This window comes from Tursiops truncatus, chromosome 19 (assembly GCF_011762595.2).
Source record: "Tursiops truncatus isolate mTurTru1 chromosome 19, mTurTru1.mat.Y, whole genome shotgun sequence".
Classification (NCBI taxonomy): domain Eukaryota; kingdom Metazoa; phylum Chordata; class Mammalia; order Artiodactyla; family Delphinidae; genus Tursiops; species Tursiops truncatus.
Genome location: NC_047052.1, coordinates 6,065,776 through 6,137,864, shown reverse-complemented (window position 1 = coordinate 6,137,864; position 72,089 = coordinate 6,065,776). Strand labels below are relative to the sequence as shown.

Below are 72,089 nucleotides of genomic sequence, written 5' to 3'. Positions count from 1 at the left end.
TGTAAATGAAAATAAAAAAGATGTTTTATTAAGAAAACCCCCTCGAGATAGCCTCATCCACCAGAGGGCAGACAGCAGAAGCAAGAAGAACTACAGTCCTGCAGCCTGTGGAACAAAAACCGTATTCACAGGAAGATAGACAAGATGAAAAGGTAGGGGGCTATGTACCAGATGAAGGAACAAGATAAAACCCCAGAAAAACAACTAAATGAAGTGGAGATAGGCAACCTTCCAGAAAAAGAATTCAGAATAATGATAACGAAGATGATTCAGGACCTCGGTAAAAGAATGGAGGCAAAGATCGAGAAGATACAAGAAATGTTTAACAAAGACCTATAAGAATTAAAGAACAAACAAACAGAGATGAACAATACCATAACTGAAAAGAAAAACTACACTAGAAGGAATCAATAGCAGAATAACTGAGGCAGAGGAACGGATAAGTGACCTGGAAGACAGAATGGTGGAATTCACTGCTGCGGAACAAAATAAAGAAAAAAGAATGAAAAGAAATGAAGACAGCCTAAGACACCTCTGGGACAACATTAAACGCAACAACATTTGCATTATAGGGGTCCCAGAAGGAGAAGAGAGAGAGAAAAGAACCAAGAAAATATTTGAAGAGATTATAGTCAAAAACTTCCCTAACATGGGAATGGAAATAGCCACCCAGGTCCAGGAAGCGCAGAGAGTCCCATACAGGATAAATCCAAGGAGAAACACGCTGAGACACATAGTAATCAAATTGGCAAAAATTAAAAACAAAGAAAAATTATTGAAAGCAGCAAGGGAAAAACGACAAATAGCATACAAGGGAACTCCCATAAGGTTAACAGCTGATTTCTCAGCAGAAACTCTACAAGCCAGAAGGGAGTGGCATGGTACACTTAAAGTGATGAAAGGGAAGAACCTACAACCAAGATTACTCTACCTGGCAAGGATCTCATTCAGATTTGATAGAGAAATCAAAAGCTTTACAGACAAGCAAAAGCTAAGAGAATTCAGCACCACCAAACCAGCTCTACAACAAATGCTAAAGGAACTTCTCTAAGTGGGAAACACAAGACAAGAAAAGGACCTACAAAAACAAACCCAAAACAATTAAGAAAATGGTCCTAGGAACATACATATCAATAATTACCTTAAATGTGAATGGATTAAATGCTCCAACCAAAAGGCACAGGCTTGCTGAATGGATGCAAAAACAAGACCCATATATATGCTGTCTACAAGAGACCTAGTTCAGACCTAGGGACACATACAGACTGAAAGTGAGGGGATGGAAAAAGATATTCCATGCAAATGGAAATCACAAGAAAGCTGGAGTAGCAATAGTCATATCAGACAAAATAGACTTTAAAATAAAGAATGTTACAAGAGACAAGGAAGGACACTACATAATGATCAAGGGATCAATCCAAGAAGAAGATATAACAATTATAAATATATATGCACCCAACATAGGAGCACCTCAATACATAAGGCAACTGCTAGCAGCTATAAAAGAGGAAATCGACAGTAACTCAGTAACAGTGGGGGACTTTAACACCTCACTTACACCAATGGACAGATCATCCAGACCAAAAATTAATAAGGAAACAGAAGCTTTAAATGACACAATAGACCAGATAGATTTAATTGATATTTATAGGACATTCCATCCCAAAACAGCAGATTACACATTCTTCTCAAGTGCTCATGGAATATTCTCCAGGATAGGTCACATCTTGGGTCACAAATCAAGCCTCAGTAAATTTAAGAAAATTGAAGTCATATCAAGCATCTTTTCTGACCACAACGCTATGATATTAGAAATGAATTACAGGGAATAAAACATAAAAAACACAAACACATGGAGGCTAAACAATACGTTACTAAATAACCAAGAGATCACTGAAGAAATCAAAGAGGAAATCAAAAAATACCGAGAGACAAATGACAATGAAAACACGACGATCCAAAACCTATGGGCCGCAGCAAAAGCAGTTCTAAGAGGGAAGTTTATAGCTATACAAGCCTACCTCAAGAAACAAGAAAAATCTCAAGTGAATAATCTAACCTTCCACCTAAAGGAACTAGAGAAGGAAGAACAAACAAAACCCAAAGTTAGCAGAAGGAAAGAAATCATAAACATCACAGCAGAAATAAATAGAAACAAAGAAAACAATAGCAAAGATCAATAAAACTAAAAGCTGGTTCTTTTAGAAGATAAAATTGATAAACCATTAGCCAAACTCTTCAAGAAAAAGAGGGAGAGGACTCAAATCATTAAAATTAGAAATGAAAAAGGAGAAGTTACAACAGACACTGCAGAAATACAAAGCATCCTAAGAGACTACTAAAAGCAACTCTGTGCCAATAAAATGGACAACCTGGAAGAAATGGACAAATTCTTAGAAAGGTATAACCTTCCAAGACTGAACCAGGAAGAAACAGAAAATATGAACAGACCAATCACAAGTAATGAAATTGAAACTGTGATTTAAAATCTTCTAAGAAACAAAAGTCCAGGACAGATGGCTTCACAGGTGAATTCTATCAAACATTTAGCGAAGAGCTAACCCTCATTCTTCTCAAACTCTTCCAAAGAATTGCAGAGGAAGGAACACTCCCAAATTCATTCTATGAGGCCACCATCACCCTGATACCAAAGCTGGACAAGGATACTACAAAAAAAAGAAAATTACAGACCAATGTCACTGATGAATACAGATGCAAAAATCCTCAACAAAATACTAGCAAACAGAATCCAACAACACATTAAAAGGATCGTACACCTTGATCAAGTGGGATTTATCCCAGGGATGCAAGGATTCTTCAATATGCACAAATCAATCAATGTGATACACCATATTAACAGATTGAAGAATAAAAACCATACAATCGTCTCAATAGATGCAGAAAAAGCTTTTGACAAAATTCAACACCCATTTATGATAAAAACTTTCTAGAAAGTGGGCATAGAGGGAACCTACCTCAACATAATAAAGGCCATATATGACAAAATCACAGCAAACATCATTCTAAGTGGTGAAAAACTGAAAGCATTTCCTCTAAGATCAGGAACATGACAAGGATGTCCACTCTCACCACAATTATTCAACATAGTTTTGGAAGTCCTAGCCACGGCAATCAGAGAAGAAAAGGAAATAAAAGGAATACAAATTGGAAAAGAAGAAGTAAAACTGTCACTGTGTGCAGATGACATGATACTATACATAGAGAATCCTAAAGATGCCACCAGAAAACTACTAGAGCTAATCAATGAATTTGGTAAAGTTGTAGGACACAAAATTAATGCACAGAAATCTCTAGCATTCCTATACATAATGATGAAAAATCTGAAAGAGAAATTAAGGAAACACTCCCATTTACCATTGCAACAAAAAGAATAAAATACCTAGGAATAAACCTACCCAGGGAGACCAAAGACCTATATGCAGAAAGCTATAAGACACTGATGAAAGAAATTAAAGATGATACCAACAGATGGAGATATATACCATGTTCTTGGATTAGAAGAATCAATATTGTGAAAATGACTATACTACCCAAAGCAATCAACAGATTCAGTGCAATCCCTATCAAATTACCAATGGCATTTTTTTTATGGAACTAGAACAAAAAATCATAAAATTTGTAAGGAGACACAAAAGAGCCCGAATAGCCAAAGCAGTCTTGAGGGAAAAAAACGGAGCTGGAGGAATCAGACTCACTGATTCAGACTATACTACAAAGCTATAGTAGTCAAGACAATATGGTACTGGCACAAAAACAGAAACATAGATCAATGGAACAAGATAGAAAGCATAGAGATAAACCCATGCACTTATGGTCAATTAATCTATGACAAAGGAGACAAGGATATACAATGGAGAAAAGACAGTCTTTTCAATAAGTGGTGCTGGGAAAACTGGACAGCTACATGTAAAAGAATAAAATTAGAACACTCCCTAACACCATACACAAAAATAAACTCAAAATGGATTAGAGACCTAAATGTAAGACCGGACACTATAAAACTCTTAGAGCAAAACATAGGAAGAGCACTCTTTGACATAAATCACAGCAAGATCTTTTTTGATCCACCTCCTAGAATAATGGAAATAAAAACAAAAATAAACAAATGGGACCTAATGAAACTTAAAAGCTTTTTCAAAGCAAAAGAAACCATAAACAAGACCAAAAGACAACCCTCAGAATGGTAGAAAATATTTGCAAACCTATCAATGGACAAAGGATTAATCTCCAAAATATATAAACAGCTCATGCAGCTCAATATTAAAAAAACAAACAACCCAATCCAAAAATGGGCAGAAGACCTAAACAGACATTTCTCCAAGAGGACCTACAGATGGCCAAGAAGCACATGAAAAGCTGCTCAACATCACTAATTATTAGAGAAATGCAAATCAAAACTACAATGAGGTATCACCTCACACCAGTTAGAATGGGCATCATCAGAAAATCTGCAAGCAACAATTGCTGGAGAGGGTGTGGAGAAAAGGGAACGCTCTTGCACTGTTGGTGGGAATGTAAATTGATACAGCCACTATGGAGAACAGTATGGTGGTGCCTTAAAAAACTAAAAATAGATTTACCATATGATCCAGCAGTCCAACTACTGGGCATATATCCAGAGAAAACCATAATTCAAAAAGACACATGCACCCCAATGTTCATTGCAGCACTATTTACAATAGCCAGGCCATGGAAGCAACCTAAATGCCCATTGACAGACAAATGGATAAGGAAGGTGTGGTACATATGTACAATGGAATATTACTCAGCCATAAAAAGGAACGGAATTGGGTCATTTGTTGAGACGTGGATAGATCTAGATACTGTCATACAGAGTGAGGTAAGTCAGAAAGAGAAAAAGAAATATCGTATATTAACACATATGTGTGGAACCTAGAAAAATGGTACAGATGAACCGGTTTGCAGGGCAGAAATTGAGACACAGATGTAGGGAACAAACGTATGGACAGCAAGGGGGGAAAGCCGTGGGGGGGGTGTGGGGGTGTGTGATGAATTGGGCGATTGGGATTGACATGTATACACTGATGTGTATAAAATTGAAGACTAATAAGAACCTGCTGTATAAAAAAATAAATTAAATAAAATTCAAATGTTAAAAAAAAAAAAAAAGAAAACCCCCTCACTATATCCTGTGCATGTCCTTGGTCTCTGAGGTAAGAAAACCCTAAAAACTTTTGACCTCTGTGAAACGAGCACCCTGTTTGAACCTGGAGATGGGACTTGAGGGCTTTTGGTCAAGGCAGAAAGAATCATTAGAGGATATGGCGTATTTCATGCCTCAGCTCGTAATCTCAGAAAATTGACTTTTTCAGCGCAAATTACAGAAAAGAAGATATGAGCATCACAGGCTGGGTTGGGAAATTTCATCTCCCTTTTTACAGATGTTCATTAACATAACAAAACATTAGTGAATGTTTAGCCTGTACCCTTGTTCTAAGCAGAGACTGAATAAAAATATGTCAGAAGTAAGCCAACAAGACTAGGAAGGCATTTTCATCCAGAAAAAAAAAATGATGTGAAATATGCAGTCACCAAAGAAGGGCTACCATGTTTTATTTTGTAATTATGAAAATTTGTCTCTTTTGACAAGTGAAATGAATTTAGGCACTCAGGCATGGGAAGAAATTTGAATTGTCTGGAAATTAAATCAAAGTAAAAATGAAAAATATAAATGGGTGTTTCATATTCACCAACATGGGAGTCATCTTTTAGATCTGACATTTTGAAGCACTCCCTGAGAAATTTGATAGCTCATACCTCTGAGTAAATTATGGTCCTGAGCAGTGTGGGAATAATTGAGAATGTTTGTTGTTTTTAAATAAATGCAATAAATCTGAAATGGCATCAGTGGTCTAGAGTATAGAGAGCACCATTTTATACCCTGAGATGTGTGATGTGCTGAGATCTACATCATAGGGAGACACATATATACAGATGCAATGCGTGGGACAGGCCCTGGGCATACACCCAAGCACATTCACAAAGACAGCTGCATGGAGTTGACCAAAGAGGGAGATGTCCAACAGACAGATCACGTCTGGCTCCACCATGACCTTGAGGTGTGGCTTGAGGCAGGTCATTTCCTTTTAAAACAGGGGAATGATGATAAGACTGTGCCTTCTGTGGGTGCTGGGAAGATTGGTAAGCACTCATTCAGTTGTTGCCGTTATGGCAGGTGCAAAAACACCTTTAACCACAGTGCCTGGCATTGAGTCAGTGAGTAGGACCTCAATGAATGGTAGTCAAAACTCCACCTGAGTACTTTTCATAATCTGTGTGTGTGTTTTACTGCATGTGCTTTGTGTATATATGTGTACTTTTGTGTGTGTGTGTGTATGTGTGTAATTTGTGTGTGTATGTGTATATGCATACACTGTGTATGTGTACCTTGTGTGTGTATGTATGCACTTTGTGTGTGTGCATATATGTTCATGGAGATAATTTGTGTGTCTGTGTGTGCTCTGTGTACTCTGTGTGTGCATTGTGCATGTGTGTGTGCACTTTGGGCATCTTTGAGGAATGAGGCGCCTTCCAGGACCAGCAGTGAACCATTCTTTGTGGCTCATGGGCCTGCAGCTCCTCTGAGGAGAACTCAAGAAATGGACCCAGTGCTTTGGCATTAAATGAGTGTCTGAACTGACTGCCTCAGTTCCTGTGTATCCTTAAGAACACAAGATACACACACATACACACACACATAGATATAATTATATATATATATGTATGTATATAGTTATATATATATAATTATATATATATAATTTTTTTAAAGTGTGGGTACTTTTTAGCCATAACCCAGTAAAAGTTTGGGTATCTTGCATCATTTAAAAATGGACGAGCTCAAAAAATAGTGTCTTGTGGGCGACTAATGAGGTTAGGAGTCTTGACATTTTTAATTAATTCCATAGCCAAGAGTGATTTATTCAAGGCAAAGAAACCCTTTGACCAAACTTGAGTAAGGGGATTCATGATAAGAAGTTGGTAGTATGAGACTAAAAGGAGAAAACTAGCTGTAAGCTCTTTACATCCCTGTCTGTATCCCGCTTCCCTCCTTCCCTCCCCTTCTCTCTGGGAAAATGTGGTCTGTTGGCTTTGCACATCTGTGCCAACCATCTGACTTATCTGGTTTTGCACTTTGAGCTGGTTCTTTCTGTTTTTTTTTTTTTCTTTTGGCGCATGGGTGTCCAAATTGCCATTCCACTTGGCCTTCTCTGACACCATTATTTCCTATTCTCATCCCTGTTTTCTTCCTTCCCATCAGTTTCCCTCTTCGTATTACCCACCCCATTTATCTGTGTGTTTATTCTTCTTCCCCACTGGACCCAGGCTTCTTAAGAGCAGGTGCTATATCTGGTTTATTCCCCGTCAGAGCCTCCCATGGTGTCCAGAACACAGGTGTTGCTAAATAAGTACCTGCAAAGTGATGAACAGCAGCCTCAGACCTATACCCTACCTAACTCTTGTGACCGTCTCTCATTTTTACCTAGCCAGCATCCTAGTGCCTTTTTTTCAGCTAGTCCCTCCATTTTCCTTTGGCTCCAGGCCCAGCTAATCAGCATATTTTACCCTCTAACCACAGAAAACAGAGCTGGGCTTGAGACCCAAACTGATCCAATGGGACTTAATTCTAACTTTCACTGGAACTATTAGAAACAGGGTGGCTAACCTGTCCAGCATCTGCTTTGCTGTGCAAGAATGAAGTCAACACAGAGGAAAGCATGCACAAAAGGTAGAGAGAAACCAAGTCCTGATGAAGTTGTTTCAGTCCCTGGATCCAGCCTTACCTGAAGCAGTATGCCTCTGTACTTTTCAGTTGCAAGAGGCAAAACATTCTTCCCTCTTCTGTCTCAGCTTTTTCTTTTCAGTAAGCCCAGCCGATGTGCGGCCCTTATTCTAACTCTTAATCTTTCCCATCTTGAATTCACTTTATGGAAAGGCAAGCACTCGCTGGGGCAGGCATCTGAGAACAAAGTTTTCCTTGGGATGAGCTGGGGTCCAGCCCAAGTCTCTTAGGGTCTTAAGGGCACCCTGTGTGCCAAGTGCCTACTACAGAAAACTGGTGGGGTGAGGTTTATTTTGTTCAAATAATATTACTAAGAAAGTTATAAAAAAATAAGTTTGAGTTGTGCTTATGTTACTTTCAGCCCAGGCATCTTAGCTGCAAATGCCTTCCAGGAACAAGTTAACTCAGAGCGAACTAAGTTGGTCATGATGTATGCCAGTTTTTTGTGAGGCATCCACCCTGGCCCTGGCAGTTGCGGTCAGGGGGTCAGCATCATGCGGCCTATTCCATGCTCAGCAGAAACATGCAGAAGTTTCTTTCAGGAGGTGTGGGATCAAGGAACATAAAGGGCAGCAGAAACAACAGGCTTTTTCTAGGACAACTGACGGCATTAATTTATGAGACTGTGTGGAAGGCTGAGCTGGAGGTGCAGGAAGGGAGTGGTAAAGTCTGTGGATGCATAAAAGGGTTTTGGTTGAGCTTTCCAGGGAGTCCTGGGAGTACCCCTGAGCCTTCCTGGATGTGGAGGCAGGAAAGTGGGAACTGATGGCTGAACTTTCCTCTAACCTCTTGCAGGATAAAATGGAGGTTGTGCATCTTCACACAGCAGAAGACTAGGGCATCTTTTCCTTGTTAAGTCCTGTTTCCTTCTTGGTGTTTCCACGTCTTTGGTGCATTTGACAGTTTCCCCTGTATAACTGCTTGCTTGGGCTCCATACACAGACAGCTCAGCAGAACTAACGCCCCACCGAGGTCCCAATCTTCCCCTTTCCAATTTTACTTATGAAGAAGGACAGTCTCCCTGCAGCATGTGGCTGAGACCTGGGCCTCCCTGGGGTGGGGCTGAGCCCAAGGGTCTGAGGACCCTCAGCAGAGAGGGTCCAGTGGGGAGAACTGTGGGTAGGGGGGTGTGGGGAGAGGTCCCTGGCAGGTCCATGTCTCGACAGGCATAGTCATTGGAGCTTTTGCCCGAGAGAAAGGACTCCTGTGCCAAGGGATCTGAGTACAGGGCTGGCTGGGAGGGACCTCAGCCAATCTGGGGCCCCACTGCCCTTCTAGAGGAGAGCAGAAGGAGGGGACCACCAAACTGTGACAACTGGCAGCCCAGGTAGAGGCCTCGCCCTGCCTCCTCCTACCCCCACTCACTGTGCAGCTGGGGGCGTGTCCCCTAATGTCCCTTTGACTCAGTTTCCTTCTCAGTAAAGTGGGGAAGAGGAGACTTGCCTGGCAGACCTGCTGTAATTATTAGAGAGACAAAGCATGTAAAGTGTCATATGGGGTTCCTGGCAGATGTGATGGGCTTGGTCAAGGCCGCTGCTCCTCTGATTTCTCTCCCTACATGTTTTGCATCAGATGTGTGTACTTGGACCCAACAGTGCCCAGGAAGACCATCTTTCTCAGCGCTGATTTCCAAGCACTAATGGCAGTTGCTCGGTATTTGCGTTCCTTCCTTTACGGGCTCAGTGAATTTCTATTGAACATGTGCTCTGAGCTATGATCTACGTCAGGGATGAGGCAGATGTTGTCCCTACTCCCGTGCTTTGTGTGTTTAGCCAATACCAGGAGCTGCCCCCTGCTCATCCCTGCCGTGGGCCATGTCCTCTTTTTCCTCCGAGGCACACTGTGAAATAGGTGTTATTATCCCTGCTTTACAGAAAGACAGCTGTGACTTAGGATGATGTGAGCTCTTGGGTAGATGAAGATATAAAGCAGAATGGACTCTGGGGTAAGAGAGGGCTTCAGGACTCCTGCTGGTCAACAGAACGTGGGCTAGGGGCTCTCCTGTAGGCCAGAGCAAGCCTGAACTTCCCGTATGGAGGAGAGGGGCTAGGTATGGCTCAGTGAGGTGACTGACATCTCTTTTCCAATTCTAGGGTATGTATGTGTGTGTTTGTGTGTAAGAGAGACAGAGAAAAAGAGAGAGAGAGAGACAGAGGGACACATGCAGAGACTGCAGGGTTTTTTTTGTTGTTGTTGTTTTTGCGGTACGCGGGCCTCTCACTGTTGTGGCCTCTCCCGTTGCGGAGCACAGGCTCCGGACGCGCAGGCTCAGCAGCCATGGCTCACGGGCCCAGCTGCTCCATGGCATGTGGGATCTTCCCGGACCGGGGCATGAACCTGTGTCCCCTGCATCAGCAGGCGGACTCCCAACCACTGCGCCACCAGGGAAGCCTGAGACTGCAGGGTTTGTACCCTGACTGCTACTTAGTAACTGAGACTTTAGATAATTGACTTCCGGCTTCCTAAGCCTCAGTTTCCCCATCTGAAAAATGAGGATAATGGTTTGACTGCCATCAGAACTAAATGCAGTGGGGCCTGTGACATGCTTAGCACAGGACCTGGCACAGGGCACGTGCTGCCCAAGTGCTAGCCCTGCCCAAGGCCACTGGGAGTGGGGCAGTGTGATTCCCATCTCACAGCTGGGGAAGCAGAGGCTCAGAGGGCTTTGATAGTTACTGCTCTTCTGGGGGGTCTCGCAGCTGCTGGGGGTACACCAGAATCCAGAGCCTTCTCATCTGACTCCAAAGCCCTCTCTGTGATAGATTATTGGTTTTTCTTCTCTTTTAATAACACTGGCTTCTCGTACACTGTGGCCCAAGAGTTTGCAAGTTAGGGAGTCAGCTGCAGCATGCTGGACTGTTCCTGGGCACTGTCGCGATTTTCTTGGGTTTTGGGGGAGGTCTTTTAGACTCACAGTAATGTCCCCTTCTCCTTCTGATCCCAAGGAGCAGCATTGTCACACACAAAGTGACACTTTAGTTTTATAAAAACATGTTTTAAAATTAAACTAACAAAATCTGCATGTGGTTAAAAAGAAGCAGTACAAGAGGGTACAAAATCAAAAGGGAGTGTCTCTTCAAGTTCAGATTCTTAGGCTCCTCTTCCAGGGACAACCATGGTGTGACAGTTTCATGTTTTTAAAATTTCCAAATTTTCTACCCGTTTGCAAGTATTTATATGTTTGTGTGTGTGCACATGTATGTCTACATATCCCTCATTAATACCAATGGGTGCTTACTACACACACACACACACACATACACACACACACACACGCTCACTATGCCCTTTTGTGCCTCTCAATAACTTAGAGAATATTCTATACCGCCTCTGTTAGATCTAGCTCATTCTTTATTTATCTCATTAAGTATTAGGTATAGGCTAAGTGGATTTCTTCTAAGGTAGGTGGTATAAGTCTTGCCTTTTAGACCAGGAGTTGGCAAACATTTCTTAAAGGGCCAGATAGTAATTATTTTAGGCTTTGTGGGTCAGGTGGTCTCTCTCAGAACTACTCAACTCTGCCCTAATAGTGCAAAAAGTAGCCAGAGACCATATGTAAATGAATGAGCCTGTCTATATTTGAATACAATTTTATTTACAAAAACAGTCAATGTGCTGTATTTGTCCTATGGGCTACAGTTTTCAAAACCTTGTTCTACACCTTGCATGAGTGGTTGTCTGGAGAAAGGATTAACACCTCAATTTGCAGGTTCCAAATGGCCTAATTATTGTATATCTGAAACCTTTCAGTTGTAGGCATTAAGATATGCAAAGTAGCTGAAGAAAGAGATAAATACTCATTTATACAGGTGTTTGGACATTCAGCATATTAGACCTTAGGATCATGTCACCTGGAGAGTGAATGAGGCTGGATGTTCTAAAGTTTCCCCATGTGTGTGTATAAATTACCCTCTTAAATGTTAATATAATATCTCCTTACCCTAATACACATTAACTAACCGAATATGCCCTGCTCTGGCCCCCTTCATGGCATGGACATGGCTAAAACCATAGGCCCCGAGGGAGGCACGTCTTAGCCCCACCAGGGAGTGAGCATTGTTGGCCAAAGACTAAAGCAAGCACTCTTGGTGCTCTGGGATGAGGGTGGCAGAGTGTGGAGGAGAATGGAGGATTCGGAGGAGGCAGAGGCAGCCTCTGGGCAGAGAATGGCAGCCTGGGCAGGAGGCAAGTGGGGCCTTGGGGTTCCCAGGAGAAATCTTAGAAGGAGATTTTGAGTTACATGTGTCACGGGCACATATGATTTTAATAAAAGCACTGATTCATTCGTCTGCTTTGGTCTATGGTACTCCTGTGCCTCCAACAGTGCCTGGAACATAATAGGGTTCAGTTAATGTTTGTTGGATGAATGAGTGAATGGAGGTAATGAGTACCACGAAATGACTTTTTACAGTCAGTGTGACAATTATCTATTTGCATATCAAGTCTTGTGAACAGTGCCTGGCACATAACAAGTACACAGAGTGTGGTGGCTATTAATGTTATCAGCTATTGTCACAGTGGATTTCAAATGCAAATAATGATGATAATAGCGACACGTTTGTTGATGAGTTATACTATGCAAGTTCCAGTTTTAATACTTTAAATGAATTTCTTCATTTAATTTGTACAATAAATTAAACTACGTACTACCATTATTCCATTTCAGAGATGAGAAAAACTGAGTTACAGAAACATTAACTAACTTATGTCAAGCTAGATAGCTAGATGTGAAGCAAAAGTATACCTCTGGTGTTTTGTTTGGAGCAGTGGTTCTCTTAACTCCAGTGAGCATCAGACTCCCCTGGAGGGCATATTAAAACACAGATTGCTGGGCCCCACCCCTGAAGCTTTTGGTTCAGTAGGTCTGAGGAAAGGCCTAAGAATTTGCATTTCTAACAAATTACCCTTTGATGCCCAGGGGCCCCACTTGATAACTGTTGGTTTAGAGAATTTTGACTATCAAAAAAAAAAAAAAAAAAAAGTGATCCCAGTGAAGGCTGATTTAGTTAATTTCTGGCTGTTCTTGGACCCCAAAAGAACCTTTTCAGTCCTGTAGTGGTGCTGCCCCATCCTTTTCTCTCACTCCCTACCCCAATTCTAGTGCTGTGGCCAATTCAGCCGGCGTGGTCATGAACTGAACCCCAGGGTAAAGACACAGAGTTGCTTGCAGAAGTGATGTGTTGAGTTCAAGGTCCAGGCTCCATCACAGAAATGATGCCCAAAGTTTTTCTGCCGGCGCATATAGTGTGCTTTGGTTCTGCCTGAAACACAAACACAACTCTTCTCTGATTTTAGTGTCTTACCCCTCACAAATGCTAAATTACCCCGTAAACAAAATACATCTGGTGTTTGACTCATGGAAAATATTTCTCTACGGTTGAAAGGAAGTGTGTGGACAGTCTGACTCCATTAATTTCCACTGGAGTGACTCCGAACCATCTGTTCAGGCTCTGCTGCAAGGGGAGGGGTGGGGGCTGGCCACTTGGCAGGTGGCCTGGGAAGTGCAACATGGGCTCCACGGGTCTGTGGGTAGGAGTCTTGGTCACTGGTGTCCCTGACAGGCCGGGGAAGGCTTCCTGACATTGCTTTGTGTACTCAGGAGTTTTCTAAGACCCCTCAGACACATGGAGCACTCTGGTCCTGGTGGAGACAGCCTGGACCAAGTGCCTTCTCCCTAGCTGGGGATTTGCTGGGTGGGCTGCTGTGGCCAGGATCCCTGTGATGTCTGTGTGGCCCAGTACACTGGTCACTTCCTGGTCCCTCCAAGCAGCTCTTCTAGGGCAGTTCTGGGCTCTCCCTTCAAGGCTTGCAGGAAGTGAGAAGGGCTCCCTCTGGGGGCCTCTGGGACCCAGCTATCTGCAGAGAGCAAGACCTTGGGGCAGGTGCAACAGGCTTTGCTACAGGGGCCGCTAGGGGAAGTCTGGGCTTCGAAGTGGCACAGACTTGGGTTCAATCCTGACTTCTTCTCGCCATGGTCACATGTCCTTTGCCAAGTTGTTGTTAACCTCTCTGACCTCTGTATCATTTATCTTTAAAATAAAGATTTTTTTTTTTACATCCAAGGTGACAGTTATCTGGTTGTATATCAAGTCACTTGAAGAGTGCCTGGCATGTAGAAGGTGCTAGAAGGATGATGGCTGTTAATATTATCAGTTATGAATTCTATGATGCCCCACAATGACTGCCCCTCTCCCCCACCTCCAGTGTGCACACCTAGTATAATCCCCTCCCCTTGGGTGAGGGCAGGACCAGTGAATATTTTGGGCTATGACTTTGAGTTAATCCAGAATGAGATTATCTAGCTGGGCCTGAGTTAACTGGTGAGTTTTTAAATGGGACTGAATGCTTCCTGAACCCAAAGAGGTTGGAAATGTGAGAGGATCAATGGAGGGGGCCATGTGGCAAGGGCCTGAGAGCAACTGCTGGTTGCCAAGAGTGGTCCACAGCCAATAGCCAGCAGGGCTATGGAGATCTCAGTCCTACATCCACTAGGAAATGAATTCTGCTTCCAACCCGAGGCAGCTCGGAAGAAATCTTTTCCCAGTCAAACCACCTGATGAGAACACAGTGTAGCTGACATCTTGATTTCGATTGTGTGAGACCCTGAGCAGAGGACACAGTTAAAACCTGCTCGACTTGTAACCCATGGAAACTATGAGATAAAAAATGTGCACTGTTTTAAGCCACTACATTTGCAGTAATAAAAATAGCAATAGAAAATTGGTGCAGAGGTAATAACATCTACCTCCGTGAAAGATTATGAGAAATAAATGTGATAATTTGCATAGAGCATACAAGACAGTTGCATAGTAGGTACCTGATACAGTTGCCCTGGGTTTCTCATCTCTCCAGCTAAGTAGTACAGCTCTTCCTCCCCCATCAGAAACGTCTTCTTGCCTCAAACCCCTAGCTGGGATCCTGCTGACCTGCTCATCCTCTTCTTGGGGGTTGGCTTGTGTCTTACCATGGCTGGGTCTTGATGCCCACCACTGCCCATGTGAGGCCTAAATATTGTCCACTGTCTGGATTGCTTTTTTCACTCTATGTTTTTGCTAAAAGCATTTTTCCATCCATTCTTACAAGGCTGGCTCATCCTTCGAGTCTCAGCTCAAGTGTCACCACCGCTGAGAAGGTGACACTTAGGTAACGACTTAGGTGAGCTCTTCTTCGCTCACCAGTCTCTGAGTCCCTGTTCATTTCCTTCACAGCACTTTCACAGTCTGTAACTAAAGTTCTGTTTCGTTGTTTAGTTTGTGCGCTTCCCCCTAGTAGCCTCTTGGGCCCATGAGACCAGATGCCATGTTGGTTTTATTTACTGCTGATCCCAGTGCCAGCTTGGTGCAAAGCTCGAGCAGGAGCTTATTCCACATGTGTGCACAGTGCCCAAGTGTGCACGCGTGGATCCATGAGGGACCACCACACCCAGCCCATGTTGACCCCCAGCCCTTCTCTGATTGCCTGAGATTTCTGTTCTGCTCTGGGCACACCGGCTGATTATGAGAAAACTTCTTGTGGGATTGCCCCATATCCAGGCAGCTGGCATTCCTTATCCTCATTGCAGAGAGGGTTCTTGACCCCCGTTCCTCTCCAAGCCACTCCCTTCTCTGTATAGCTGAGCCCTGTTCCCCAGACTTGCACCACTCCTCTCCCCAAATACCATGTTTTAGCCTAAATACAATCAGATGCTTATGTGCATTTCATGACTATATGAGTCTAGAGTGAATCCTGGGTTCTCTGTGTGATGAAGAGGAACAAATATAGGCTTTGCTGAGATACAGACAAGCTGTTCAAATCTAAGCTCTGCCATTGACCAGCTTTCTGACATGGGCAGTAAGTCGTTTTCCTGAGCCTTGGTTTCATCTGTAAAATGGGATAATTATATCCACATGAAAGGGTGGTTGTGAGGGTGATATGAAATATATACACAGCATGTAGCCCAGGGCTGGAACTTGGAAGATGTTCCAAGCATAATTACTCTTCTCCCCAACTTCCCCTTTCCAACTCTAAAAGTGTAAACATTCTATAGCAAGAAAAGACCAAATTCAGTGTAGTGTGAGTGACAGATGAAGAAAGAAAACTGTTGGTAGGACCAGGTTGTGAAGATCCCAGTCAATGTCCTGGGAGTTCTGGGTAGTGGGACCGGTCTGGTCCACACTTCTTTGCATTTCCTCAGGCAAGATTCTCCTTCCTGTGGAGCATGTTATCACCAATGGAACCATTTCTGTTTTCATCCAAAGCTCCTGATTAGAGTCTCATGAATATTCAAATACTTGTCTCCCCTTATTTGCCTGACTATTAACATTCTGTCTCTAGGCCTGTTTTGTGGTTTTTCTCTATTGCACATTTGTTCAGTGATTCATGCTTCATCATCTGATGTGAGCGGTTTTGAGACGATCCCAGCTATTCCCAGCTCTCCGAAAGCCTGGGTTTCCTCTCTGCCCCGGCTGCCACCTTTCCCTTGCTCTTTCTGGTCCCAAAGATGGGTGGGTGGTGGAACAGCCTGCAGAGTGCTACTTTGGGAACTCACTTCTGTGTTTTGAAAATTCATATTAATAACAGTAATTCAGTACATATGTCTATCACTTCAAATTTTACAAAAAGATTTCATATCATCCTGTTTACATTCTAACTTTCTGCACATGCAAAATGCTGACATTCTTTTCTGAGTGGGGCCATGTCTCTTTTCCTTCTGAATATTTAACAATAAGATTTGAACAAAACAGAATCTGTTTTAAAGCCCAGCTGTATAATGATTTCTCACAATGGCACAGCATAGAAGGGGATTTGTCCTTCTGTTTTCCTGTGCTGGTTGGAGTTTTGTTTGAAGTATGTTCAGCTTTGTAGGAGATGCAGTGTGTATTAGTTTCCTTTTGCTGCTGCAACAGATTATCACAGACTTAGGAAAACACAAATTTATTCTCTTACGATTCTGGACGTCAGAAGTCTGAAATGGGACAGAAGGATTGTGTTCCTTCTGGAGATTCTGGAGGAAACTTCTTTTCCTTGTCTTTTCAGCTTCTAAAGGCTACTTGCATTCCTCAGCTCATGGCCCCTTTCTCCATCTTCAAAGCTAGCAATGTAGCATCTTCACATCTTCATATCTCTCCCTTACTTCAGTTTCTTTTTTTTTTTAACATCTTTATTGGAGTATAATTGCTTTACAATGGTGTGTTAGTTTCTGCTGTATAACAAAGTGAATCAACTATACATAAACATATATCCGCATATCTCCTCCCTCTTGCATCTCCCTCCCACCCTCCCTATCCCAGCCCTCTAGGTGGTCACAAAGCACCGAGCTGATCTCCCTGTGCTATGCGGCTGCTTCCCACTAGCTATCTATTTTACATTTGGTAGTGTTTATATGTCCCTGCCACTCTCTCACTTCGTCCCAGCTTACCTTTCCCCCTACCCATGTCCTCATGACTTCAGTTTCTTTAATCTCATTTCCTTCTCTGACATTGACCCTCCTGCCTCCCTCTTAAAAGGACCTTGTGATGACATTGGGCCCACTTGGATAATCCAGGATAATCTCCTCATCTCAAGATCCTTAATTTAATAATCTGCAAAGTCCCCTTTGCCATGTAAGATAACATGATCACAGGAGGTTAGGACCTGAATATCTTTGGGTGGCCATTGTACCTGCCACACCATCTTTCTGGTTCAATAAGAAAACTCAGATTGCTTGGGACTGACGCTTGCTTGCTTGTCTAGGATGTGGATCCTCTAGCTCCTTTTCTTCCTCTCTTCAGGGTGGACTCCTAGTAGCTGCCATGAGTTTCTCAGCTGTAGGACCACAGTATCTCCAATGAGTCCATGGAAGGCTTGGTAGGTTTGACAAAAATATCCAACTTCCTAGCCAGATCTGTGTATGCCCACAGCATCTTCCTTAAATGCAGTACCCAATTTTATCCCCACAATCACCTCTGAAACAGGAATTATCACCTTCAATTAAAGCTGAAGTATAGAGAAGTTAAATAATGTGCTGCCTATTTCTTGTGTAATATGGTGCCAGATGGGCCTGGATTCAAATTCAGATCTGACTTTGTGACTTGGTACATGTTATTTCACCTCGCTGTCTGTAAGTACCCATTTCATAATTGTGAGCATTAAATGAGGTAAGGTTTGTAAAGTCCTTAGTATAGGGTCTAGATCAACACGTGTTAAATGTTTTGTCATAATTACTGTTACCATTAGGATTATCATCATTTCTGAGAAATGCACTGTCTGTGCTTGCTGGAAGCACTATTGAAATTTCTGTTATTATTGCTCCTGGGGCATGCACAGAGGTGATTCTCTAAGGTTTTTTGGACCCCGGAAAGTCTGCATAGATTGGGCATGTCTTATATAACATGTACAGGGCAAAGGGCCTTGGGCACACTATCACACTTGATCCCTAGGAGGTAAGTACAACTATTACCCCATTTTACATACAAAGAAAACAAGGCTGGGGGAAGTGAAGTGATTTATCTATCATATTACTGATGTTAACCAGTGGAATTATAACCCCTGAGTCTGCCAGAGCCTGGACACCTAATCCCAGGCCCTCTGTGCTTTGCTGAGTCAGTCCCTGGTAGACATCCTAGGCTGTGCAGTCTTCCTCCATCTCTGATGGTTAACACACCCTGCATCCTGGAGGTCTGAAAGAGCCTTGGGAAAAACCAGAGCCAGCTGTCAATTAGAGCTCATTAGGAGGCCACTGTCTCAGGCAGAAATGAGTACTTCTGACTTAGTCCCCATCTCACTGGGCTCCTGTCCCACGAAGCAGTGGGAGCAATGGATCCCCTGGGGCATTTCTTCACACCTGCCCAGAGCTATTTTCTTACACACGTCCTTCTTGATCACCATAAAAGTCAACATTTACATCAAGACTGATATGAATGCCGAAACATAGGGAGAAACCGGGGGAGTTTTATTTAGAACAGAAAATGTCCAATTTCCAAAGATCTGGCTTGAGTGCAAATAAGTGTTGACTTCAGTCCTTCTGGGAGCTGCTGCCGTGCATACCAACAGGGTCCCAGAGCTGCACGGAGACAACCAGGCTTCTATTGGAGTGTTTGTCAACAGGAGGCTCTATGTGGTGCTGGTGGAGTTCTTGAATAATGTATAAAATCCACACGTTAAGGTTGATTAAAATCCTAAGCACATTATCCAACTAGAGCAAAAGGCTCTTGAGTCGCTGGTCGTTGAAAGTCATTGATCTTCAAGGACTTTTATCCTCATGCTGTGCTCCAAGGCAGTGAATTCCAGGACCATTCTATCCACAAGGAGACCAGCATGAACAAAGGAACTCATAGAGACATCTCCATGTCAAGTCATACAGGGTGGGAATACTGTGTCATATATTTGATCCTCATAGAGCTAGCAAGGAAGAAAAAAAATTCAGAATTTGTCTCTTTTGCTACTTATTCCCAGACAGAAAGCTAAAAGGAAGGAAGGAGTGAGAATCCAGTTACTAGGGTATCAAGAACAATGTTTGGTGTTTCATCATCTGCCACGTGTTTGATTATCCAGATTTCTTATATCATCAGGACATTAGGGAAGCTTTGACCTCTAATATGACCTGTTGGAAACAGACCTATGAATCTGGATTTCCTTAAAGAGGCTTGATGGTACACAAAGCAGATCCCATCAGGAAACCACTCACCAGAAGGCCCTGATGAAAGCAGATACCAGGATATCCAGACTCTGGAGAGAAAACTTGGTCCTGCCCAGGACACTATGTCTGTCCTATGCCTGTCCTATCATTGTGTTTCAGAAGCTTAAAATAACTCATTGGTTTCGCACATTCACAGATGGAGAGGAATTTTGCTCCAGGATGTATCATACCCCAATACCTGATAAGATTTAGATGAGATTTTGGACTTAGAGTTAATTCCAGAGTGGGGGGGCTGCTGGGATGGGGTGAATGTATTTTGTATGTGAGAAGGACATGAATTTGGGGGACCAGAGGGTAGAGTGTTATGGGTTAAATTGTGTCCTCCCTACATTTACAGGTTGAAATCCTAGACCCCAATACCTCAGAAAATGACTTTATTTGGAAATAAGATCTTCCCAGAGGTAATCAAATTAAAGTGAGGTCATAGGGTGGATCCTAATCTGATATGACTGGTGTTCTTATAAAAAGGGGAAATTTGGATACAGAGAAAATGTACATAGGGAGAATGCCATGCAAAGATAAATGTAGATATTGGAGTTATGCTCCTATAAGCCAAGAAATGTCAAATATTGCCAAGAAACCAGAAGCTAGGAGAAAGACTTGGAACAGATCCTTCCTCACAGCCCTCAGAAGAAACCAAACCTGCCCACACCTTGATCTTGGACTTCTGGCCTCCAGAACTGTGAGACAGTATATTTCTGCTGTTTAAGCCACTCAGTTTGTGGTATTTGGTTTCAGCAGCCCTTGCAAATTTTGGTATGTTATTGAGGCATTACTTTGTTCAAATGAGATTTGATGAGAAGTCCGTTATGTAAAGTAGACAAAAGCTCTGGGTGAGGTAGAGTTTGACAGCCTGGAGAGTCTCACTGAGAATCTCTGTCTGTGTGTTTCTCTCTGAATAAATCCGCTTCTTACCTATCACTTTGTCTCTCACTGAATTCTTTCTGCGATGAGACATCAAGAACCTGAGCTTCATTAAGTTCTGAAACCAGGTGTGTGATCTCAGTTGGAAGACTGTGGGTTTTGGCCGGGTTCAAGTCCCGGCCATGTGGGTTCAAGTCCCAGTCTGGGTTTTGGCCGGCTTTGAGTCCTGGCAGCGTGGGTGTGAGTCCCAATCAGGGTTTTGGCTGGGTTTGAGTCCCAGCTGCGTGGGTTCGAGTCCCAATTTGAGTTTTGGCTGGGTCCGAGTCTCGGCCGTGTGGGTTCAGGTCCCATCAGGGTTTTGGCCAGGATCAAGTCCCGGCACGTGGGTTCAAGTCTCAATCTGAGGTGCACTGTTTCACTACTATATTGTATGCTTGATATTTGCTATGAGAGTAGATCTTAAGTGTCCTTACCACACACACACACACACACACACACACACACACACACACACAGAAGAACAAAAAGAAAATAATTATGTGAAGTGGTGGATATGTTAATTAGCTTGATTGTAATGATTATTTCACAATGTATACATACATTAAAACTTCAAGTTTTATACTTTAAAATATATAATTTATATTTGTCAATTATACCTAAATAAATTAAAAAAGAAAAAGGAGAGATGGGGCTGGTAAAATTAGTATTTGGGAAGAGGCATCAGGTAAGGAGGCAGGGAGCAGAGGTCGATGCAGGAGGCTATTGCAGTACCCTGGGGAGAGTCATCCAGACCATAACAAAAGGAAGACAATGAGAGGGGTAGGTGGCTTGAAGGAAAGAGAGGTTTTAAGGATATACAGGGGCCTGGGAGCTAGGGGCTGAAGAAAATGGAAGTATTTTGGGGAAAAAAACAACAAAGTTAGGAGGTATGGCTGTAGGGACAGCAAAATGTTGCATTTATTCTGAGGTGTGTTGAGTTTGAGGCTACTGAGGAACATCTAGAAGGAGATGTTACAAGGTAATAAGGTAATAATAATAAAGGTAATAAGTCACTTTCAGTATCATGTGGTAGAAACCCATTACAAATAACTTAGGTTTAAAGGAGCATATATTGGCTCATATAACTGAAAAGGATTAGGTGCTACCTTCAGGCGTGATTGGATCCAGGGGTTCAATAAAGATGCCAGGGGTCCAATCCTCTCCATCTCCTCAGCAGACAAACATCATGACTTCCAGAAGCCCCAAACTTACATCTTACCACTTTGACAACTTCGGGGTGGGAGTGGGAGAAAGAGAATGATCTGGTGGTTTCCAGACTCCCAGACTCTGGCAGTCAGTATCCCCCACTGAGGTAGGGGAGTTAGGGTTCTCCGTGCTGTCAGCCTTTCCAGAGTCACATAGAGTGATAGGTTAGCACTTCATTGTCCACTAGGTTGGTGTTTATCATTCATTCCGCAAGAAGCACATCCTAGAAAGGGGATCTTTCAGAAGGTAGGGTCAGAGGAGAAGTTGTGAGTTTATGACTCTTTTTAAAAAAACACCCTCTGGCTGTTTCTTAAATTCCTTCTTGACTTTCCTGTGAGTCTCTAGGTCATAGGTGCTGCTTGGGAGTAATGAATGCACTTAAGAAGAAGCGCTTATGCCATTAGCACAGGTAACTGAGAGTCAATGCAGCCGCCCTTTTGCAGTTTTATTGCTTGTTTTGTTCACAGTTACCTGCAATATGACAGAGCTGCAGCAGGGGGAGAAACGCCTCCCAAAACACAACTGCTCAATGCCAAAAGCAGTCTTTGCGTTTCCTAATCTGTGTCGCTTTCTGAATACAAAGAGACAGATGATTATTGTAGTAATGGACAATTGAGCTGTGGTCAGACACTCAAGAGGTACTTTAAACAGTTGGTCATAAACGTAAAATCAGAGTATTAATGATTCACAGGAGAGGAAGATGAAAGCAGACCCTGGTAACGGTGCCTGAGATGGAGCTTAGAGCTGGGATTCAAAGCTGGACAAATGCAGGTCTTTAAAGCAAAAAGAATGATGGTCTGGGCTGGGTTGAACCTGAATTTTCTGAAGATGTGTGATAGACATGTAGATTTCCCCTGGCCCCCCTTCAGGAAGGACTTGTGGCCCCAGCTTTGTGGTCAGCAGACGGTCTTCAGCTGTCAGTCCCCTTTAGGGATTGCTTCAGAGAATGAGTTATCGAGGGGGTATGTGGCAGGCTGAGAAACAGCCCTGTAAGATGTCCACATTCAGAACCTGTGAACCTGTTATATACCTGATGTGGCAAAAGGGACTTTGCAAATGTGATTATGTTAAGGGCCTTAGATGGGGAGATTATGCTGGATTATCCAGGTGGATTCTAAAGGTCACCACAAGGGACCTTGTAAGAGGGAGGCAGGCGGGTCAGAGTTTGAGAAGGAATGACAATGGAAGCAGAGAGAGAGGAATGTGATGACAGGAGCAGAGGTAGAAGTGATGCATTTTGAAGATGGAGGAAGAGCCACAAGCCAAGGAATGCAGGAGGCCTTCAGAAGCTGGAAACAGCAAGGAAGCAGTCTCTCCCCTAGAGCCTCCAGAAGGAAAACAGCTGTGCCAACACCTTGATCTTAGCCCTGTAAGACCCAACTCAGACTTCTGTCCTCCAGAGCTGTACAAGAATAAATTTGTGTTGTTTTAAACCGCTGAGTTTGTGGTTATTTGTTACTATAGCCATCGGAAACTCATACAGGGTATAAAGACACAGTTGTCCTAGCCCAAGACAGGGCAATGTCACAGGCAGACCCTTCTAGCTCCAGAGCACCCTCTAGGGTGAGCCAGGGCTAAGATTGGTCCTGTGTCTGAGTCTGACTTCCCCTCTGCCCATTCCTGCTTCCTTCCCCTGCCTTCCACAGATTTTGATCCCAAGGACATCCCCTAATATACAGGCTGACCTTCAAACACTGTGTCTGAGTCAGCTTCCTGGGGAGCCCATGCTGTGTTTATAGATAGTGTTCCACAGTGATCCAGAACTTGAGCACTGGGTCAGTTTGTCCTGGCTTCCCAACTTGGTAACCTTGGGCATGTTGCCTTTCCTCTTCAAGACTCAGTCTCCTTGACTGTAAAATGAAGATTAAAAACTCCTACACAGAGGCTTGTTGCAGGGATTGACTGAGACCACATGTGTACCATGTGGTACAGAGCCTGCCTTGGGGTAAGTTCTCAATAATATTCTTGATGCAATTGATGATGGTGAAATTGACACTGATGGATGGCATTGATGGTGAGAAAGATGGTCAGGGTGAAGACAATGACTTAAGAACTCCAGGGGCCTATGGCCAGGTCTGTGGCTTATAGAAGGCAATCTGTAGAAAGTTCATATGTTGCTCAGCTATTAGTACCCAGGAGGGTCAGGGAGAAAAGTACAGAGGAAAGGCCTTTTTCAAGCTGATTTTCCATCCCCTCCCACCCCCCTCGTCTGACTCTAGAGAGAGACTGCTGGGTTCTGGGTCGTATTCTAAACTCCATGCTGGAATCCAGATACACACTGAACATCAGGTTTCACCTCAGCATTGGCCCACCTAGGAGCTGTTTCTGGTGGTCATTCTGGCCTTAATTTCTAAGACTCAGCTTTGCTGATCCAAGGCCTGGGCTCTGGGACTGTCTGTCCAAGGAGACATATGACCTGTGTTGGGGCTGGAGGCATTGCAGATCATGTCCCACCTTCTCCAGGAGGACCTAAAGCCTGAACCTGAGGATGGAAACAAGGGTCATGTGAGGACTATTATAAAGAGAGAAGGTGGAAGATAACTTTTAAATGATTATCTGAGTTAAAATGACATCTTTTTTTTTTAACTTGAAAAGAAGCATAAACTACATTCATGGAATACAACTATAAATCCTCTCCCCTCCCCACAAAAGTTAACCCCATGAAGGGCAAAAAAAATGACTCTCCTGCTTTTGTTCCTCACCTTGGATAGCCTGTCAGGAAAGCACAATTTGCAGGTGAGCTACCGAGGATGCTCCAAACAAGAACTGCCACAAAAGTGCCAGAGGACCCAAATCTGGACCTAAGTCATAGCTTGCAAGTCCTCAGCATGGAACTGGCCAAACAATTCCAACTAAATTAAACTCTATAAAGTTGTCCTGGGCTGGGCCTGTGGGTGCTAAGCCCCAGCTGTCAGCCCAGCTTCATGGCTGAAGGTAAATCACTGCAGAAAATGGACTATAATGAAAATACTGACAGACCCTTCAAAGTAATGGAGCTCGAGGTTTTCCCTTTTGTTACATTCCGTATATTATGCAATTACTGCCTTGAAAATAGCCTTTTCTTCATTCTGAGAGTTGAGTCCTGGTTTCAGAAGAGGGGCCGTGGGAGTTGGAAGAGACCTTCATGCTTGGGACTTAGGTGTATTGGATGCAGCCTGGACCAGACCTATTGTTGACAATTGCAGCAATTTTCTATTTCACGAAGGCTGGAATTGGCCACTTCTAATCACTAGAGTAACTGCACCAAAGGCTGGACAGTGCAAACAGGTCAGGAATCCCTCCCATCTGCCTTTGAGTTGTTCACACCCAAGAAATTGATTTTATGCTGCTTTCCTGTTCTGTAAGAAGAGGTGTACCTGAACAAAGAACAACTTCTCAAGGATGCTTATTGAGGTGGCTGTGACCAGGGCCATGGTGGGGTTGGGGTACATTCAGTACCATTAGGGAAAGGGTCCAGGTACAGCAGATATGGGTCAACTCATAGCTGGGATTTTCCTTTAGGACTTGTTAAGTCCTCAAGAAGTTCCTGGCCGTTGTCCCTCTCTGGCCTGCCTCTGGCTTTCTTAAGTACTCCAGCCTCTGGAAGCATCTAAATTAACATGAGGGCTTCCTGTTGGCAGCAAGTGAAAATGTGTCCCTGAGGAAGTACTGTATTGGGAATCTTTCAAAAGACAGACCCCCTCAATCTGAGTTAAGTTCAAAGGGGAAATGTATTGGATAATGTGCACGTAAAGTCCACTCAAGGTTTAGGCATGCTTGGATGCGGAAGGCCAGCTGGTGTCCTAGGGAGTCCACTTCCTGCCCCTTTTTTGATGACTTCATGCCCGCATGGTAGCCCTGGGTAATTCCAGGCTGACATGCTCTCGATTCCAGGACGAATGGGGTAAAAAAAGATTATGTATTCCCAATAGTTTTAACATGTTTCAAAACTGAGACCCAGTGAACTGACTGGTTCACGGGCACCACCCTGAACCAATCACTGTGGCCAGAGAGATGCAATGTACTGATTGGCTGGGCTTGAGGCCATGCCTGTTTCTGAGCCAATTGCCAATTTCTGAGCTAAGTCTGGGCCACACCTCCTTCTGGAATAAATGGGGGAGTCAGCCCACTTTGGGACATAGATGGGGTTAGGAAGGGCAGTTTGCTCATAAAATAGTGTACAGTCACTCAAAGAACTGGGGACTGGATGCTAAGCAGGCAGAGGCAAAATTGCCTCCTATAAGTGACACCAGTGTGCAGAAGGAGCTGGATAAATATTTGGATGCTTTCCTCCTCGAGCAGAGTTAGTCACCCTCGGTATTGGACATAATCTTGGCACTTCCCAGATTCCCTAGACTACCTCTCCTTTGCTTAGTCAGCACTTCGCCCATGTTGATGAGCATGAGCTACTGTGGGGCATGGAATATGGATTTCCAGCAGCTGCCAAGGGGCTTTAAGGTGAAAACTGGAAGGGCAGGGAAGTTAGCACCCTAGAAGCTGAACTTTGCTGGGTCGGAAATGAGAGACATTCGGAAGCAACCATGCAGATATAGTCCTACTCTTTTTCCTTCCCTTCATAAAATCTTTCTAGAAAACTCTTGGGTTCCAAGTGAACACATCTGCTGAGAGACCTGTTTATTAGATTTCTATTGTTGCTGTAACAAATTTTACCACAAACGTAGTGGCTTAAAGCACTGTAAATTTAGTCCCTTACAGATCTGGAGGTCGTAAATAGAAAATGAGTTGGCAGGGCTGCATTCCTTCTGGAGGCTCTGGGGAGAATCCATTTCCTGCCTTTTTCAGTTTCTAGAGGCCACCTGCATTCCCTGGCTCATGGCCACATCACTCTGATCTCTGCTTCTGTTGCCACATTGCCTTCTCTGACTCAGACACTCCTGCCTCTCTTTTATAGCGACTCTTGTGATTCCATCAGGTCCACATAGATACTCCATGACACTCTCCCCTTCACAAGATCATTAACTTAATCACACTTATAAAATTGCTTTTCCTTTGTTCGATAACATATTCACAGGTCTGGGGACTAGGATGTGGACGTCTTTGGGGACCATTATTCAGCCAACCACAGCCTGTGATGGCTCTTTGAGGTTCACTGTGTAGCCCTGGCCAGTGTAGGCCTGCATTGCCTCACATTACTTTTTTTCTTGCCTCAGTTCCCTTTTCTTCCTCACCCTTACGCCCTGGGCTTGCACATCTCAAAGAATCTTTTACTTTGATCTTTGCTCCAGGCTCTGTTTTCAGAAGGACCAGGGTGAAGGAAGCTTCAGTGGACTCACATGGTCCCCTTATGTCCCTCTCTTGCAGCATGTCACCCTCTGCTTGACCGCTTGTCCATTTACATGTCTGGACAAGGAGCCACATGCAAAAAGGAGCTGTGTCTTTCTCCTCTATATCCTCAGCCTAGGGAGGAAATCCAGTAGGGGCTCCATGGATCCTCAAATGAGTGAATGATTAATTGGCCTTTAACTGTCGTGGAATTCTCGGTTTGAAGCTTACTTGCTTTGGAAATGTGTCTATCACACTTCCCCACCAATGCTTGGTATGTGTATACGCACTTCATGCTTCAGTGAGTTTTGATTGTGCACATTTGTGCTCAAGGGCAGAATCAAGAAAGAATTAGGTGAATAAATATTTTTAAAGATCTAGAATAAGATCCTGGCTATATGACCTTGGACTAGTCACTTTACCTTTTTGGACCTCAATTTCTTTGTCTGTGAAATGGTATAACAATTAAATTTATCCCATAGAGTTGATGAAATGATTAATTTTGATTATATATGAGAAGTACTCAAGGCAATATAACTCTGTAGTTTCCCAAATACCTGATTTCAAGGGCTTCTTATGTATTCATAGAACCTAAATTTCATAAAGACTTTCTTTATGAGTATCCATTTCTTCAGTGATATTTTCCAGATGGATTGCTTGACAGACCCTTTTGCTTAGTTGACTGACTGCATCCACAGTCCTTTCTATTATGCCACCTTCTAGCTAGAGGTAGCCATGTGCCAGTGTTTTGAACAACTAGATATGAGCCAAAACTTGTATGGTAGGACTTTCTAGAAAGCTTTTCCATTCTTTATTGAAAGAGGTGGGAAAGGACCATCAGCCTTTGCATCTCTCTTTTCTTCCTGTGTCCTGTAGAGATAATGCCTGGAGGTCCTTCAGCCATTTTGCAACATGAAGAAGCAATGAGCATAAGAAAAAAAAGTAAGAGGACCTCAGAGAATCCTGACCTTGTCTGGTAGTGACCCCTGAACCAACACTGGCAGCCTCCTGCCTCCAGACTTCCTGTTTGTACCTTTTCAAGGATAATACCAGAAATGTGGAGAAAGGGATAGGAAATGTAAACATAGCCAAAGTGAGAAAAAAGGGAAAAAAAATAGTCAGAGAGGTCAGCATCTCACTTTGGATTTTAGAGAATTACAGAAAGGAAGGGGGCTCAGAACCAAAACAAACCTATACTCATTTCCCACAGTGGACCGGAAGCGCCTTGAAAGCAGTGAATGTGTATGCCTGGTGCTTGGTGTCATTTGTACCTGGCATCCTGCCTGGCATAGTAGGTGTCTGTTGAACAAACAAAGGAATCTTTATTTTCACCTGTTTTAAGTTTGGCCAAGTCTATCTGGCCCATCTGAGCAGTTGTGATGACAGTTGTTTGGTAGTTTTCCAAACACTATACTATTTAAGTACAGCACAAAGGCTTAGGGGGCCAGGCAGGCAATTGGACAGCTGAAACTGGCTGACCAGACCTGTGTTAGCAAAACTCACACATTTCATGTGAATCTTAAAGAGGAAGGATTTTCTAAATACTTGCTCCAATATGTGGTTCTCCTTGGAGGATTTTGAGTGAGGAGCCAAGTTTAAGGCTGTTCGGAGCAGCTCACTCATTAAAGTTGCGTGGCTTCTGTCCCAGGGAGGATGCGACCCAGTGGGAGACATACACATGTCAACAATTTTCAGGATCCTACCTGAGCTTCCATGCTGGACACCAGGAGCAGCTGCCTGCATCTCACCTGCACCACAGAACGCCTCCTTACTGTGGCTTCCCAAAAGACAGGGACAGGGTCCTGCGGGCCTCGGGACAGCTCATTCCACAGCACAGACTCAGTACCTCATTCATAACTGGGGTGCACAAACAGTCTGTAAGAGCGAAGATCCATCCTTTGACATTTATTTTCATAATCCCTCATGGAGGAGAAGCAAAGCAAGAGAACGTGTTCGTGAGTAATTTGTTCTGTTCCCTGGCATTGATGAAAGGGATAAAAATAAATCAGTGTTTCTAGTCAACTCATTTGAAGGACCAGCCAAAATCACACCATTAAAAATTAACATCTAAAATAGATTGTACATTACTAGGGATGAGTTCAGACCCAAAGTAGAATAATTGGCCAAATGTATCTACAGAACGTTGGATATGACAAATTCACTCTCATTTCCAGTGGTTAAGAAATAAAAGAAGACAGATTGTCTTCATTTCAGGCAGGGAAGATTTGAAGGAACAGCTCAGCACATCTTATGTGAGTTAAAGGAGGGACTAGGAAAAAGGCTAAGGCTTTTTCCTAGTGGGAAAGATTTGGGGCTTTCTGAGCACCACATTCATCACTGAGCACAATCCACCAGGTCCTGTGCGATTCGTGTCAAAATTACCAGATTGTTCCCATTCTCGGAACCACCTGAATTCTAGGTTGGAAGGTTAAACCATCGTTTTATTTCTGATGGCCTGAATAACTCATTCAATGCCCATTATATACATCTGTTGATACCATCCAGAGATGTGAGATTCATATACCCATCCATCCATCTATACATCTATCCAGCCAGCCAGTACTTAGGGGGCACCTGCCCCTAAGTTAAACCATCTTAAGGTTAAACCATCGTTTTATTTCTGATGGCCTAAATAACTCATTCAATGCCCATTATAAAGGTTAAACCATCGTTTTATTTCTGATGGCCTAAATAACTCATTCAATGCCCATTATAAAGGTTAAACCATCGTTTTATTTCTGATGGCCTAAATAACTCATTCAATGCCCATTATATACATCTGTTGATACCATCCAGAGATGTGAGATTCATATACCCATCCATCCATCTATACATCTATCCAGCCAGCCAGTACTTAGGGGGCACCTGCCTTTGCTGGGCCCTGTGCTGGGGCAGAAGATACAATGATGGATTAGACGGAAACTTTACTTTCAAAGAAATTAATCCAGCGTCTGGCTTTAGAGCAGGATTTCTCAGTCTCCACGCTATTAACATTTTGGGCTGGATAATCCTTTTTTGTGAGGGCTGTTGTGCATTATAAGACACTTAGTAGTGTGCCTAGCCTCTACCCACTAGATTCCAATAGCGCGTGCCCTTCTAGTCATGATTACCAAAAAATGTCTGCAGATATTAACAAATGTCCCCTGTTCAGAGAGGGCAAAATTGCCCCCAGTGGAGAAGCATTGCTTTAGAGTCAGAAACATAGCTTCTATTCCTGCCTTGACCTCTTACTAGTTGTTTATTTAACTAATTGTTTTTTAACTTTTCCTTATGCCCAACACCTAACAGTTTCTGGCTCAGAGTAGGTATGTGATAAATATTTATAGGTTAAATGAATGAATGAATGAATGAATGTCTATATCCGTAAGACCAACCTATTCCTAAGGAGCTGACAGGCTGTTAGGAGGACCTTGAGTCTTGGCCATACACAAAGCCAAGCAAGCAATATATTCAATCAAAATATGCCTCAGCTGAGCAGGGAAAAAGCTGCTTATGGGATGTTTAGCTGTGTAGGCCTGACAGATAATTGAGCGGCTGGATTTTTCAGTTTCAACAGATTGGTTTGCCATTCTGTAGCCACAATAACAGAGCAAAGTAACAATCATGTCTATGTTTAATTTTCTGGAGAGTGTTGCATCGCTGAGGCTCACAGTCTGGCCAATTAAATGTGGCCGATTGGTACTCCCACACAAGTTTGGGGGCATTTAAAATAGCTCTCTGCAAAAGAAAAAAAAATCCAAGCTGCAAAGAAAGTTTTAACTCTCTCAACATTTCATATTTCAGACCAGGCTTGTGATGGTAAAATTGGTCTGGGTGACAGAGAATAGAAAAGCCATCCATTTTGAGTGTATTGGTGTCAACCTGAGCGTTGGCTTTGTGGCTGGTGATTATGTCTCTCGGTGGAGTTGGATAATTTTTTGTATTCAAGGAAATCATCAAGCCTCCACTCGTTGGGGGGCTTAGGTTATGGGACTCTTGACCATGATGTCAACCATTCAGAGGGAGCCACGAGTGTCACTCATCAAGCTTTCTTTACTATTTAAGCTTCAATGAGGGGTAGCTGATAGAAATGGAGAAAGGCTCCCCTACCTTTTTTATTCTTAAGTCTTCCAGACACAATTCATGTAGGTTCTTGTGGAGCAGACTGTTTTTGTTATCTATTGCCACAATAATGCTAAGTAACAAACAACCGTAAAGTGTCATTGGCATATGGCAGTAACACTTGCTTAGCCTAGAAATCTGAAGGATTTAGCTCATCTCAGCTGGCTCAGCTGACTCGGGGGTCATGTGTATTTGGGGTCAGTTACAGGTCGGCTAATTGGCTCTGGCAATCCTGGCTGGGCATGCTCACCTTCTGGAGGTTGAATGGCTGTTCGTTGATGTAGGATGGTCTTGGCGGGCGTAACTGGGATGACTTTCATCGTCTGGGGGCTAGCTGGGAAATGTGCTTATGGCAGTGGCAGAGGTACAAGAGCTTGCTTTGTGTTTGCTAACATTCCATTAGCCAAAGCACATCACATGGCTGAGGCCAGAGTTAAGAAATCAGGCAGAAGACACTGCCCAGAGTAAGAGGGCGCTGCAAAGTTACATGGCCAAGGGTGTGGGTATCAAAGGTGTGACTAATTCAAATTGATTAATACATCGTTGTACTATTGAATACAAAGGCTAGACTCCAGAAAGTGTTGGGGCTACACAATCAAGCTAAATCTGAACAAGAAAGACCCTTACAGAAATGTTCAGAGAAAGATGAAGAGGGAAGAGAGTGATCTATGACTTGGGGGTGGCTCAGCCACCCAGCTGCTATTTGGGTTCTATTTGATCTAGTTAGGAAGAGTGTCTTCACACTGGAAAGGAAAGGGTGGCACAAGTATGAATAAGAGATAATTCAGGTGGGGAGGCAGCTAGCTCCCTGTAGAGTCCAAATTTGTAGTCCCATGGGATTTCCATCCCAGACTGTTGAAGGACTTGACCATAGAACATGTTGACAGTGATTGTTAGGCATCATGGAAAAATGATAGAGGCTTCCACAGAAGGTAGGTTGGTTTTAAATGGTTGACATTTGAAAGAAATGTCTCCCTAAGACATCTGTAAATTTCTTAATTCACAGGTATACTGGAGTATATAATAACCACACCCCCTCCAACAAATGGCTTTAGAATAACTAAAGATGCTGAATATCAAGGGTTTTATATACCTAGGTCTAAAGTAATTTCTCAATTAGTTACAATAAATTCCTCTCAAATTATGTATGTACCTAGTGTCCCATACTTTTTACTTTGTCTTCTCGTAATAGTATTCAACATAGTAATAAACTAATTTATTTGCTCCTTTGTGTCAGGCATTGTGCTAAGCTATTTACATGCATGGTCTCGTTTTGTTCTCACAGCAATCTCAAGACACGGGCACCGTCATTACCGTTTTATAGATGGGAGAATGGGAGCTCAGAGAATCAAAGCTTGTACCCGGGGCCTGCCTGATGACTTCCTGTGGTCTTAATTCCCTCACGTGGCTGCCTGTTGAAAGAGGTGAGTTGTAATAGGATGAAATAGAAGTGGGATTCCACGTAAAAAACATCAGCCGTGCAAGTAGAAGATTGGGAAACCCTGACTTGCCAGCAATTGATGTCAATAAACACCTTAGAGCTTTTGTTGACCACAAGTTCGATAGGCGTTAACAGAGCAAGGCTGCTGCCGAGAACTCACAAGGAAGCTTTGATTCTTTCCTAGGGATGTGTATGGCTCTGTCCACAGACTGTGCCATTTAGGGAGTCAGATTTCATTCACTAGTGATTATTAGATTGATTAACTGCATCTGTGGCTTTTAAGGTGGTGCGTTTTAAGAAGGTCATTGACAGTTTGGAGTGTGTCCACTGAAGGAGAATTAGGAGGGTCAGAGTTTGGTGAAAACATGGTATGTGGGAAAGAATTAAAAAGTGGAGTATGTGTAATCTTCTACCAAGAAGACTTAGAGGTTATATGGATAAATTTCTTCAGCAACTTGAAGGGATTCCATGTGGAAGATGACACAATCTCATTTAAGACTGATCCAGAAGTAATAGGGTAATGGTTATATGATCTGTTGGGCTGGTGGTTGCAATCTGGGTTGTGAATTGCTTTGAGAGGTGGTAAGCTCCATGGCTCTGACGAGTGCCGACAGAGGTGACTTAGAGGGGGCTGCTGCCCTGAGGAGGTCCTTTTCCCCACGTCTTCCGAAACGATGACTTCATTACTTATGACCAGAGTATTTACTGAGGTTTCCTGCGCGCTCAGCCATTACAATACAATGTAGTTGGGAAAGTGGTACACCTGCTCATCAAATAATGCATGAAAATAGTATTTTAAAGGGGGAATGTTTAGTCCTCCCTCCTGTTGTTTCCTTTCACTTGGAGGAAACTCTACTAGTGTAACACCCCTGGCTTCTTTCTGCCGCTCTGCTCATTCCACACCATTGAAGGGTGAGAGAGAAGAGACTTATGTGCTATACAGTTTAAGAATAGTAAACTTGACATTCTTGGCTCAGAAACCCCCTCTTCTGTCTTGGGAGTGAGCTGCCCACAGAAAGCATAATTCATCCATTCTTTTCCAGGCATAAATACCCTGTTCATGTCCTCATATAGGGTGGCTGTCTGAGTTCAGTGTTGCCATTACTATCTGAATAAACCTGTCAAATTTTGAGGTTTAGGATTAAGAATCAGGTTTGCTTTTACCTTAAGTGGCATCTTGAATTTAGGCTTGTTTGGGAATAAGGGGGCTATGGTAGCTTCCATCTGCAGCTCTCTTGTCTCACGTCTCAATTTTTTTGGAACTCAGGGAAAGAAGGGTAATTGGATGTTTATTCTCTGAGCCTCGGGTCTTTACTCACACTATCTCCTCTGAGGATGCCAACTATATCTCTGTGATTACCATCCCCAGTTTATAGATGAGAAAGATGAGTCTCGATCAAGTTAGGAAGTGAGAAAGCAAATTTCAACCCATGTCTGCTTGAACTCAAATCAAGGCTTTCATTTGGTGTTCAGTGAAGAGAAAGGTTTTGAGCTACAGAGGATATTGACAGTCACAGAAGGGAAGACTCTCGGGGCCCCTGAGGGAGTGAGAACTATTATGGGCCTTAGATGGTCAAAGTGATTAATGGAGGAAAAAAAGGAGTGTGGACCTTCCAAGGATATAAGCAAGAAGCAATCTTCCCTCCCAAGAGTGACAGCTGCAGTAATAATGTCATCGTCACTGCCAACTTCTTCATCTTCATCTTCATCATAAGAGCCCCCATTTGTTGACCTTTTACTCTATACCAGAGACTGCTCTAAGCACTTTACATCTCTTGTCCCATATAGTTTTTAACTGCTTTACTGAGTTAAAATTGACATTCAGTAAACTGCACATATTTAAATGTATAATTTGATAAATTTTGACATATGAAAACGCCCGTGAAACCATTACCACAAATAGTGAACATATCGATCATCCCAAAAAGTTTCCTTAGGCCCCTTTCTAATCCTTCCCTAATTCTCTTTTCCCCTGGGCCCTAGTTCTGTCCCCACACAACCACCGATAAGCCTTCTGTCACTAAATTTGCATTTTCTAGAATGTTATACAAATGAAATCATACAATATGTACTTTTTTGTTGTTGTTTGGCTTCTTTTACCTAATATAAATACATTGAGATTCATCCCTGTTGTGATGTATTGATAGAGTTTATTCCTTTCTGTTGCTGAGTAGTATTCCATTGTATGAATATAACACAATTTGTTTATCCATTTGCGTATTGGTGGCTATTTGGATTGTTTCTAGTGTTTGACTGTTACACATAAAATTGTTTTGAACATCTGTGTACAAGTCTTCATGTGCACAAATGCTTTCATTTCACAGCCCATATTTAATCCTTACAATGAACGAATGGCATAGTACTATTACAATCCCAATTTTATAGATGAGGAAGCTGGGGTCCACCAAGATCAATCTGCCTGAGGCCAATGGCTAATTTGAGGCCGGATCTGTCTGACAACCCCATGCTCAAAGTTCCCGTGCAATTCTGCATCCCCATGCTGAGAGGAATACCTTCACTTGGAGAAATAAAGACGTTTATTTTTTTCACTATAAGAATATATTTCTCAGCCTATCTCTACTCCCTGTCACGGTTATCCAGATTGGCTGCTGCACCCAGACTCTCAGAGGGCAAGATGAGCATTCCTCCTGAGTTTTTTAGTTTACCCATCAACAAGAGATAAGAAAATGCTACTAGGGGCCAGGACATTTTCCTGTCAAGAATATGAGATTATATCTTCATTTACAGAGTAACTTTTAGACCCTGAAAATGAGAGTTAATAAAAGAAAGCAGATAGAAGAAACAAAGAGAGTGTGCAAACATCCTTGTGCATATTCGCAATCCAAGAGCTGAGAATTTTGTGGATAAAATTAATCCATAAAGAGAGCTCAGCTGCAGAATTATAGTCAAAAGTCTTAGGAGGTTCAATTGTGGCTGATACCCTGGGGTTCCAGGGAAGCACTTTGAGGAATCCCTGACCACATTTCTCTGTTTGAATCTGGTCTGGGCCTTTGTCCTGTGCTCCTTCCTCATTCTGATTCTCCAGCTGATTGATTTATTCACATACTGGGCAGGTACTCTGTGCAGGGTGGCAGTGTGAGAGAGAAGACTTGACACAGTCCAAGGAACTTACAGGTTGGTAGGGGAAGATTTAGAGGAACCACATGCTTTGCAGGGCAGCGTGACAACTGCTCCTGACAGAGGGGTACTTGAAGGACACTGTGGGAACACTAAGCAGGGAGAAACTGAGAGAACCAGGGAAGGCTTCCCTGAGGAGGTGTCATTTAATTATTTAATGTTTTTCTTTTGTTTATGCTTTTTGTAATGCACATGCTTATTATGATAAGTGATACAACTAGTGGTGTGCTGGTAAATGTTTTTTTTTTTTTTTTTTTTTGCTGGTAAATGTTTGACAAATAGTTTTCTGGGAAAAAAACAATATGTATATACATAAAACAAACATACATACGTACATATATACAAATACTTATTATAAGAGAGTTATGATATAAGGAATGTATAATATACAATTTACAAATAATAAAATATACAATATTCTTTACTGTAAATTTCATATATATGGCCAATTGATTTTTCACAGAATGGTTTCACTGATTTTTGCCAAACTCTTATATCCTTAGCCAGCCTATGGTTGTAGTTAACAAACAAGTATACTTCTACATGACTGCTGATTAATGTTTTCATTTATGTTAACAAAGAAATAAGGTAATGTTATAATGTTATATAAGACCAAAAGCGAAACAATGGAAACATGTCAGAACTTCACTTGTTCCTCAGTGATGTCAGGCACATGTTTGCTGAATCAGATGATAACTTTTGATAACTTGAAGAATAATTTTCTCTATATTTTGTGCTATTCACAATATAACAGCTACAGATACACCCACTTTTGTTACCAAATTGGTGGCCTGGACCCGTGCCAGGGTCCTAGCCCAGGCGGAGACCCCTTGTCTCAGCCAGGAAGGGTCTTTTTCTGCTCAGATTCACACAGCCCATAACAAAATCAATGCTGAGATGGAAATAACCGAAGCTTCATTCAATGGCCGAAGAATGGAGAAGCTGGAACTTAGTTCACAAATCAGCTTCTCAACTCAATTCGGACTGACTCACCATACATGTAGGAGGGTCGAGGTAAAAAGGAGGAAATTGGAAAGAGAGGGAGGCATATTCATGAGTTTTCTGAGAATAGGAGTGTGGTTTGAACCCAGAACTGAGGCAACACTCCTTTTCAGTTCTTGTATGGGCTTTTTTGGTTGTTGTTATGGCAGTTGTCAACTGTCATGGCGCTGGTGGGTGTGTCATTTAGCATATGCTAATGTATTGCAGTATGTGTATAATGAGGTTCAAGGTCTACTGGAAGTCACATCTTCTGCCATCTTGGGCCTAGGTGGTTCTAATCAGTTCTTGTTTTTCTGTTTGCAGCTTCCTCCTGAAACTTAGATAAGAGCAGTTGGTTTCCATTCCAGGGAGGGGCAGGGATATGATTCTGGGCCAACAGACTTGGTAGCACTCTGAGGTTTAATCTATGTTATTAACACTTTTCTCCATCAATTTCGTAAATTTAGATAATCATCAGAGCCATAAATTGAGCCCTGGCTTGTAGCGTTTGCCAATTTTTGTGGTGTAAATACTCCCACTGTGGCTGATTTCAAGCTACCAATGTGATGTCACTATACATGGAGCTGGCAAGAAATGTGCAGTCATACCCCATAACATGGTAATTCTATCGTACTGATACTATACGTGGAAATAGCCTCAAGAGCATAGATAATAGTAAAAATAGTAAAATGATTAAGAAATGTTGAGTATTGTCTATTTATCACCTTTTAAAAATATAATTTATTTAATTAAAAGTTTGTATAATTTAATTTTTAATAATGGCTAGGTTTAACAACGATGTTGCAAAATTCCTGAATATTTAACAACGGAAAGTCAGTAGGAACATACAACTAGATACATTTATAAAGGGTAATCATTACCCTCCAGTCAACACTCCCTTCCCTTTGTCCTCCCATCCTGTCCCACTTGAGGTGTATGCTGCCTTCCGTACCCTTCTCTTTATACCAGTAAACAAATACAAACATGTGCATAACATATACAAGACTATAGGGGAGTTGGTTGTCTCTGTGTTGACTGAGTAATATCATACCATAAATGTTACTCTGTCAGGGATGGAGCTCTAAGAAGTAAATTTGATCAAGTGCTAGTTTTTTTATTTTCTAACACACATTTCCCAAAACAGTCATGTCATACATACTGCTTTGTAGATGTCATTAGTGTAGTCTTTTTTCTTCTGGGCTGGCTTTGCTCTGCTATCTCTCTCTCCAACTCTACCTTAGTCAGCGCCACCACTCTACCCTAATGACCCTCCCTCCACATCATAAACCCAGGCTAATAGCCTGTTGCATATTTTTTTATACATGTCTCCATTCTTACATAATTACTTATATCTATACATAGATACACATATACATAGGATTTGTTTTTAAATGTTTTGTTCATTAAAACATGGTATTATATTATGCATACTTACTTGTATCTTGTACTCTACGGTTGTTCTAATTTCAACAATTGTTCTAAATCTCATTTTTCATTTATTTGTCTGCATAGTATAATATTTCATGGTATGATTATACTATAATTTAATACATATTCTGCTACTGATGAACACTTCCTGTTTTTAGTATTTTTCTCCTCTCTGAAGAATGCTGTAATAAATATCCTTGAACATCTATCTTTAGATACTGAAGCTTTTATTTTTGTAGGGCAGAATAGGAGGAATGGGGTTTCTGGGTTGAAGGGTATGTGTATTTTTAATATTAATAGATATATCCGTATGGCTTTCAGAAACACTTCACATTTATACCAGTAATAACTGAGATAACTTTTCCATCAACCCCACCAGCAATAAGTCTTAACTCTCTTTTTAATTTTTGCCTGGGACAGGAGTATAGAGAAATAACTCATTGGTACTTTAATTTGCATTTCTCTGACTACCAGTGAGCTTGAATATATTTTCTTATGTTTATTGGCAATTTGGGTTTGCTCTTCTGTGAATTACCTCTTCATATCCTTTGTTTATCTTTTCTGTGGAATTGTTTCTCTTTGTCAGTCTTTTTGTATAGCATAGATATTAACCTGTTATTTGTCATCTGAATTGAAAATATTTTTCCAAGTCTTTGGTTTCTCTGTTAACTTGTAATTTGTTACTTTTAGCTATGTTTAGATATTTTGTGGCTTATAGTGATATAGTATATAGTTTGTAGTTAATGTTTATATAGAATGAACAAAATGAACATAAATGCTTTGTTTTTCCTTTAAAACATAGGGTTCCCCTTTTGGGTATGAAGATCTTCCACCTCTAGACTATAAACAGATATACATTTTCTTGTGATTTTTTTTTTTGTATAAAATTTTATATCTAGACTTTTTAAAATCTACGAAAATTTATTTTTTTATATGGTATGAGATAATAGTCCAACTTCATTCTTTTAATTCAGTAGCCATTTGTGCATGGCCATTTGCTAAATAAGCCATTCTTTCCTCATTGAATGGTTTACTGGGATCTATTTTTTGATCCTCTATTCTTTTCCACTGATTAATTTTTCTATTCTTATGCTAATATTATATTGATTTGTTTAGAGTGGTTTGTAGTGTGTGTTGGTGTCTGGTAAGGCAAATCCTCCATCTTTAGTCTTTATACATGTATATATAAATTTTAGTATTCTCAAGCATTTTTTTCATCTATATGAACTGAAGATTATTTTACCTTCAAGGAAAAGGAAAGTAAAATGCTATTCATGTTTAATAGGAGTATCATTAAATTTTATATATTTATATGTATAATTTTGACACTTTTTTATGACATTACATCTCCCTAATGAAGGACCTAGTTTCTATTTCCATTTGTTCAAAATCTTTTTTATGTCATCCAATAAGATTTTATAGTTTTATTCATAATAGGTCCTATGGCTCTCTTGTTAATTTTTTCATCTATTATAATTTTTTTTTTTTTACTGTTTCCATTTTTAGGTACTTATTGCTAGCATATAGAGGATCTGTTTTCCCCTCAAATTCCTCTTATACTCTTGAATCTTATCAAATACTCTTGTTAATTATAGAATTTAAAAAATAGCTTATATAGGCATTATAGATATGCAATCAAATCATCAGCCAAAAAAAGAGAGTTTTACCTCTTCTTTTCTGGTTTTAGGTCCATTATTTAATATTCTTATTTTATTGCATTGTTAGAACCATTTAGACAATGCTGACCGATTTATTATTGATGGTAGGCATCTCTATCCAGTGTTCAATTTTTATGGAATTTTTTTCTTATTTTAAAATTTGTTAGTAACTTGTGTTAAAAAGCATTTATCATATTTAAATGTTTCCTTTTGATTCTTATTTTACTTAGAGTATGTATTATAAGTGGCTGCAAGAGTTTATCAAATGTCTTTTCAGCATGTGTTAATATGATCATAGAGTTTTCTCCTTTATTGTTGATGTAATGACTGGTGGGAATAAATTTTCTTATACTACAAATTGAGTCTCTAAGGATGAAGAGGAGTCCCCTTGGAGGGAAGGAGAAGAGCATATTCGACATAGGGGAGAAAACTATTAATTAAGGGAAAACAAGGAAGTTATGGTTAAAGTTAGACATAAAACAAAGCTCTCCAGAGTTTGAAGGCAGGCAGTCTGCCATGCAAAGTGGGTAAATGAGGACACTCAAGTGTGACGGCTGAAGTTCCTGAGAAACATGGTGGCTATTGCATATGTGGTCATGGGGGCGTTTTCTTCTGGAGGCAGGACTGGATGCCATATGTTCAGTAACTGGATAAAGGCTCATGGGTAATGGAGGAGCAGGAAATGCTCCAATGATGAGTTTGAACAAAATATCCAGATATCCGGGGCTTCCCTGGTGGCGCAGTGGTTGAGAGTCTGCCTGCCGATGCAGGGGACACGGGTTCATGACTCGGTCCGGGAGGATCCCACATGCCGCGGAGCGGCTGGGCCCGTGGGCCGTGGCCGCGGGGCCTGCGCGTCCGGAGCCTGTGCTGCGCAACGGGAGAGGCCAGAACAGTGAGAGGCCCACGTACCGCAAAAAAAAAAAAAAAAAAATCCAGATATCCAGTCAGAAAAATACAAGCCCATGGGGAGAGAAAGTGGAGGCTTTTTTGGCCACCAAGGATGGAAAAATGTACCTACTGCTTATTGTCAGATAGATGGGGGATTAGAAACTGGAGATGTAATCAGATGAAAGACTGAAGTTGATTCTTGTGGGTGAACCTTTTTTTTTTTCTTTTATGGCCATGCCACCTGGCTTGTGGGATCTTAGTTCCCCAACCAGAGATGGAACCAGTCCTCCCTGCAGTGGAAGTATGGGGTCCTAACCAATGGACCACCAGGGAATTCCCGGAATCTTTTAAACTATATGATTTTTATGGGCAGATACTACCTTTTAACTATTTTCAGGGCTCAGCATAGAACATCCTATCCAGAAGTTGCCGAGTAAGTGCTTGATGGAGGCATGTGAGCCCAATTTGGGCAATAGGAAGACGGAAATGAACTAGAAAGAGTAAACCACTGATCACCAAACATTAGAGTTTGAAGAAACTTTGAAAGTGCAGTCATTCATTTATTCATTTATTTATTATTTCATATTTATTTGATACTTACCATGTATCAGCTGCTAGACACTGGAAATACAATGATAAATAGGATAGACAATGTCTCTGCCTTCATGGATCTTACCTTTCAGTTTGGAGTGAGATAAGTGATGACTAAATAAACAGATTAGACAATTACAGGCTTTGAGAAGTGCTTTAAACAGTGCTTCTCAAACTTTCATGTGTGTATGGGTGACAGGGAATCTTGTTAAAATGCAGATTCTAACTCAGCAGGTCTAGGGTGAGGCTGAGACTCTGCATTTCTAACAATTTCCTGGCCAATGCTGCTGCTCCTCATCCAGGGACCACACTTTGAGGATTGGCAAGATCATGAGGATACAGATAGAGAGTGATGGGGAGAGGGGATGCTTTGCAGACACGGTGGTCGGCAGAGGTCTCTCTGGAGAGATGCTTTTGAGCTGAGTTCTACAGGAGCGTTCAGGCCAGGCCAGACACCAGTCCTGCAGACTCCTAGAGAGCGTGTTGTGGGTGTGACTGGTGGAATCCACTGTTGTCCTTGACAGAGGGCCTGAAAACAGAGGAGTGGTGATGAACTGAGGATGATGAGGTTGAGAGGAGATGGGCTTGTTTCTGGGAAGTGATGTGCCCAGGGCCACGGGAGGATGTAAGTGGAGGTGCTTGGAAGGCAAGCCGGGAAGTAACACTCACCAGAGGGAGAAAGAGAAGGAATGGAAAGTTGTGTCTCAGACTCAGATATAGAGGCATTCCAAGGAGAGTGAGAGTCTCATTGGATGAGGCTGAAAGGGTGGGTGGGGGCCAATCCAAGAAGAGGCCCAGTGGCTTCTTAAGACTCTATTTATAATGCTGGTGTCGGTAATGGGGCTGGTGTCCACTTACGGGCTGCCTCTGTTGTCCTCAGCTCTTAGGGCCTGCAACTGGCCACCCTTTGGCAATATGGCCCAACTCATTGGCCATGTCAATCCTTGTTGTTTGGCTACAGCAGAAACCTTGATTACTTGGGTGATATGGAACTTATTTTCCCTGGGGGGCAGAGGGCAAAGTCATCCATAGTTAGCTGTAACCAAGATGCATGTGTCTGCCGGCATCGCTGTTGGGATAGTTTGAAGGGTGGGGTGAGCCAGCCTCTCTGTGACTTCTCCACCTCTGCCATCCCAGCTCTTTCTGCCTGACTCTGAGGGCTCCACCAGCAGGCTGGACCCTGCTCCGAGTTCCTTTTTTCTTGTGAGAATAAAGCCAAATTGTACCACTATCTTTACACAGTTTCTCCTTGGGTGCCACAATGAGGAAGGCTCTGATCCTAAAGCTCACTTTACACCGAAGTGAAACTTGCCCAATAATTAGGGCATCCAACCTTTGTTAAGTATGTATCATGTACCAGGTGCAATGCAGTAAGTAATTTCATCAAGAATTAGTTCCCTTAGGGACTTCCCTCGTGGTACAGTGGTTAAGACTTTGCCTTCCAGTGCAGGAGGTGTGGGTTTGATCCCTGGTCAGGGAGCTAAGATCCTACATGCCTTGTGGCCAAAAAACCAAAACATGAAACAGAAGCCATATTGTAACAAAGTCAATGACCTAGAGGGGTGGGATAGGGAGGGTGGGAGGGAGGCTCAAGAGGGAGGGGATATGGGGACATGCGTGTACATATGGCCGATTTGCTTTGTTGTGCAACAGAAACTAACACGATATTGTGAAGCAATTATACTCCAATAAAGATCTATTAAAAAATAAGTGGTCCACATCAAAAAAAATCTTAAAAAAAAAAGAATTAGCTCCCTTGGACTTCCTGGCAACTCTATGAGATAGAAAAAGGGGAAGAGAAAGGAAGACTCAAAATAAAGATGTGTAGCTTTAGTTAACAAAAAATTAATCCAACAAATTTAGATTGAGCCCCTACCTCATACCAGGTAAAGCTGACAATACTGGGGAGATATCAGTGGACACACAGACAAATAACCCTGTTGTCACTGGCTTACATTCTATCAATAGTTAGGAGACGGAGGTTGTAAATCAAAGAAGGAAGCAAGATATAAGCCATATCAGAAGGTGATGAGTGCCAACCAAGGCAAAGCAGGCAGAGGGAGAGTCGAGGAGGGGGGTCGCCTAGACAGAGAAAGGCTCCGTGAGACTGAGAGCTTCTAGCTGAGGTTGGAAGAGGGGAGGGAGGGTGAACAAAGGCCTGAAACGAGAGCCCCGCGTGTGTCCAGTGATCTGTAAGAAGCAGCGTGTGGCCGGGGGGAGTGAGAGAAGGAGGCAGAGAGTGAAGTCAGAGGGGTAGGGGATACCCTTGGAGGCCTTGGGCGGGGGCTTTGGCTTTACTCTGAGTGAGGGGAAAGCCACTGAGGGTTTTGAGCAGAGGGGTGATGATGCTGGCATCATTTTTAATGCATCTCTGGCTGTCTCATCAGGATGAGGGTATTAAGGGACCAGGGTCGAGAATAACACATTATGGGAAACAGCTAACTTCCACTTTCCTCCACTCTTTTTTTTTTTTTTTTGCGGTATGCGGGCCTCTCACTGCTGTGGCCTCTCCCGTTGTGGAGCACAGGCTCCGGACGCGCAGGCTCAGCGGCCATGGCTCACGGGCCCAGCCGCTCCGCGGCATGTGGGATCTTCCCGGACCGGGGCACGAACCCGTGTCCCCTGCATCGGCAGGCAGACTCTCAACCACTGCGCCACCAGGGAAGCCCTCCTCCACTCTTAAAATGCGCTTGAGCTTCATCTTCTGGGATTCTCAGGAGCTCGAGAGAGAGCAAGTCCATAAATAAAAATGGGTACCGGATTCAGGGTGGAGCGGTGGGGGCTGCCCGCTCCCCTCCCGGAATGTGCTCCCCTCCCCTTGGGCTCCCAGCGCCTGCACACCTGGGGCATGTTGATAATGCTCTTGATTATCTTTGTTCTCCCAGCCTCCTCTGAGTTTGTAGAGTTTCCTATTTGCATACTTTCCCTGAGCTTTTTATGATTATCTCCCCAACTTTACAGTCTGCCCCATTATTTAAATGAACGTGAGGTAGATGCAGAACTGCCAGCTGGATGAACATGCTGCTTCGGTGCTGTGAGGAAGGTAGCGTGGAGAGCGTGTGGAGCCACGGGCCTTGCTTCTGCCATCTGGGGTCCATGTAGCTACCTGTGTCCCTACATAGCTCCCTGCTGCCCCCTGTATAAGCCCTGCGGTCCTGTGTCTTCAAGTTCATGGACGCATGGGGACTTTAATGGGAACGTGAAACAATGACCACAACTGTCCACATGAACACTGACTGGCAACTAATTTGTAGATGTACTGATTCTTTTTCCATTGGCTTGAAAAGACTCAATGAAATATCTGGGTTTCACTCTCCTCCCTCTTCCTTCAAATTGTTTGTTTTTTAAATACACGTAGATGATGCATTCGTCAAATGCCTGGTGTGGTACTGGGTACTTTGTTACTGTGTTCCGTCCTCACAACAACTCTAGGGGCAGGAATTATTGTCTTATGTACCAGATGCAAGGAGGCAAAGAGAATCACCATTGCCAAATTTTACAAAGTAGTAAGTGGAGAAGGTGGGATTCAACATGTGGTCTAGCCTGTTCTTGAGCTTGTGGTCTGTTCTGTAGTCCTCCTTCGTGGGCGTGGGGTAGAGGAGGCTGCACATGCACAGGAGGGAGGTGAGGCTGTATCCTGATGCTCCCAACTTGGTCAGCAAGGACAGCGAGGAGGCCAGCAGTGGGAGGGGCTTGCCCACCACCGGCATCTCTGCCTTGAAAACCATGTGGGTAGCAGCTTTATAAAGTTTCTGCAGACAGGCAAAGACAGTGTTATGCTGAATGGCAGAATCAGGATCACGAAGATCTCAGTGGACTAGAATGAGGAGTTGAATCTAGTGCAGTGATATTTAATTAATTTAGTAAATGTAAGATTTGGCCCTGGGGTAAAAATGTTAACCGAAAAAATGTAGGTGCAAGAAAATCCTGCCTTAGCTGGATGGATATCCAACAAATATTTACTGAACACCTGTTCTTTGCCAGACATTAGGGTTACAGCAATAGACATATCAGGTAGAACCCTTGTCTCAGGAGGCCGATACTCATGTGGGCAGAGAGTAGCAAACCTAAGTCAACAAAAATAGATAGTAAGTCACCAGTGTTGATGAATGCTGGGATGGGATGGGGACATGTATCAGGTGATGTGAGGATGACAAACAGAAGAGGACCATTTAGTTAGTGTTGGGGACTCTGTAATCATGAAGTGCATGTTATTGGCTTCCAAAGCCAGGTCTTCAAAAGGGGGGCTAAGTGCTCCGAAGTTTGCCCCATAGTTAGGGAAGGAGTTGTTCATTCTTTTGTTTCATACATATTTGTGCACTACATGGCAGGTGCTCTCCTAAACACTCAGGATAGACACTCTTTTAGGGAACCTGGGCAGGGAAGAGCTCTCTGGGGACATAATATTTGAGCAGAGACCTGAATGAAGAGATGGAACAAACGTGAGAATATATGGAGAAGGATATCTTGGCAGCAAGTACAAAGGCCCTGGGGCATGAAATGAGTTAAGAGTGTTCTAGGTCTAGGACAAAGCTTTGGTCCCTGAAGGGAAGTGCGCAAGACAAAGAAAGTTGGGGAATGAGTCTGGGGAGCAGGCACGGTGGATCCTGTGAGGCCAGTGGGCATGGGAGGAAGTTTGGATTTCTTTATAAATGAGAGGGGAAGGACAGCACCATGGTCTCTTGCAGCTTTAAAGGCCACTCTGCGCTGCGGTGTGGAGCATAGGCTCTAGGGGCGAGGAGACCGGAGTGAGGAGGGAGTGGAAGGGGGCTTGGATGCAGCAGTGGATTAACAGCAGCAGCCCTACAGCCCCACCCCGTACCTCACGTGGCCCAGCAGGCCCTCACTGGCACACTAGCTGCTGCATCAGGCTTCCTGAGGCTCCTGGGGTTAAATGTCACTTGAAGAACAACCTTCTTGGTCAAGAGAGGTCTCAGGCTCTTGGCCATAGTGACTAGTTGGTCTCAGCCCACATAGTGCTGATGATTCATAGCAATGCTTACCTCACATGTAGTTTGGCAATTAGACATACTCAAAACAGGCTTTTCTCCTGATGTTCAAGTCTTTGTGTTTTCTGCTTCGTTGTCATTCCTTCTGTTTTCCCACTGGTACCACCGGGCTCCCTACCCCCTGAGCTCAGAACGAAGATGTCTGCTGACAGATTCCTAATCAATACCTTGAGTATGTCCAGGAGTCCCCAGAGGGCGTTCCACATGGGCCCACATGCAGTCTCATGCTGCTGTGCCCAGAGCTGAACATCCTTGCAACATCCTTGCTTCATACTGAGATCCTGTTTTCTTCTGGGAAACAGAGCTCTGCCCTTGAGGCTGCCTGTGTCCCAGGGTGAAGGGCAAGAACTTCGCGTTCTTTGTACAGCTCCCAAGTCCCTGCTGGTTCAGCCACTGTTCTCCATGCAGGCATGGGGAGACCGCCCTTCCCTTGGAGCCTATACCTTATCCCTTTACTTCTAGTTATGCCCTTGTCTCTTAAGCAGGGACACCGCTGATGCTGAGTCCCAGGCGGAGGTGGGCATCGTGCCATGCCTTTCTCAGCTGCCTGACTCTCCACCACATGTGTCCCTCCTTCACTCAGGAGACCAACAGCCCTCTTGCATGTCAGTCCATAAGAAATGATTCCTGGGGACTGAGGATTGCCCTGCCTCTGTGTCCAGTTTTCACTTAGCTTCATCTGAAACCCCCCAGCTCGGTGTCTCTCTTTGGAATCTCATTTGGAGTTAAACTCAGATGATTCAGTATTATTGATTATGTTTTTATAGGTCCCTAACTGGACTGCAAACACCTAGAGGGCAGGACCTGTGTCTTATCCATCTTAGTATCCCCTAGAGAGATTAATGCAGTGACTTATTTGTGGTGGGTGTTCAGTAAGTATACACTGACTGACTGGCTGCCGTGCAGGCCCCAGGAGCTCAAGGGCTTCTGGGAGTGTCTGTGCAGGGACTGACCGAGTGTTTGTCTCTTAGCCTATTCAGTTGTAACAATAGATCAAGGCGAGACTTCAATTATCCTTCACTTTCATTCCCAAACTCTCTTCTCTGTTCATTCTGTTGAAAATGCCTGGTGACAGAGAGCAAGACGCTGAGAGAGACAGAATGCTTTCAGAGCCTTAGGAAAGCCATGTAGCAGGAAGGACATATTTAAAATGAAGTTATTTTCCACCAAGGCTAATATTGTGCTTCAATTCTTCAGGCTCTAGTGAGCTTATCAACAATGTTTGCCTTTAATTTTACCATTTGAGCTCAGTCATATGTTACTTGCTATGTTTCTGTCTAGCTTCATTTTATCAAAGGGATCTTAGGGCTTTCATTGTCTTTGAAAAGTTGCTTTAAGATGGACGAGCATGGATATCTATCACGTTTTAACTATCTCCATCACATTCTTCAGTCGTCTCTTAAAGGATAAATTGTTCATATACTCATTAAAAAATGGAACTTTTGTTATTGAATGCAGGAAGGAAATTGCATATTGGGTTGGCGTGTGGGGAACCGTCTGCCTGGTTTCCCTCTGGGAGGACCCTTGGCCTTTCCCTGAAACAGCACATGGCCAAGGCCCGGGGAGCCTCTTGCTTGCAGGAGAGGAGAACCTGTGTTCTCTCAGAAAGGATTCCATATAGCCTTGTGAGAGGTTCTCAACTCTGGGGTGAGTGTTAGAATCATCTACGGATAGACGCTGGCACCCCACCTACTCTGGCCAGTTAAGTAAAAATCTCTTGTTTGGGGCTTGGAAACTGGCATTGATACAGTTTTAAAAGCTCTCCAGGTGAGTCTCATGTGCAGCCAGAGGGGAAAGCTACTGACCTAGACCAGTGATTCTGGGGCAGTTTTGTCCCTAGCGGACATTTGGCCATATCTGGGATATTTGACTGACATTTTGATCCTTGGGGACTGCTACTGGCATGTAGTGAGTTGTGGCCAGGGATGCTGCTAAACAGCCTACAATGCACAGGGCAGTCCCCCACTGTGAAGCGCAATCCAGTGCAAATTGTCAACAGTGCTGAGGTTGAAAAACCCTTCCCTAGAGTGTTAGCGAAGCAAACACACACACATACACACACACAGCTGTTTGAATGTAGATATTTTTGCAGTTACATTACCTTCTGTTTGTAAATACATTGCGGTTCCCAAAGCAGTTTTAAACACTTCACTGGATTTGATCTTCACTATGACTCTATAAAGGAAATATCGCCATCTTGATTTTACAGATCAGGAAACTGAGGCTGAGGATAGTGAATGACTTCCCTAAGACCACACCACTTCAATTCCTCAATTAAGACTCCTTTCACTAGCTGAAATGCCAAACGTGTGCACAGACATCTTCCTTGCCCTGTGCCCTTCTCAAGGCAAACAGTGTAACTCCTATAATCAGTCCTCATTCCCACTGAGCCCAAGTGCAGCCTCAGAATCTTTCTCAACACAGCACTCCAGGCAGTCCCAACTGATTGGGGTCGGCATGTGAGACAAAGCTTGTTTGTCACATAGCCTCTCCAACCTAAGCACGGTACCTCCCCCTGAATTAAGATGATCTTGTTGAAAGAGACACGAAGGAGAGTACTTGGGAGTAGGAGGGTCGTTGAGCGTCTGCAGGTGTTCAGACAATCTGTTTGGAAATTGCAGTGTTAGCAGCATACGCTCCTACCTGAGCCCCTGAGGAAGCGGCAGTCTCCCTAACCCTTATATTTCTTTATAACTTTATTAGCGCGTTTTGCTCTCACCATATGCCGCTAATTGATACACAAAGGAAGTGCACACAGTTGTGTTCTTCATTTGGTATAAACGAAATATTTCGCCTTCGTCTTGAGCTCGCTAGGATCTCCCTTTCAAGCCTTCAACATGATATAATTATGAGAACGTGATGAACTATGATTCATGAAGCGGGCAGGGCAGGAGCCGGTGTGTGCTCAGTTTGCAGAGTGAAGAAGCTAGAGGCAGCAGCCCCTGCCTGCACCCTGGGCACAGTGAATTGTGGCATGCACAATTAAATGCCTAATGCCTGTAGGCGCTCTGCAGTGGGAGGGGTGCAAGCAGAGGAAGAAAAGCCAGCACAGTTAGAGACTAACTTCTCCATCTCCCAGGCAGGCAGGTAATGGAGAAGATGCAGGCCACTCAGTGGATCATTTAGCAGCAACCTTGGCAGGCAGAAGTACAAAACAGGGCACTGAGCAGCTGCTCACTGGGCCGTATGCCACCAGTTTCAAAAAGTTGTATGAGTCTCTTCAGAATCAACAGGCCTCCGGCCTGGCTGTGCCACCCACAGGTATCCATGGACTCAGTCTCCAGCATCAAACATGGAGAGCTCATCTTGTAATTCAGATGAAGAGATGGGTTTGACCTGACTGGTCTTATGTTGTGTCTTTGGCTCTCACCATGGGGCTGCCTGGCATGTGGGTCCAAAGGCCCTCCAGTATGAGGCCACACAGGTGCTCTGCTGTTATGTGCTTCCATCATAGTGGGGAAGAGGAAGGGTCAGGACACCCTCTCCTGTTGGGTATGCAGCCACAATGCAGAGGCAATATTCAGGTGGGTCTTGGTAACAGGACAACTCACAGCCTCACCTTCACCAGGAACATGGCAATAGGCTTTCCATGAGTGGCGCCTGCTGTTGCCCTGGAGTTCTGGTGCCCACGCTGGCTGTCCCTTGGAATCACCTAGGGAGCCAGACTCTATAGAAGTTTCTCTCTTGCTCTGCTGGGCTAGAATCTCCTAAGGACAGGGACTTTTGTCTGTTTTGTTGATAGCTCCACCCTCAGATTCTCTATCAGTGCCTGACACTCCATGAATGAAACTTCACCTACTACGTGTCAGACCTTGCTATACCCTTTCAAAGACATCCTCTGCTATCATGTTTCTGTTGTCTATTGTGTATTCATTCTTATTTTTATGGTTGAGAAAATTGAGGCTGAGGTAATTAATCTGCAGAATGTTATACAGCTGCTAAGTAGCGGAGCTGAGACTTGTACGAAGTCAAGCTCACAGCAAAACCCAATCTCTTTTGATTCCGGTGCTTCCGCTCTTAAGAGGAATGGATGAGGTAGTGTGAATGAGTTTGTGCACCATTTTCCATTATGGTAGACCAGTCATTTTTAGCAAACTAAGTGGTTAAGAAAAGGCAAAACTCCTCATGATATGGTATTCTTGAAAACAGCATTTCTAAAAGTGTTCCAGGAATAGGCATCCTTTGGGTGTTTCATCAAATATCTAAAATATAGTTTTTTTAAAAAAAATTAATTTATTTTATTTTTTCATTTTTGGCCACATTGGGTCTTCATTGCTATACGTGGGCTTTCTCTAGTTGCAGTGAGCTGGGGTTACTCTTCATTGCGGTGTGTGGGCTTCTCATTGTGGTGGTTTCTCTTGTTGCGGAGCATGGGCTGTAGGCGCACGGGCTTCAGTAGTTGTGGCACACGGGCTCAGTAGTGGTGGCTCGCGGGCTCTAGAGCACAGGCTCAGTAGTTGAGGTGCATGGGCTTATTTTCTCCATGGCATGTGGGATCTTCCCAGACCAGGGCTCGAACCCGTGTTCCCTGCATTGGCAGGCAGATTCTTAACCGTCCTAAAAAATAGGGTTTAAGCAACAAAGAATGTGGGGATTACCATCTTTTGAGACCCTCTCCCAGGGGAATCACAATTTCATATTAGCATAACAAAGGCTCTGAGCAATCCTGCAGTGAAGAACTCTCTGCTTAATGCAGTATTTGTAAAATCTGTGTCTTCAGAACCTCTCCTTTTTTCTCAAGGACAACCTACCAGTAGTTCCCAAGGCACTGGTGGCCCATTTACGACAATATCATGATCTGGAGACAGCCTGGAATGTGCTAGTATGTCAAGCTAATAAAAAAAAAAAAGCTCAACAAAATGCAAACATGCTCATATTAGCAAGTAGATGCTCCAGTGACAAATCTGACCTTGATTGATAAGTTGGAATTGATTCAACACTCTTAAAAACAGGGCTAAAAAAGTCTTAGAGATTGAACTAATACAGAATTTTCACCGAAGACTTGAAGAGTGTTGAGAATCCTAATTCATTTCAAGATAAGTAATATTAGCCTCCATTTCACAGAAAGAATCATTTGCTCCACAATGATTTATTGAGTGCTATTAGGTGCCAGGCTCTGCTGGGCATTGGAAAGACAAGATTAAATGAGATAGGCATGGTATTGATCGTCACAGGGTTGGCAGGTTTGGGTCTTTTCCCTTAGGTGGTTCTGAGGGGTAGTGAGGAAACAGCTGCTTTCCTGTCTCTACTCATGTCCAGTTCACATCCCTGCCTTTTATTCAGCCAGCCCTGGTCATTTATCCATTCATTTATTCATCCAAGAGACCTTTGTTTTGAGCACCTACTATATAGCAGGCACAGGTGAATGGTACAGATCAAAATCCCTCCCCTAGGGAAGCTTTTTCCTATTGGAGCTTATATTGAGATTATTCTATATTTACCTAAAGGGTTGCCATCACCCTGAGATCACACCTGTCATCTCCTTAAATGGAAACCCAGAACCATCTCACTTGTTCAGGGTCTTGGATCTCATCTACTGATCCAAACCTTCCTGGTATGACATCCTGTTATGTCCTTGAGACCCACTGATACCCATTACTTGTGCTCTATTTCCTGGCCCTTCAGGCTTAACTTTACCTTCCTACTACTCCTGGCTGATTCATTTATACCTTTGTGGAAATGTCCTAGGCACTGAGCTCCAGACATTGTAAGGACAGGGTATTAATACTTGTATTAGTCAGGTTTCTCTAGAGAAACAGAGCCAATAGGATATACATGGACATCCACAAAGAGATCTATGATGACGGATTGATTCATGCAATTATGGAGGCTGAGAAGTTCCACAATCTGCCATCTGTAAGCTGGAGCCCCAGGAAAGCCAGTGGTGTAGTTCTGGTCCAAACCCAAAGGCCTGAGAACCAGGAGAGCCAATGACCAAAGGCAGGAGAGGATGAATGTTCGGGCTGAAGAAGGGAGAATAAATTTGCCCTTCCTCTGACTTTTTCTTCTGGTCGGGCCCTCAGTAGATTGGATGATTCCCCCTGCATTGGTGAGGGCAGATCTTCTTTTCTCAGTCTGTGGATTCAAATGCTAATCTCTTCTGGAAACAGCTTCACAGACACACCCAGAAACAAAGCAACTTAGTCTAGTCAAGATGACCTGTACATTTAACCATCCCAGTTCTCAAGGGACACAGAGTGTGGTGAGGGTGAGAGACACATGAATGATAGGATGAATTTGGTGATGCAAGTGAAAACAGGGAGTGAGCACAGAAGCAGTGTGGGCTTCCCAGAGGAGGTCACACTGTATCTGAACTTGAAGAGTGGGTAGGATGTGAGGTGGAACGACAGCGGGTGGCTTGAGAGGGAAGGGGAAGACCTGATGGGTCGAAGGAGCAGGAAGAGCAGACGCTGGAAGAGGAGAGAGGAACGGAGAGCAGGCAGGGCAAGACCATGGCTTCCCTCCTCCTTTCAGTCGTTCAGTGATGTGTTGGCTGCTACCTTCTGCTCAGCACTGAGCTGAGCTCAACTTCAGGATGAAAATGGTGACTCTAACAGACTGTGTTCCTCCCAGTCAAATGAAGGAGACAGGAACAAACCCAGACTTTGTGATGAGTGGTGTGAAACACATGAACATTATTTAGTGGAAGCACAAAGCAGCCAACTGGGGGCCTACTTAGGGAAGAGGGGATCTTAGAGCTGAGACCTGAAGGGTGAAAAGGAGCTGACAGGGAGAGCAGCGGGACAGGCAATTCAAATAGAGGGAACCCTGAATGGGCACTGAATGGGGAGGGATTGAGGATGCTGTTTAAGAACTGGGAAAGGGTGCCTGAGTGAGAGTGTGGTGGGCAAAGAGGAGCGGGCAGGCAGGGGCCAGTCGTGCTGTGTGTTTTGGCCTCTGTGAGGCGTGTGGACGTGGTCGTGAAGGAGATGGGGTGATGCTGGAGGGATCCAATCATATTTGCAGTTTCAAAGCATAGTAATAATAATAATAAAAAAAATAATAGCATGGTAGGTGATATTAAAGGAATTACTGATGATTGTTTGGGTGTGATAATGGTGAGGTGGTTAAACAAAAATCCCTTATCACTTAGAGGTTCATACAGAACTATATGTGGGTGAAATGGTATGGACTTTGCTTTAATATATTCCAGAAAGATAAGTAGGGGAAGAGATAAAACAGGGTCGGAAAAATGATAATTGCCAAAGTTGGATAAAAGTACATAACGGGTCATAAATTCATTCTATGTTTTAGGTATTTGAAATTTTCCACAATAAAGTTTTTTTAAGTTGAAAAATAATCATATGTGGTAAGTGCTCAATAAGTGGGAAGTTTTTAATAATAACAGTTGCTTTTTATTGAGCATCTACTGCATGGCAGTTTTTGAAATAATGACTTTATTATTATATACATTAGCTCAGGGGTCTCCATGCTTTTATTTTTTTAATTAAAAACTTTCTTTTAATTTTTAAAAAAATTTTTTAAAATTTAAAATTTTTTTTTGTTTTTTGGCTGCGTTGGGTGTTCGTTGCTGCGTGTGGGCTTTCTCTAGTTGTGGCAAGAGGGGGCTACTTTTCATTGTGGTGCACGGGCTTCTCATCGCGGTGGCTTCCCTTGTTGCGGAGGACAGGCTCTAGGCGTGCAGGCTTCAGTAGTTGTGGTGTGTGAGCTCAGTAGTTGCGGTGCACAGGCTCTAGGGCCCACGGGCTTCAGTATTTGTGGCATGCCAGCTTACTAGTTGTGGCTCACGGGCTCAAGATTGCAGGCTCAGTAGTTGTGGTGCATGGGCTTAGTTGCTCCACGGCATGTGAGATCTTCCCAGACCAGGGATCGAACCCGTCTCCCCTGAACTGGCAGGCCGATTCTTAACCACTGCACCACCAGGGAAGTCCCTCCACGCTTTCTAAATTGTACACCCCACCAACAAAAAGGATGTTTAGCACATATCACCAGTATAATTACGCTTGATTAGTTGCTTACACAGTGTCAGATGGTGCTTTTTGAGTACCTTATAAAACAAACACAAAACGAGAAATTCTAAAAGAACGAAACTAACTTGGAATAAATAATTTAAATAATAAATAATAATAAAATAAATAATAAATAAATAATAATAAAAAATAAATAATTTAAATAATAATTAAATAAATAATTTAAATGTGTTGCTAATTGTGGTAGCCTTGTACTATTATTAGCTAACGTCTCCAAGCACAAGTTAAATGTAGAGAAAAAATTGTCGTTAATAGTAGTTGTTGTAAATCCATATTAATAAACCATTTTATGATAATTTCCTTTGGATGGGTGAGGGGCGATGTTTTGTCAGCTCAGATTATATTATCATTTTCTTTACCTATCATGGTATAGCCCATGGGGAAACCTTAGCGAAGTAGAAGAAAGGTGAGTTCTATCATTTTTGGGGCGCTCATTTATACTTACCTTGTTAGCATGTTTTGAAATAGATTCCTAGCAGGACTTTTTAAAAGTCACTTGTCCTTTTTGTGAGTTTGCTTAAAAACTGGTTATTATAATCCTTAAATCCGTTTACCTGGTCTCACATCAATTGCCACACAAGGCAATTTGCTCAAAGCAAATGAATGAATGAATTTGATCAAAGCAAGTGAATGTGTTAGCAGCTAATCTGCCTTGTAGAAGAAAGAAAAGAGCTGACACACAGATTGAATATGGGTGTCAAGCGTCTATTCATACAATAATATGAGTAAAGCTTCATTTCCTTTTTTATTTTGAAGTGAATTAAATAAGCTAGAGATCAAAATTCTGATACCTTCTTCTTGCATCCCACCTCAGAGTGCACACACTCCACTCTGGAGACCTCTGCATTTGTGGAGTTCTCACCACAGCCATGTAAGGCAGACATTACTGTCCTCCACTTGGCACGTGAGGGAACTGAGCCGAGGCAGGTCAAATGATTTGCCTGAGGGATATAGCTTTTTAGAAGCAGAGCAGAATCGTACCTCAGGGATGCCAGACTCAAAGTTCCTTACTTCCTAATAATGGTGCTAGCTGCATAGCTGCCAGCTGTAGCATTGACCATGGGCTAGGCAGTGAGTTGGTTCATCATAATCCTGGTGTTACAGAGGACAGAGGGTCAGCAAAGTAACCTCCTACGATCAGGCTGGTCTGTCTGACTCTAGAGTCTACTCGTCTGCTTATGAATCCTAGTTCACCATCATGCAGCCTGGGCAAATGACTTTCTCCAAGTCTCAGTTTCCTCACCTTAAAATGGGCCAATAGGAATGCCTCCCACATAGAGCTTTTAAAAGATCTGGATGAGACAGTGGATGAAAATGTGACTATTATCTTTAACTTTTTTGTTCTATGTACTCAGGGTGATGTCATAGAATAGACTTAAATGAAAAAGAGCTGGAGTTACTCTCAAATATCAATATATTGAATGAATGAGTGACTGAATGAATGAGCTGCCCCAGTAGTTCCCACATATTCTCAAACAGACTCTATGGCTGGAGTCTGGTCTTGCATTTTACCTGCAGTGAATCTGCCCAGGGCCCCATGTTCTCTTGGGTAGGGGCATGGTGATTTCACTTGCCTTGTTTGAATCTCATCCAACCTTACTCGCAGAGGCTGGAGCCCAACCTTTCTCCTCCTGTCACCAGCAATAAAAATCAGGCTCATCCACTCTTACTACTGAGTCAGGAAACCGAGAGACAAAAAGGCCAGCATGGACATTGCTTCCAAATTTATGTGATAGGATGACAAATCATGTCTTGCATTCTGAGAGGAGAGACAGGCCTGGAATTTCTGCAAAGGTTTCCCAACTCACAGCATATTTTAATGCCATATTTGAGCTCTGCAGCAGAATAGCTGTCTCTAGACACTAGAGCATAGCTGTAAAAAAAAAAAAAAAAAAAAAAGATCTCTTAAGATCCAAGAATGCTGCAAATTAAAAAGGGAGAAAAATTTTCAGGTGGCTCATATGAAGGAAGGGTCATCTATCCAGAGAACCCAAGGTAACAGCAATGCCCAAAGTGGAACTGTGAGAAGGCTGTAATTTACTGAACATTCACAGCATGCCTCACATCATGCCAAATGTTTCTATTATCTCATTGAAATCTTACAATAGCCTTAAGAGCTTGTTATTGATATCACCCAGAATCCCAAAAGGAAACAGATCATCAAACTAAGATAACTTGAAAGGGGACTATTTACAAAGATGTGGCAAGGTGCAAAGGAGCCTCAAAAGGAAGTGTGGTACCCTGGGGCTAGTATCAGCAGAGCTGTTACCACCCTTAGGCTGAAGAAATGAGCACAGGCAGCAGTCTCTAGATCCCAGAAGGAGAAAAGGCTGCTTTGAGTGGAGCAGGGGCCTACGGGGGAGGGACACAGCCAACCCAAGGCAACTCCTTTGAGTTAGAGCAAAGGGAAAGACTAGCGTGCGTGACTTCACACTTCTCTCTCTCCTGATTTCTGCTAGGGCTCCCCATTGGCCGATGCCAGCCAGGAGCCAGAGGAGCAGAGAACCTATTGGTGTAGCCAAGCGTTTCTCACCCTCTGCACGATTGATATTTGGGGTTGGATCATTCTTTGTTGTGAAGAAACCCTCCTGTGCACTGTAGGATGTTTAATAGCATCCCTGGCCTCTACTCACTAGATGATAATAGCAACTTCCTCAGCTGTGATACCCCAAAATGTCTCCATACCTCCAACTGTCCCTTGAGGGGGCAAAACTGTCCCAGTTGAGAACCATTGGTATAGTCCGTATATGTTGGTCTGCTGTATACGTTGGTTTGGATGTATAGAGAGTGGATCTGGAGAAAATATCCAAGAGAGAACTTACATTAGTCTTAATTCACTGCCAAGGAAACTGTGGCTCAAGCAAAGTAATTAGCTTCCTGAAACACACAGATTGTGAGTGCAGAAGCCAGTCTGGAAACCTAGGTCTGTTTGATCTCAGTGCCAGAACTTATAATCACAAGTTGTATTGCATGTTCACAAATGGGGAATGTATCAGAGGAAGTGAATGGAGATTTGGAAGTGGAGCTCTTGGAAATTCTGGGAGGGTTGGAATGCCGGCATTGTGGGCCCCTTACATTCTGAATCCGAGTGCTTAATAGCCCATGTTGCAGACCTCTCAGCAGAAGGAGACCATCAGACATGTAAGGACATTGGCATCTTGGAAGCAGTCTTTTAAAACTATTATTGCCCATAAGGGAGGAACAAGAAATATGGAGCCTGGGTAGATCAGATCTCTATCCACTGTTAGTCCAGGAGATCATTCCATCTCAGGTTCCATCACTATGGGGTAGACTGTTAGAGGGTGCCCAGCCACATCACTTTTTTTTTCTTTAAAGCCATCTTAACCATTTTTAAGTATAATTCAGTAGTGTTAGGTATATTCCAAGAGATGGAAGCAACCCAAATGTTCATTGAGGAATGAATGGATAAACAAAATATGGCATAATAGACAATGGAATATTACTCAGCCTTAAAAAGGAAGGAAATCCTGTCACATGCTACAACATGGATGGACCCTGAGGACATTATGCTAACTGATATAAAGCACTCACGAAAACACCGAATACTGTAATTCAAGCCACATCAGAATAGGTCGACATGAGGAATACTACCACCAGGGCTAGCCATTAAGACTCTCCATGCATGAGCCTCCTTTCTTTCTCTCCCTTCAGCTGCCAGTCAAATGTAGCAGATCCAGAGAAGGATGTTCATGACCCAGGGATTGGTAGAAACACTAAATGGAAGAAGCCTGGGTTCCTTGGTCACTGTGTGCAAGGCTGCCTCCCAAACACCCAACTACATGTTAACTGAATGAGAAAAAACAAAACAAAAACAAACAAACAAACAAAACTTGTAGTTTCCAAGTAATCCATCTTGGTTTTTGCATCTGTTTGTTTTTCACCCTAATACATTCCTGTCCTCTGGAGCTTACAGTCTAATGGAAGGCATAGACATCTGAGCCACACAAATAATTGTAAAGTTGCAGCTGTGGTAAGTAGTACAAGGAGAGATGCAAGGTGTTCTAAAAGTGTAGTGTAATGGGATTCACGCTGGTCAAGGAGGTAAGAGGAAGCAGCTCCAGAGCCCAAGGATCACACCAGTCCCCCCATTCTTGTTATTATCTATCTCATGGCATGCTCTTTCCTACTCTGCCTTTCCACAGAGTGTTCTCTCTAAACTGCTGTGTCCTCCATTTCCATCCCCCTTTCTGCTGTCAATATAAGATAAAAGCTTAGTAATCAAGAAACTCTCAGGGCTTCCCTGATGACCTAGCAGTGGTTGAGAGTCCGCCTGCCAATGCAGGGGATGCGGGTTCGTGCCCCGGTCCGGGAAGATCCCACATGCCGCGGAGCGGGTGGGCCCGTGAGCCATGGCCACTGAGCCTGCGCGTCCACAGCCTGTGCTCCGCAACGGGAGAGGCCACAGCAGTGAGAGGCCCGCGTACCACAAAAAAAAAAAAGAAAGAAACTCTCACTTGCTAAAAAGTGGAATATTGCAAACAAATTTGTTATACTGAGGGTTATAAGTGTGAACTCACAGTTTTAAAATAGCATAGTTCTGTCAGTGCTAAAAATGGCTCATTAATGGCAGTAACTGACTCACCTTTGCCCAGCACCAAGAGGTTAAGTGACCTTTTCAAGGTTACACAGCTGGTGAGTGGGGTACTCCAAATTTGAAGCCAGGCCATTTGGCTCCAGGGTCTGTGCTCTTACCACAAAACATTCCATTTCCCATGGAACCAAATATCTTTATATTCTTTGATCAAGTATTTGCATGCAAAATAGAAATCTGTACTTGCTTCTCTCAGTGCAATTAAGAAAGAATAAACTAGACAAGTGTACATAAGTCAAGTAATTCCAAAAATAACGAAGTATATTGTGTTCAAAGTGTAGGCAGGACAAATCATACTGATGGTCATGCATAATGGCCAAGTAGAAGGAGGGTTCAAGTCAGTGTTCCAAAATGATTAATTAGCTCAGAGTCCTTGAGAGGCATGCTAAGTACGCAGACCATTGCTCATCTCCTAGGAGATGAAACCTCTAGAAAGCTGTAGAAATTATAATAAAATAGAAACAGAAATTTGTACATTTTAAATAATGCTAAAAGACAAGATCAGTAAATTAAAGTGACAGCATTAAGAGGCAAAGAGGTGTAATGCTAGCCAAACACGACATTCAGAGTACACAGTTTGCGAGGCTATCCCCAAGTTGCCAAAAAGTAAGCCCTGTGTGAGAGGGTGGATCTAGAAAGTTCTATCTTGAGGATATAGTGAATGGACTTTACTCAGTCTTATGACCAGGCTTGAATTACTTTAGGTGATCTTTAACCTCAAGTGGCCTGAGAAGTTCTCCTTTTACTTGGGTATAGCATAATAACTACAACCAGGAAATATTGTCAAAATATTACAGCGAAAACCCTAGAAGAAATAAAAGCTACATAGGAGTCACCCTAGAAAGTAAGAAGTACAAAGACAAATATAACGAAGCAATGAATGGAATGCTTGGTGGTGTTGCTGTTTTAGAATAAGTTTTAGTACTTTTGTAAGCATTATATGCCTGTATATTTTGCCTGCTTCTTGAAGGTGTCTGAAATTTCCAAGACTCATACAAAGTACATGTAGCAGCTGCTGCTGGTATTTCACCCATGTGCCCTCAGAACCCCATTTCCATGCTCTCCAGCCCAACTCCAGGCAGAGGCAGACTGCACTACATCTTTGTCATTGGGCTGTCTGCAGGCTTCCAGAACCCGCCCGCACATGTGCATAGGGTAGACTGGAAGTACCTTGGAATTAACTGCCCCTATCACTATCCTGTGACAGTCCCTACCCAGTGACTGACAGGTATGGGAGTATGGATACCTCAGTTCCCTTGCCCCTTGGCCAGGATAATTTCCAGGTATGACTTTACATCCTTTCCCAGCGCTTCCTCATGAGATTGTTTCAGTCACCAGCTATGGTAGCTGGCTTGACAACATATCCCTTCTGGTCTGACTCTCCTTACCTGGACTGATTCTCCAGTTACTGCCCCCCGCTTCCATCCCTTACAGCTCCCAACCACATTGTGCACACTTGAACCCTGATCAGGGAGTGCTTCTGCAGAAAACCCAACTAAGAGACTACGCTTGTAATTGTAGTTTAATTTCTTTACTGGAGGTTCATAAAATTTGTAAGCAACATTTACATGACCAAAAGAGTTGTTTTGAAAAATTTACCTATGACCTAATGGATGATTTTAGTAAATGGAACATCAAAACAAAGCACAGTATTTGTGGTTGTTTGTAACCAGGCACAAAAGTCTTTCAGACATTAAACAATGTATCAGCATCTGATAGTAAAACTCTAATCCACTTTGTAGAAATGGCTCAAATGTTAGGGTTTCATGGAATACTTTAGAGTGAATTAGCTGTTTCATTTTCTCTGCTTTCGCACATTCGATTCATATTTCTGAAACAGAATACCATTAGTTAGTTCCATTCTTAGTACTCCCCAGGAAATGTGCTGTGCACCCCTGGTCTTTTTTCTTTGGCTGTTGCCTGCATTAATTCTGGGCTTTCCCCTTCCCCAAAGCCTTGCATTCCTCCAGGTCAGTGGGATGTCACAGCTCTGTCTCTCTGATCACGTGCCCTGCCTTTGTTACTGAGCCTTTCAAGACATGATGCCTTCAGAGAGCCAGTGTCGCGTTTCTAACTTCACCCCTTTTCCTTCTCACTGGAGCTATTTGGGATTTCATCTTTACAATCTTTCTTTAGAATCTTCCATCTATTTTCAAGGCATGTAACTATTTAACCTACAAAACCCTGTGCCCATGTTTTCTCTGTGTAAAATGAACAGCTATACTTTTATCTTCTTTTGAGCTGTTGTTGTTGTTGTTTGCTAAGGTATCCAGAGTTACTTTCTGTCACTCATAATCACAGAACTGTGATATATAAAGTTAAAAAAAAATGTTTCTAAGAATTCAGGGTTTGTACCTGCCAGTGCTAGTTTTTCTCTTTCTGGAAGACTAAGATCCTCAGGAAAACACAGTTACTTTCCTATGGCCTTCTGCCACCTCACCATTGCTAACTCATCTTTCTTCCTTAATGCAGGCTAAGCCCTCAGTGGCAGGTCACCTCATTGCTTCATCAACACTGAAAGAATGAAACCGTCCCCAATGTAGCAACTCGCCAGACCCTCTATTTTTAGCCAGATTCCCAGCAGATGTCTGGATAGTACAAGTCTCCCTTAATTACTATAACTTGTCTGGGTGCCATTTTTGAGCTCTGCAAAATAGGAATTGAAAATAGAACCCACCTCATAGGGTTGTTGTGAAAATCAAATGCAAAAAGTGCACACAGAAATAGCACAGCGCCTAGTCTGGGCCAAAGTCTTCGCTTGTCAGCTATTAATGTTGGGGGAGGCCTTTCATTTGTGGTGGAGAGAGAAAGAGCACAGGGGCCAGACAGGCCTGCATGTCAGCCTTGCTCCAGTGCTTACCAGCTTTTTGATTCTCAGCGATACCTCACACTCCTTGGGCATCAGTACCTTGCGCTGTAAAGCTGGAATGATACTATCAATTTCAGTATCAAATGAGATAAAAGGTATAAAAATGCGTAAAATTATATGTAGACAAATGCTGAAATAATATCTATTTGAGTGTTAAATGTACACAATGTATGCAGTAATATGTGTAAACATGCTGGAATAATAATATCAATTTAAGTATTGAGTGAGATAAGCTGTATGAAGTAAAAATCCTCTTTAATCAGATCAATTTGAGTATTAAATGAGATGTGTATAAAATTAATATTAATCAGATCAATAAAATTTTAAATGAGATTATTAATATGTATAAAGGGCTGAGTATAATGTCAGGCACTTAGTAGGTACTTGAAAACTGATATGTACCAATGTTACCATTTTTGTTAATACCATCAGCAGCCTCCTCAGTTTAGGCTGCATTACTCTCAAGGTCATACTTTGCTATAAAATCTTCTCCTCAATGGTACCGAGTGAGTGTTTAATAGTAACAATTCTGATCATACATCATTATCCCTAGGCATGTATATACCATTTTCAGACTGCCTTTTCTTCCACAGTCTCATGAGCTCTCATTTGAAAGTGGCTCTGAACACAGATTGGCAGTCAAATTGGGATTTAACAGGTTTTATCTCCATCAATATTTTCATACCAGAAGGCTAAATATGATCTTTCAGGAATTCCAGAGTTCTCGAAGGGAATAATTTTGCTCCAGAGAACTTGGTCACATAGAAAGAGAAGGGGAGTGAGCATTATATATCCAGAAGCTACACAGGAAGACAAAAACTTCCTATAGGGAAAGACAACACTGGTCATATATAATAGATTGGAGGAGATTATTTGATTCAGAATTAAATGAGAGAAAAATTATATACAAAGGACACCATGAGAGTATCCTGGAGGCTGAATGTAGCCAGCTAGAGGGGAGTAGTTTGCTGAGATAACAGTTATTGATCATCGCTGGGTCATGACTGTGTGCTGTCTTCCATTGTCCCTCCAGGTCTTCTCTGCTTCCTTCTCCTGCCCAGTGCCCTCAGTAGCTCATCTGTGTGAACTCTATCAGTGGGGCTCCTTGGTCCTCTGGACTCTGATTGGGTTGGCCAATGGAGAGCCTTAAGAGGGAATAAAGAGGGTGAAAGTGCCTCAGTCTGGTTGTGTCCCTTGACTAACAACGGTCACATATCTTGTCAGGGTCACGTTCTCTCCATGACTCTCTCCTTCTGGGCCAGGAGTTTTTGAAATGGAGTTAGACCCTGAGCTCTGTGAGTATAGAAATGACTTTGCTTACCATTATACCCTAACACTATGGCTGGCCCCAAAGAGACATTCAATTAATATATTTTGATTGAATGAATGCACTGGAGAAGGCTCACTCAGTTGCATTCTAAGAAAAACCACCACCTAAACCTGCCTGTGTACTAGCTGTTAAAAGAAGCCACGCTCTCTGAGCAGTGGTTCTTAGAAATAAAAGCTCTTAAAATTCCCATCCACAAGCTGTGACTGCATAAGTGTTTTTCACTGGATTGTGCTTGCTGTCCCAGATGTTTGAGTCTTTTATTTGACAGCATTTGCTTTTCTGTGAGATTCCAATTAATTGAATTGGGAAAAGCTGTAAACCCCCATGACAGAGGAACTATCTTTTTGACAAAACCCACATGCTGTAAAGTCTAAGATTCCTCTGTCTCCTGTTTTCTTAGGTTCATAAGGATGAATGAAACAGTTTGATTTCCTGTTTTAATATATTTGGCTGAGTAGCTAGAAATTTTGAAATCATTCATAGATAGCCCAGAGTGTCATTTGGGGAAACCCTCTTAGGTGACGTAGCTTTCTAGAGCATCCAGGGATAGGGCGGGAATCCCAGGATACCTGCTCTTACATTCAAGGTTATTTTTTCCTGGAAACTGAAAATTCACTTTCTCTCTGTTACTTTCTCTCCTCAAAGCATCAACCAACGTTGTTTTCAGCAACAACCACTCAATTCCACAGTCCTTATATATTTTCCTCCACGCCCATACCTCTCAAATGCCAGAGATACTGCATCAGGTAGGGCCTCCCCTTCCACCTGTAGCCTGTTTCAGTTTATCCCATGTAAAAGTCTTTGCAGTTGCGTTGTGCCCACACATGAGAGATGATCTCTAATGATGGAAATCTTCGTTGCCCACCAGCAAATGATTCAACATCAGTCTCATTTTTCCCCAGGACCACTCTTGTTTGCCAGATGCCTTAGGTTTGGTTTCCTGGAGGACAAGTCTGATCAGGGATTCAGGTACATGTGATTTACTGAGGCATTGCTCTTAAGAAAAAAAACCCAAGGGCTTCCCTGGTGGTGCAGTGGTTGGGAGTCCGCCTGCCGATGCAGGGGACACAGGTTCGTGCCCCGGTCCGGGAGGATCCCGCATGCCGCGGAGCGGCTGGGCCCGTGAGCCATGGCTGCTGAGCCTGTGCGTCCGCAGCCTGTGCTCCGTGGCAGGAGAGGCCACAACAGCGAGAGGCCCGCGTAACGCCAAAAAAAAAAAAAAAGATTAAAAAAAAACCCCAAAAAACCAAAACTGTGAGGGAGTAAGGGCAGCAGAAGAGGGAAGGGAAAAAAGCTGAGCAGGGAAGTGGCCTCTAGTCTTGGCATGACCCATGGAGGCCTCTGGGATATAAAATGTCCCACAGGGTTGTCCTCTGAATTGAGGCAGCAGGATTGGTCTATTGTCCACCTACATTGGCCAGTCATCAACTATGGGATGCCTCTGGAGAATGGTGTACCCTTCTGGATGATGGATTTCTGGTCCTCCACGGGCTGTTTTCTGGAAAAACGGAGCAGCTGTGAGCAGTTAGCAGCCAAAGCTCATAGCATTTGAGCTAAAATGTTCCAGAATACTCTAGTATATTCCAGAACAAGTGGCTGGTTACTGTGAATCTAACAGGTTTCTAGGGGTTCACCCAGGCCTCTGATTTAGGCCTTCTTTGGTGAAAATCAGTCCAATGTGCTGCAGTAATTTTGAAGCTGTGCTAGGCAGAGATCTATTCTGACTTTAGCTGTATGGCAGGCTTCCATGTAAGATTTACCTGAAACAACAGACTTCATGGCTAAGAAAAGTTTGAAAGCCACTACAGTCATGTAAAGAGGCTTAGGAGACAGAGATGCCTGAGTTCAAATCCTTGTCTTTCCATTAATGTGCTGTGAGATCACAGACAAGTTAACTGATCCTCAGAGCCACAGATTTACCATCTCTAGAGACTGAGATGAAAATACCCACCTCCTAACGTTGTTAGGAAGGTGACAGGAGTCAGTGTGCAAATAGGCTGTCACAGGACCTGATGCTATTAAATAAGGGCTCAAGAAATGATAGATATCTTCATAGTTATCATTGTAATTGTACAACATTCATCAGTAATTTAAAAGACAAGTAATTGTGGGTGACATGAAACTAGAGGAAACATGGAATTTGACACAATCAGGATTCAGAAGGGTCTTCAAAACGTTGAAATTATGGGCTTAGTTTACAAGAGGAAATTTAGTAGGGTTAAACATAGCATTTCACCTTGGAATCCTGGAATGCAAGTACATAAGAATAAAATTGGAGATGATGTGGCCTAATGGTGGCATGTCAGAGGATAGTAACTTCACTTTTGTTCAACCCTGTAATAGGGCTATATTCAGAAATGTGTGTGTCCTGCACTTATATGACTTGGCAAACCATGCATGGATGAACTTTAGGTCTTGCTGTTTTAGGAGTGGCCAAGATGAACTGGAGTTTGCTTCTTTCAGTAAATATTTATTAAGCATATCTTATGGTCCAGGTACTCAGGCTACAATAGCAAACACAAAGAGATTGGCCATTGATTTCTGAGTGCTCACAGTCTAGGGGAGGAGAGAGATATTAAGTAACCACCCAAAACAAACATAAAATTAAAACCGTGAGATGTGCGAGGAAGGAGAAGTCCATGATATTCAAAGAAACTTTATTGGGAGAACTTCTATTCAGGGAGACCAGGTAAATTTTCCCTGGGAATAGAAGATGAAGCTAAGACCTGGGAAAAATAAAGGTGAATTAGGAGAAGGAGAGGAGTGGTCCAGGAGAAAGGATCACAGTCGAAAAGGCTGGGATGAGAGGGAATGAGGAACACTGAGTGCAGAGAGGAAGGCTCTTATTGATGTAGGACAGATACCGGGACATGAAGTTCAGGGGGAGACAGTGGCCAGACCATAGAGGATCATGTAGGCTGTGCTATGATTTAGATCTTTTTTCTAGAAGCAACTAGAAGTCCCTGAAGGGATTTAGATAAGGAAGTAGCCTGGTCATATTTGCTCTTTGAAAAGATTACTCTGACTGTAGTGTTGAGAATAGATTAGAAGTGGGAGAAAAGTAGATTTCAACATTTGACTTTCAACAGTTATTCTCCTGCTATCAGTAAGTAAGAGAACCTGCTTCATTCCACCTCAAAAGCCTAGAGTGTTGATCGTTAAAAAGAAAAGTTTTGAAATAAAATTCTATTTTATTGTTTTGTTTTGCATTTTTCATTGGAGACATTGAATGAATTTTATTTGGACACTTGCTTTTCTTTTGTAATTTTTTTTTGTGACTTGAAATTTAAAAAATTTGGCTTAAGAGTTTTTATTACAGACATAAGTATTCTCGAAATATTGAGGCATTATCAATTTGTTTTATTTTTGAAACATTTATTGACGCATAATTGATATATACACAAACACACACACACACGCTTTGTGGGGGTTTTAAAACAATTTTTCCTGTATTTTGTTACTTTTAAAAGTTAAGAAAAGCTTTAATTTTTGTAGGAAAAATATATGTCTTTTTCATTGCTTTGATGCTTGGATATTTTGAGAAAAATCAGCTAATTTTACACTTGTAAAAAACTTTAAAAAGTGTCCTAGATATACATTTAACTCTTTATTCCATCTGGAACTTACTCAATGGACTAGAACTCCTAGAAAAAATTTAAAAATAACTTCAGATATTATGGACTCTTATCTAAATTTCAATTTTAGGAGGAACGTTGGTAGTGTTTCACTATTAAATATAATGACACTCGATTTAACTTAGTGTTCATTTCACATTAAGTCAATTCTCTTTTATTCCTAATATGGTAAATTTTTGCTTTTAATTATGACTAGTTACATTTTATTGATTTATTTTTCAATTTACCTTTAAAATTTACCTATAAATATGATGCATTGTGTTATAGCTTTCCTATTATTAAACTACCCTTGCTCTGAAATAGTAAACTATGTTTGGTTGTAGTAAATTTTTCTTCCCCTGATTTATTCATGCATTCATATAATAAATACTCATTAAATGCCTCCTATATGCCCAGCACTCCTTTGGGGGTAGCGGCTCAGCAGTGGGCAGATAAGGACTCTGTCCCCATGGGGTTCCCAGTCTGGGAGGTAGTAAACATATATTAAAAATAAATGTGAAGAAAACCACAACATAGTGAGTAAACAGTGGGCAAATGGGCGAATCTATTTTAGATCATCGGGGGGGGGGTATCTCCATGGAAGTGACTAAGTGATGAGATAGAGAGAACCGTATAGAAGCAGTCCCAGCTTCCTTGTCCATCTGGGAGTTTCTCAGCTGTCAAAGGCACATATCTGATTTAATTTCCATGTCGTCCCTTCTGCTCTTCTATTCCTCCAGTGAGGACCTAGGTTCTGCTATTGAGTATTTGAATTCTCAGTGAGTCTCAGTAGTGAGCTCTCCGTGTGCTGTCTTTCTCATCCTCTCCACCTGTTTGTCCCTGTGGCTCCTGGCCTGGCTGTGCAAAAATCCATGGTCTGCCCATTTCTTAAAGAGCATAATTTCTAGAGACATGTTCTTCTTTTTCCTGAAACCCGTTATCCCTTTTTGTTCATTTTATCATCTCTTCATTTAGTCATTCTTTTATTCATTTGCTCCACAAATTCAATTCCTTTGTTAGTGTCCTCTGTGCACTGGGTATGATATTGCTGCAATCCTGTTAGCACTTCCTTAGAAGGTTGGGGGTGTCTTGTCAACAGATTGGGCAAACGCCCTTAGTTAGCCCAGCTGGGCGTTGACTTTTCTCTCTGATGAGATCTCAGTGCTGTGTACTTGCACAAGATCATGTCTGCAGGCCTACTGGAGTGAGGGAGGAGCCTTTCTTACCCCATCCTGGTTTCTCAGATGATGTGCACAGTTCTTCATTGTATAGTGTGGGCACGGGAGACTACATTTTTAGTAACAGGGTATTTTCTTAGGTTGCCAAGCATCTCAGAATCAAAACTAATTATCACCACAGTACATGTCAAATGTTACTGTCTTAGAATGAATGGAGATTAAGAGGAGCCATTGATGGGGAGAGAAGGACTCTCCTATAATCCTAGTTCTGGATCTCTTAGCAGGATGTTCCTGTGGATTGCCTTCCATTTCTTTCCTGGGCACTGTAGAAATAAAGGACATAAAGTGAAATTTAATGGAGTAAGGATATGTGTTACCTATGTTCCTTGGGGGCATTTATGCTGCTATGAATTAAAGGGTAGGATTTATGGCATGTATTCCAAAAATGTGCTCTCCCTTCAGTCCCTGTCATCAATGCAATTAGAGAAAATTCCCCTTGGATTTTTGTCTTTTTTTTTTTTTTTTTTTGCAAGGGCCAGCTGCTGTCTGTTATTTGTATTTTCAAGTGTATTTTAATAAAAATTTGGAAAGAGGCAAGCATAGAAGACATGGGTGTTCTGTCTCTTTGTTCACTAGAAGTATCCCTAAGAAAGGTTTTCTAACAGAATTCTGAAGATGGAATATGCTTTTGTTATGAGAATGTATTACCAGTCTATGGAGGTGTTCAGACATGAGCTGGGTCATTGCTTGGCTGTGATGCTGAATTGGTCATTCCAAAGGTCTTGAGTCAGGAAAATAAATGGGTTTTACCTTGTGGATCCAGTCTGATGGATTGTTACTGGCCATCCGGGCTCAGTTGGAAGAGTGTCATGATCTATTAACAAGGTCTGTCCTGGGCATGGGGAGTGGGGAGGGTAGAGACACACATGCTAAGTATTTGTCATCCCTGGAAAAGGAATTGAATTAGAAAATCTATAATGCACTTCAAACACTGAGAATTCCCAGAAGAACAGCTTTGATACCCCTGTTAGATTAGTTTATGGGAACACAGTGAGCAATATTAGCTGGAGCAGCCCTTCTAGAAGAATCCAAAAGTTAAGTGTCATAGGAGTTCCAAAGTGGACTATTTTAGAGATGATAAGATTCTGAGTTTACATTGGTGTGTTACCTCTAGAACGTCAACCACCTGTGGAGTCTGTTGGTTTTCTTGATTCCATTTACTTGTCATTGAGTCATTGGCTTACGTGGGTTGATTAATGTATATATTCATCACTTATTGAGAACTTACTTTACACCATGCTCTGTGCTAGATCTAGATAGAGATGGACTAAGGGGTGAACAATTCCTAATTTTATGGTTTCCTGAGAAATTGGGTTACCTTGAGGTTTGCTGTTGAGGATAAAACCCTTGGGCTGCATGCAGATTTTCAAGACTTAACCTCTAACAAAGCCATCTACTTTTTAACCCAGGAATTTTGTTGGGTTAAGGTCAGGAGCTGGCTGGTGGAGGAAGAGAGGCTTTTGCAGGGTTTAAAAGCACACTTATTGTTCACAACTTTTGATGAGGCATAGATATAGCAACACTGAGTTAGCAACATCTCAGTTACTGTTGGTGGCTAAGGAGTTGGTGTTTTCTTCTCACATTATGCAAGAGATGCCTGCCACGAGGTATAGCACAGTGGTTATGAGTGTGGGCTTTGGCGTCTGAAGTTGGCTCAGATCCCAACTCTGTCACTCACTAGTTGGTAACTTGGAGCAATTCATTTGCCTCTCTGAGCCTCAGTTTCGTCATCTGTAAAATGGAGATGGCAACAGGACCTACCCACATAGAGGTGAAGATTAAATAAGATAATGCATGTAAAGCATTTAGCATCATGAAGCTGGGCTATAGTAATCACTGTATTTTAAATACGTGTGTGTGTGTGTTTCTGCTTCAGATCATAAAATCTTGAAGTTCCATGAAGGAGTCAGTTTCACTCTGTAGCCACTCTTTATTTTAGAATCTTGTTAATCTGTGAGTTTGAGAACAGGAAGCAATAAAGGCTATAACTATAATCCTATGACCTACCCCCGTCCAAATGGCACACTCAAATTTATTGTAAACCTGTTTCTTCAAGTGTGCTGTGCACTTCCTAATGTATTAATAGTGCCCTCTGCTGCCCACAGTGCGACAACTTAATGGGAGCTCCTGGGGCAGACGGGTGGGATGTGGGTCTGAGCATCTGGCTCTTCCATCTCTCCCTCTCATCCTCAGACATATTTTCCTCCCAGTACACAGATCCATTTTCTCGCCTGCAATTCCAGCTAAGCTCTGAGTCATCAATTTCAACCTTTAATTCAGGTTTGTGCCTGGACCTCAACCAAACCGTAGATAAATACCCATAAAGGTTGTGCAGATGAGAATATACGGTTCTCTCACTTTGATCCTCAGCAGGCCGAGATAGGTTCCATGGTGGCAGAAACCAAGTCTATTTTCTTGTGCTATAACGCGGGACTTAAGTCATGCCCAGAGCTGGCTGAGTGATCATCTAAATCGGAGCTGTGTGCAAAGTGGCTCGCCATGTTTATCAACTGATTTCATTCTAGTCCCCTTTTCACAGCCAAATGCAGTCATGGTTCCATAGGATGGTGCTCCAAGTCTGCTCACTTTGTCTTTTGTGGTGGTCCGGTGGTGTGGAGAAATTACGATGGAAGCAAGAGTAAGGACTTCTGACAAAGTTAGGCTCCATTTGAACTCCGCCTCATTTAGACCTTTTAGTGTAATTATAACTCCTCTCACAGGAATGCAATGTGGAGACGTTGGTGATAAAATGATCAGTACGCAGAAAATCCTGTATACTACACCTCATAGTGTGCAGGTTAGACATAGGGAGACGGTGGAGAAATGTGAGGCAATGAATTGCCTTCTGTAATGGAGTGTGTACTTTGAGTAGTGAGGCAAGAGGCTGAGATGTATTTGCCCTGCATCAGTCACTCTCCCTGTACTCCCACTGGTGCCAGTGTCAGTCAGGCAGGTGCCTAGGATGGCACTCCTAGGTGAGCCTCCTGGGTGAAAAATCTAATTAACTTCTACCACATCAGAAATGGCCATCCTGGTGTCCCCAACTCATGATCCCAAACACTGGACCTAGCCATCCAAGTTAAAGAGAGATGCAAAGTCTACAACACTGTATCTAATTTTCACACCCAAAATTTCTATTTGCTTCCACATAGCTATATAATATACCATAGCACAGCAGTTATGAACACAAGCTTTGGAATCATACTGACCTGGGTTTGAATCCCAACCATGCCACTCACTAGCTCTGCAACTTTGGTAGAGTTACCTGTTGATTTCCTTATCCCCCCCACTGCAGGAATACCTAAACTTACCCAACAGAGCTATTGTGAGAATTAAAGTTGGTAGTGCATGCAGGCACTTTGCACAATGCCTGACACAATTAATGTTAGCTGCTGTTTCAGTGATAGTGTCATGCTGGAAAGAAGCTGGTCCAACCCATTTCAAAGAAGGAACCAAGTGATGAGCCCAAGGAAGTGGCAGAGCTGAGTTACCCTCCTCTCTTGCTGCCTCACAAACAGGTTGCTCATCTGGGTATTTCTCATTAGTCTTCAAGGGTTTCCAGATCTCATGCCATTAGGCAAGTATCAGATCTGTAATTCCCAGACATGGAGATTTTATAGATCTATATACTACCTACTTTGCAGAATAGTTTTAAGGACTAAATACAGTACTGTGTGTGAGTTTATATATATATATATATATATATATATATATATATATATATATATATATATATATATATATATATATATATATATGACTCTAGAAAACTTAAATAGGCTCATCAACTTCTTATGCCAAGTAAGGACATTCAAAACCAAATGTACACCACCATCTACTCTCACCACCATTTCATAGAGGAAATTAAAATTATATACAGTGTTGTGGATTTTTCTTTTCTCTTTAACTTGCGTGATTAGTTTCAGTGTTTAGGGTACATGCTTCTGGGACTCCAGGTTGCCCAGTTATGATTTGATAAAAATTAATTAGAGTTTTCAACCCAAGGGACACAGGCTGTAGTATCCGGGGCTCTACCCCTAACCAATACTCATCACAGTGGTCGTAGAGAGAGTGGCTGGAAACCCACAAAGGTCGCCTTTTATATTGAATAAATTTAGCTCTGTGACAAAACTTAAAATGTTGCTCATTTTTCAAGAACAAGTGAAAATTTGATCTCCAGCCAGCTCTTGGGAATCGTTGGCACAGAGGGCAGGAAGTCCTCTCCTTTCAGAATAGCTCAGGGCTCTGCAGTGGCCTCTGAGAGGGTGGAAGGGAAGGATGAAGAGAGACCATCAGTGCTGCTCTTCTAAAGGGCACCTCAGGCTGGCAGACATGCTTTCTAAAA

The 72,089-nt window shown here is 42.7% G+C and overlaps 1 long non-coding RNA gene across 1 annotated transcript; it reads left to right on the top strand.

Annotated features, from left to right (window-relative positions):
- Nucleotides 1-28,717: 28,717 nt before the first annotated feature.
- Nucleotides 28,718-70,308, top strand: LOC141277244 (uncharacterized). The gene is made up of 3 exons (XR_012328294.1): nucleotides 28,718-28,807; nucleotides 32,239-32,377; nucleotides 70,284-70,308. It is a non-coding gene; the product is annotated as an uncharacterized lncRNA (long non-coding RNA).
- The last annotated feature ends 1,781 nt before the right edge of the window (nucleotides 70,309-72,089 follow it).